Source organism: Amblyomma mixtum, chromosome 2, assembly GCF_055824585.1.
Source record: "Amblyomma mixtum isolate Tamu chromosome 2, ASM5582458v1, whole genome shotgun sequence".
Classification (NCBI taxonomy): Eukaryota; Metazoa; Arthropoda; class Arachnida; order Ixodida; family Ixodidae; genus Amblyomma; species Amblyomma mixtum.
The window spans coordinates 227,767,736-227,826,472 of record NC_143013.1 but is presented as its reverse complement, the minus strand read 5'-3'; the positions used below and the strand labels follow the sequence as shown (position 1 = coordinate 227,826,472).

The 58,737-nt window shown below is 47.2% G+C and overlaps 3 protein-coding genes across 3 annotated transcripts; 1 reads left to right on the top strand and 2 right to left on the bottom strand.

Moving 5' to 3' along the window:
• Positions 1 to 11,495: 11,495 nt before the first annotated feature.
• LOC149362824 (3 beta-hydroxysteroid dehydrogenase type 7-like) lies at positions 11,496 to 26,676 on the bottom strand. Its single transcript, XM_089568386.1, has 6 exons — positions 26,618 to 26,676; positions 24,847 to 24,995; positions 16,049 to 16,213; positions 14,410 to 14,598; positions 13,206 to 13,342; positions 11,496 to 12,599 (listed from the first exon to the last, which is right to left on the bottom strand). Exons 1-6 carry the CDS (start codon positions 26,674 to 26,676, stop codon positions 12,189 to 12,191), a joined length of 1,110 nt encoding a protein of 369 aa, XP_089424512.1. The 3' UTR covers positions 11,496 to 12,188.
• A 9,049-nt stretch (positions 26,677 to 35,725) lies between these two features.
• On the bottom strand, positions 35,726 to 57,687 carry LOC149362822 (short-chain dehydrogenase/reductase family 42E member 1-like). Its single transcript, XM_089569825.1, has 4 exons — positions 57,451 to 57,687; positions 42,129 to 42,320; positions 40,994 to 41,130; positions 35,726 to 36,268 (listed from the first exon to the last, which is right to left on the bottom strand). Exons 1-4 carry the CDS (start codon positions 57,458 to 57,460, stop codon positions 35,858 to 35,860), a joined length of 750 nt encoding a protein of 249 aa, XP_089425951.1. The 5' UTR covers positions 57,461 to 57,687; the 3' UTR covers positions 35,726 to 35,857.
• Positions 48,358 to 50,992, top strand: LOC149362823 (uncharacterized). The gene is made up of 3 exons (XM_089567488.1): positions 48,358 to 48,754; positions 49,345 to 50,105; positions 50,970 to 50,992. The coding sequence occupies exons 1-3, from the start codon at positions 48,612 to 48,614 to the stop codon at positions 50,990 to 50,992; spliced, it is 927 nt and encodes a 308-aa protein (XP_089423614.1). The 5' UTR covers positions 48,358 to 48,611.
• Positions 57,688 to 58,737: the final 1,050 nt, after the last annotated feature.

Here is a 58,737-nt window from a genome sequence, read left to right as displayed (position 1 = left end):
TTTACAACGGTACTTACTTAGTTGAGCCGTGCATGATGCAAAAGCGCAATCGTATGCGTCGAGATCGACGTACCGAAACCCAGAACACCGAGTTTTTGCTGAAGGGCGGCAGTAGCGCCATCTGTTTTCCACAACGAAATTAAAAAGAAAAACACAGCTCAGGACTTCGCGACGTCGCCCTCCGACGCTTTAGGAGAGCCACGAAAGCAGACGATATAAGCTGAATTGAATAAAATCATTGGACGAAAAGAAGACGCCAAACAATATTCTTTTAACGGCAGTCTCGTTAAAATAGTTGATTCTGGCATTTTTTCCGCTCAGTTGGCCGAGAATGTTCGAAGCGCTTCAGTTGAAGCAGACGAAAAGGCCGGAACGGCGTATTCAAGGGGCCCGCGCTCCTTGCAACGCTCGCCTTGGCGCCTTGTGACGCTTTCCACTGCAGAAGACAGATGGCGCTACTGCCGCCCTTCAGCAAAACATAGGTGTTTTGGGTTTCAGTACTCCGATCTCGACGCAGACGATTATGCTTTTGCATCATGCACGGCTCAACTAAGTAAGTACCGTTGCAAAACTTGCTACGATACAAAAGTTACCATAATACGCAAGCTCTGTGTGCAGTTTCACCGCAAACGAGCCAGCGGTTGAGGTAAGAAAAATTTTGAAAGTCTTTACGATAAAAACGCACAGTACGGTATATGCGTAGCCAAGGTAGGCGAACGCGCTAGATTGCGGAGGGGTGGTGAACAGGGGTGGTAAACATCATTTAGGGTATTTATCTCCGCGGAAATCACCAAACTCACCTCACAGCTGCTGTGCAGTGTCGAAGACAATCCTGGCAGTGTTGCGGGTCACCGTAACGCCAATATCATATCATGCCCGGTACAAAGAGCATCTACGTGTCTGGTGTGGTTTGGTTTAGTTTATGGGGGTTTAACGTCCCAAAGCGACTCAGGCTATGACAGACGTCGCAGTAAAGGGCTCCGGAAATTTCGACCCCCAGGAGTTCTTTAACGTGCACTGACATCGCACAGTACACAGCCCTCTAGAACTTCGCCTCCATCGAAATTCAGCCGCCGCGGCCGGGATCGAACCCGCGCCTTTCTGGTCGGCAGCCGAGCACCACAACCACTGAGCCACCGCGGGGGCTCCACGTGTCTGTGTGCACTCATCGGCCCTTCTCTCTGATACAGGATTATGTCGCAGAAGTAGCTAGGTTAGGCAATTTGTCTGATTTAGTGGTGCGATTCGACATTTTCTTGGTGGTTTTCAGCAAGGACGACAATATAGCTTCAAAGTCTGAGGCTTGAAAGCCTGAGAATGATGAAATAACTTTATTTCCACCCGTCAACGAATCAGAGGGCTATGAAGACTTGAGTCCTGACCGCCGTGATATTCCTTCCGTTTCAGCAGGCTGAAATCCCTTCGGATTCAGCGTTGTCCAGGGCCAGATGGATGATTTTCTTTTGGTCTCCTTCTTTCTGGCTGAAGATTAAATCCTCCTGCAGGGCTCTGTGTTTCAGTCTGGTTCATTGTAGGTAGGTCATGTCCAGAGCATGAGGATCATGTCTGAAATTTCGTTGCAGTGTGCGCACTTCGGGTCATGTATCGCCGGATGCCATATGCTTAGTGCTTGTCGGTTCGGAAAAATCCCCGCCTGCAACTTTCTCCATATGACCTCTTCCTTTTTGCGGAGGCCTTTGCCTGCTCGAGGTAGTGTCTGTCTTCCTAATCTGTAATGACTAAGAATATCTTGGTACGTGTTCAGGTCCTCGTGCGTATACAGGGGCTCTCTGCTCGACGAGACCACAATGGGATCCTGGAATGTGAGTACTAGGGCCAATGCGAGTGAATTTTTTATCCGAAGCATATTACTAGAGCTACACTACAGCCCGTCGAGCGCGGCGGTGGAGTTACCATTGACCTTTATTTATTTATTTATTTATTTACAAAATACTGCAGCCCGAGGGCCAAGCGGAGTGGGCAATTTAACAACAGCCAAAGATCACACCAAACTTCAAAAAATATAAAGAAAGAAAACAGACAAACACTACAAAACACCTGAATGATCAACATAAAGGCAGTCAAAAGTAAAAGGTTGCTGTATGAACAACATTGTCAAAAAGAAGAAAAAAAACAGGAAGAAATATTATGAAACACCAGACGTAGGATTACAAACAGAACTCAGATGATAGGGGACAAGCGTTCTTCAAAATCATGAACATTACGCGCGGAAAAGACGAGAGCTGGCAAGCTGTTCCACTGAGCGATAGTGCGAACAAAAAAAGAGTTTTTAAAGAGGTTTGTACGGGCAAAGAACGGCGTAAGGCTGTGGTCATGAACGTTCCTAGTATGCCGGGTTAAGCGGGGGCGCAGGTAGTCCTTGGAAGAGAAATTGAACTGTTGGTGATAAAGTGAAAAAAGAAATTTTAACCTAGCGAGTGCTCTTCTTTTTTCCAAGCGTGACCACGTGACACCACGTGACAACATGACGTCACAGCAGAGGAGAGATGAGCTGCCGGCTCGCGCGGTCGGCCGCGGCGGTGGAGGCTCCACATCAGAGGCGCGGCGGCTCACCACGTGACAACATGACGTCACAGCAGAGGAGAGATGAGCTGCCGGCTCGCGCGGTCGGCCGCGGCGGTGGAGGCTCCACATCAGAGGCGCGGCGGCTGACCACGTGACAACATGACGTCACAGCAGAGGAGAGATGGGCTGCCGGCTCCCGCGGTCGGCCGCGGCGGTGGAGGCTCCACATCAGAGGCGCGGCGGCTGACCACGTGACAACATGACGTCACAGCAGAGGAGAGATGGGCTGCCGGCTCGCGCGGTCAGCCGCAGAGGTGGAGGCTCCACATCAGAGGCGCTGCAGCTGACCACGTGGGTGCCGAGAATGCTGTTGTAGCCGGTGCTGGGGCAGCGGTTGTATACTCTGCATTGAATTCACCGATGATCCCGTATATAGCTGCCACGGCAATCCTTGCTACACTTCTAGTGGTTATATTAAAATGACCAAGTATTCAACCTAGGAAAGCCATGTATTACCAAGCCTAGCCATCAATATGGTTCGCATCTGACTAGGCTTAACCTTAGCTAAGCCTCAGCCATTTTTCTGTATATACATCCTCCGCTCGATTCAAAGGACAGGGTGTCAACTGGGGGCGGCAATGACGTCATTCACTTCCTAAGAGCTTAAGCTTCGTCGTGTTTCGTTACGCCCTTGTGTTCGACAGATTGGTGGGGATGAGGTTTGGTTTGGTTTTGTTGGGGTTTAACGTCCCAAAGCAACTCAGGCTATGAGGGACGTCGTAGTGAAGGGCTCCGGAAATTTCGACCACCTGGGGTTCTTTAACGTGCACTGACATCGCACAGCACACGAGCCTCTGGCATTTCGCCTCCATCGAAATTCAGCCGCCGCAGCCGGGATCGAATCCGCGTCTTTCGGGCCAGCAGCCGAGCGCCGTAACCACTCAGCCACCGCGGCGGGGTGGTAGGGATGAGGGTGCACTCATCCTTAGGCACGTGCATAATTGTAGTTCCCAGGGTTCTGCGCAGATTTCCTTGCGGAACGCGACAAGTTTGTTGTTTTCCCAATTTCCCTGTTTCCGCCGCGGCGGCTCAGTGGTTACGGTGCTCGGCTGCTCTCCCGAAAGACGCAAGGCGGGTTCGATCCCGGCCGCGGTGGTCTAATTTCGATGGAGGCAAAATTCCAGAGGCCCGTGTACTGTGCGATGTCAGTGCACGTTAATGAACCCAGGTGGCCGAAATTTCCGGAGCCCTTCACTACGGCGTCTCTCATAGCCTTAGTACCTTGGGGCGCTAAACCACATATACCACTATTTTCCCCGTTTACTTTCTGCCACTTGGATCTGATCTTCCAGCGAGCAGCCGCAAGTGTCGCCGAAGAGACTGACACGTGGCGGACGTCTCGCACGTGCCTCACCGCACCGGGGCTCACGGGCAACCGGGCTGCTCACGGCGCGCTCCGTGCACTCCGAAAGGCACACAGCTCTGATTGCTTCATCGCCCCCCCCCCCCAATAAAATAAAAAGATTGAAAATGTGGAGTCGCCGGGGTTGTAAACACCGGCCATATCGGTCAGATCACCATCCGGTCGCCAGGGTAGTTCCGGACGCACGCGCGTAAGGAACTTCCTGGCGGTCTGTGCTGCGCGGGCTCCGGAATGGGAGCGGCAGTACAGTAAGGGCCTGTTTTGGTGACAGCGGACGAAGAAGTGCCACCGCTTGCACTTGTCGCTCGAGCGCACTGGGAAAGAAACAACTTTGAGCCTAATATGGTGCAGGCGTGCCGTCGCAGCCAATGGCCGTGAGACGCTCGCCCTTGGAATGTGATAAAGCTGTGCCCCTTTGCCGGAGTCATTGCGCCATCGTTGGCAATAACACTAACTTCCCCGTGGGCATTCACAAAGTTGCTTGCTGTGTCAATCTAAAGAGTAATAAACAGTTTCAATACACCGGCATGCGTTTTTTTTGCTCGGGACTTTTGAAGGGAAACAGAGGATAAATTTAAGTTGGCTTCTACTGATAGAATACCAGCTCCTAATCTGCAAAATGCTACGCTTACTAAAAACAAAGCACTTGGAAGGTAGAAAGGAGCAAGAACAAAAATATAGGTATCAGCACCACACTCTAATCTCGCAAGTATAAGCGTGATGACGGCATAGGGCGAGAGAAACCACGAATCACTCAGGCTGACAAAGGAATGTGGCGTGGTTGAATATTGAAGTAAGTTTTGTTTTGAAATTGACAGTGCACTTTTATCACGCAAGGAGGAGAGACAAAATACAACATGAATGAGGGAAGCAGAGAAAACCGATGCCTGACGGCGCCACAGGCGGCCAGGTGAATTTCGGTTATGTTATGGCGCTTCGCGTCTATGCGCTTCGCGTGCCCGTGTGGCTTCGTTTTTGAAGCGCCTCGATTTACAAGCGCCGAACAGCAGAGGAACTCCTGCCGTTCCAAGTGCAAGTTGACTTTTGAAGGAGTCTGTTAAGGATGGGCAGATGATCGCCACGGTCTATGGAAAACTATGATGGGACGATGGTCGGTGACCGTACAAGGCAGTTAGTACGGTACACAAGAGCACCTTGTGTCTTCGTAAGCTATCCTGGAGAAACGTCCCCGTTTGTGCTGGTAAAGTTCAAAATACTTAACGAAAATAGTTCATTACCGACAGGGGACAAGATACAAGGCACTTCAGAAAACGAGATTGGAAGCTGCCGAGTCCGAGACTCGTCGCGCTTCTGCAACTCGTTTGTTTGTGGCTCCATTCAATAGCTTCGGCAGTTTGGCGGAGCTGTTCTATTTGTGTTCTCGACCATTTTAATCCATTCACAGTACACACCTGACGGTACACGCAAGTAGGCGCCAGGGCCAGGTCCAGTGGACAACGTACCTCCAGGAATGCGCAAGGCGCACGATTTCGTGTACACTGCTTTAATGTTAAACGTGTAACCTGTGGTAGCGTCTTGCATGGGCTTTACTTTCAAGCTGCCAACTTCAATTGCGGGAGCCCTTGAGCACCCATCTGATTTTGTGGCAACAACAATCCGGCCCTTTGCAACCGTGGGAAGCGTCCTCGATACCGCCTGCTGCACCATGCAACGGCGCCGTTCAAGGAATTACAATTCTTTGGCCCCAAAGCCTCGGACAGCCTCCGATGCGCGCGACGCGCGGACCTTGGTGTCGCTCATCGCGACAACCCTCACTAGGGTTACGATATTAAAATTTTCAACGGCGTCTCACAGCAGAAGGAGGATATGACCCGCCGGCGCCTAACGTAACCGCGTACTCCCCGGACAAAGCTGATGCCTCGGCAACAATTTCTTGGCCTGTACCGCAGTTTGCCCTGCGCCCGAACAGTGCGCGCGACTCATTTCCAGCGTACGCGCACTTACTGCGTCGTCGGTCTCTTTTCGATTAACAGTTCAGCGTGGTACTAGCAACGCAGATGGAGGCGGCTGCACAGCAAAAGACTGGGCAGTGCGGCGTGGTAGGTTGTCCTAACAGCCGTGCCGAGTCACAGCAGGGCAGTAGCCATGCCAGACGGGTGGTGTACCATAAAGTGCCAAGAGATGAGCCGCGGCGGACCACTTTGTAGCGTGCTATGCCACTATGAAAGGTGACAGGCAGAGTATCGCTGTATGCGCACGTGTGTTTGCCGCATTTTCGTCCCAAAGACTACATGATGGATCCAACCTTGAGTGTGTCTTTCGGGATTCCATGGAAGCGCCACAAACTATCCCAAGGCGCGATTCCATCGATACTTCCGGCAACAAGTGTACAACAGCTCTCCCTGCTGAGCGACGATTGCAGATCTGTGAGTATTGCACTTCTATGCCCCAGAGTAAAACAACGAGCGCCAAAACACCAGCAACCCGATCCCTTGACTTATTGGCTAGGATTCCTCTAGCTGCTATGTTCAGTCGAGCCCACTTTTAACTGACGGTCACAGGGCTCGCGTTCGTTGTATCTGAAGTTCATATAGTAAAGGGGATTTCCCAATCACAGCGAAAAATGCAAATTCCGGAAAAGGTGTCCTTTACTCCGTGAAAATATTCGTTATGCACATCTGCTTCTATTATGGAAGCGCCTTCCAACCTCTTCAGCGTGACCAAGTGCTGCTCGTTGAAATTATTTCTGCTAACGAGCTCCTCCCGGGACGCCGCCAAATCAAACGCATTCACATATAAATGCAGAGTATTATCCATCATGCCAGAGTAGTGCAGCACATAAAGCAAAAGGGAAAATTTTTTTCAACATGATAATTATGTCTCAAAGTCTCTGGTCGTATTTCTCTACCTTTCTAGCACGCTCCTGGCGGCTTTTCATTTTAATGAGAATGGCGACAAGGACCAGGCAGTAACAAGCGATGGCGCACCCATGTGGCTCGTAAAGACGCAAAAGCCAGGCACGATGCCACAATCGTCACCCCACAGAAGACAGCGCCAACATTCGGCAAATGGCTGTGATTTACATATTGTGTTCCTATGTCGCGAGTCGCTTGAATTTGGATATTATGTTCCTGTGCAGTTCGTGGTTTGTGCAGAAAATTATTGGAAGCAACCATTGCTGCGTCAAAGCCTTTAATAAAACTACCAGCAGTATTCATCTTCTTAAAGCATGCACAATACCACTGTTTTCATCAGAGCAGAGGTGAGCATGTTGTGAAGAGTCCCTTTAATTGACATTAGTTGCAAAGTAAGACATTAGCATTCATGACTCGTTCACAAGTTTCGTTCGGTCCCGCATGGCAGAACTTGTCAGGCTCTAGTTTACGTATACTGTGGAAGAAAAAAGTGTGTAAAATCAATCACTGAGAGACCAATGCCTTTGCCTTTTTCAGGGCATGCAGAGGACCTACAAATGAAGGACATCAAGCTGCTTTTTTGTATTTCAGCTTCAGAGAGGCCATGGAACTCACTGAACTGACAGTTGGACCAGCGTACGCATAAACTGTGCAGTCCAGGCCATCCAAGGCAAACCTGGTGGAAACCCACAAAGCGTGCTTTGAAAAGCCGAGAAAAGGTTGGTGCACCGAAATAGCTGTGGAGAAAAGAATTGGGAAGCCTTCAACTCATGTCCAGTATCTAGTGCAATCAGTGTTCAAAGATATGCCTATTCAAATCATTTGCGTATCTCACTAACATAAATCATTCCTTGAAAAATGAAGCATTTTAAATACCCCTGATTTACCATGTGCATTGGTCGTGATTTTTGCTTTTCTCCTTTATGTTTCTGAATTTTTGTATGCCGTTCTGAGGAAACCTATTGGTTGGTTGGTTGGTAACAACTTTATTCATAGTCCTGCAGAGCTTTCCCCGACGGGGCCTTAGGTCTCCCACGTGGGGACGTCGAGGCGCTGCCTCGCCGTCGCCTCGCGGGCCTGCTGGACGGCCCAGAGTTGGTCCCCGAGGCTGGGGCTGCGCAAGGCAGCGTCCAACCGCGGCGGGAGGGTTCCGGAATTAGCACCGTGAAGGTTTTTGTTGCAGTCCCAGAGCATGTGAGTTAAAGTGGCTACATTGGCGTTGCAGACCTTGCATATATTTGTCGGGTATGTACCGGGGTAAAGCCTGTGGTATAGTTCCGGGTTGGGGTACGTGAGCGTCTGCAGTTGTCTGAGGGTCACCGCGTGCGCCCTGTCCAGCTTGTCGCTGGGCGGAGGGAAGGTTCGGCGGGCCAGGCAGAGGGCCTTGGTAATTTCGTTGTAGCTGATCAAGCAGTCTTTGGTGCTATTCCACGGACGACGGTCGCCGGCGCGGTTCGCGAGCTCGCGCGCCTTGGCGTGTGCCGTCTCGTTGCGGTTGCGATACGTCCTCGATACTTCTCCCATGTGCGCCGGGAACCATTGAATTCTGGTTTGGAATTCTACCTCCTGCTGGACTTGCCGGTTCCTCAGGACTTGGGCCGCTCTCTGTGAGATCCATCCTTTGGCGAAGTTTCTAACCGTCTGACGCGAGTCGCAGAGAACCACGGTGCACGTCGGATCCGTGAGGGCGAGTGCCACCGCCGCTTCCTCCGCCTCTTCTGCGCGTTCGCACGCTACACTTGACGTTATGCGCGTTTTGCCGCACGAATCGACGACCGCAACCGCGAATCGCGAGCGTTCTGCGTATTCCGCGGCGTCAACAAACCTTGTCCCCGTATCGTCTCCATGGCTGTGCAGGAGAGCTCTGGCCCTGGCCACTCTTCTTCCCCGGTTGTGTTCCGGGTGGACGTTTCGTGGAATCGGGTCGACTCTTAGCGTTTGTCTGATCGCGTTTGGAATGGCGACTTTCTGGCCTTGTTGTACGTGGTAACGGATGCCGAGACTTTCCATGATCTGGCGGCCTGCTGTCGTTCCCGTTAATCTTTCCAGTTGTGAAGTGCGCTGCGCCTCGGCGATTTCGCTAAGCGTGTTGTGAAGTCCGAGCTGGAGCAAGCGATGCGTGCTGGTGGACTCGGGTAGACCCAGTGCTATCTTGTACACCCTGCGAATGAGGACATTGATCTTGGCTTCTTCTCCCTTGTACCAGTTGTGGAATGCCGCAACGTACGCAATATGGCTAATGACGAAAGAGTGTATGAGTCGTGTGAGACTCTCCTCCCTCATTCCGTTTCTTCTGCTAGTGATCCTCTTGAGGATTCGCATGGCGTTAGCTGTCTTGTGCTTTAATTTAGTGATCGTTTCGCCGTTGACGCCGTTGGCCTCGATTATCATGCCGAGGACCCTAATTGTGTGTACTATCGGGATGGTTGCTCCGTTTCTCGTACGTAGTCTGATCTCTTCGTACTCGCGCTTTGTCGTTGCCGCATTCCGACCACTCCCGGGTTGTCTGCCCCTCTGCGTGGGGCGGTAGAGTAGGAGTTCTGACTTTTTCGGCGAACATCGTAAACCCGTACCCTCTAGGTATTCCTCTATTGTCTCGATTGCTAGTTGCAGTGCCGTTTCGATGTGACCGTCGCTGCCTTTGTGCACCCAAAGGGTTATATCGTCGGCGTATATTGTGTGCCGGACGTCTTTCAGTTCTTGTAGCTTTTCTGCTAGGCCGATCATGACCAGGTTGAAGAGCGTGGGCGAGATGACGGAGCCCTGCGGGGTGCCGGTGCTCCCCAGCGTTTGCTCTTCTAGCTGGAGGTCCCCTGCCACTAAAACAGCTCGCCTGTCTGTCAAGAAATCTTTAACGTAGTTGTACGTGCGTACACCAAGGTTATGCCGCGATATCTGGTGTAAGATCGCCGAGTGCGCGATTCTATCGAACGCGCTTTCAAGGTCGAGGCCGAGAATTGCTTTGGTGCCTCTCGTCTTGCCATCAAGAACGTGGTGCTTCAGTTGTATCATTGCGTCCTGCGTGGACAATTGTGGGCGAAATCCTATGATGGATGGTGGGTATGCCCCTTTGTGCTCTAAGTGGGCTTGCCAGCGGTTAAGCAATGCGTGTTCCATGGTCTTGCCGACGCAGGACGTCAGCGATATGGGGCGAAGGTTTTCGAGGCTCGGTGCTTTTCCGGGTTTCGGGATTAGTATCATTTTCGCAGTTTTCCATTGTTGCGGGAGGGTGCCGCGCTGCCAGCAGTCATTGATAAATGCCGTTAACTGTTCCACGGATTTGTCGTCAAGATTCTTCAGGGCGCGATTCGACACACCATCAGGGCCTGGCGCCGATCTGCTGTGTAGGTTGTGCAGCGCCGTCCTGATCTCTTCTGCACTAAAGTCCTTATCCAATTCTACATTCGGATCCCCATCATAAGGGCCGTGTTGTGCAGTCGACGTGTGCGGCAAGTACTTGGCTAGTAACTGGTCGGTCACTGCATCTTCACCGTACTTCTCGAGCTCCCTGTGTAATAGACGTGCGAGGCAGTCACTCTGGTGGGATTTGGTGAGGAAACCTATACTTGTTAGTATAATAAATCAATGTGTCTTATTTGGAATTCATATTTTTATTTTCATCCTCTAAGGTTGTCTTGCAATTTTGTGTTTATTATGACATGTAACTCCATTACTCAATGGCCTAGCGGCCTCGTATATTAAATAAATATCAGAACCCACCCTGCATCCTCCTTTTGCTTAGGTAACAAACACCACTCTGATTTTGTCACCAACTACCAGAGTGAGCACCTGGAAGCAACACCAAGTAAGCCAGTCTAGAATTTTCAATGATTTTACCTCGTTAGCGTTCTTCAATGTGCCCATTTTTTATGAATGTTAGCCTCTATCCGTATTCATCTGCTGTCTTGCTTATCCTTTCAAAAGTGAAGTACGAGGCAAATCACCATTTCATACCTTGCCACAATACCGGTAACTTGGCAATGACCTGATGCACAGCAGATAGTTTTGTTGAAAACATATGTTGTGCTTATCAGTGTTACTAGCAGCACATTTTCCAACAATTAAAATTCAAAACTAATCGATTGGCCAACTGGCAAGGTGTTAAATGAAGGCTACACCTCTGTCAGGAAAGGACACATGTAAGAGTGGGCATGCACAGGCCTTCTTGAATGCTGGTTTACTTGACGAGAAGTGCTACGTGAGTGCCTGTATGTTAGCGTTGGGGCGCCCAGGCTTGGAAACCCACCGCTGCCACCAGTTGTCGTGGCGCACAGGCTAACTCGAAACCTGGCTCCGTTTGGTAGCGTGTTGAGTCTTCGGGCTGAGTCTTCGGGCTGAGGAAAGACTGAAGCTTCGTGGATTGGGAAAACGAAAACAAGCGAGTTTAATGGCACTTTACGACACTTCTTTACATACCGAAAAAATAGAGTCAAATTTTAAGAGTTTATAGCATCGAGCGACTGGATGAGCCTTTTCGACAGGGCCCAGAACGTCCTTTCGCACTCAGCACCACCCTTAAATCTCCTAAGGTTCCAACCCTCCATCAGGTGGAGACCAATCCAACACGAGGCACATTTCCCCAGTATTGGCACCAATCAAATTTGCACAGCACTGTAGCACGCGGAAACACTCGTCGCAGAGTCAAACCGAGGGAACGGGAGAGGAGAAATTACAAGTCCTCTGCGAATTCCTGCAGTGCAGCAAAAGGGGTGCAAGCGGCTCCGTGTCGCCGAAAACATATGTGTTCCTTGCGACGCCGCGGGCCTCGAACTGCAGCGAGGCCCATTTCCATTCTGTGTGAATAAACCTTCAGTTGAAAGTGAGGGCTCGGCCTGCCTTCTAGACTGTCGTCCTTGCTGTCTTGCACTACCATGCATATATGTAGACCTGCTTGCGACGAATGTGGCATCAGTCTTCCTTAATGTTATGTGTCCAACAGGTAGAGTTTGTGTCCCTCTGTGTGAAAGCAAACCTACACAACCCTTTAAAATAAGAGTCAGTTCGCGCTCTTTGTGGTGAGTCGTAATTCTCTTTTGCCCGTAAAAAAGTTCAATGCGTTGCTACCGTCAGGAATATAAACTACCTAGGCCGAGATGGCAGATTCAAGTGGGTGGGCCGAAGGCAGAGTTCTGCCCTGATCGATGGTTATCTAACCCGTGGGTAATGTGGGCCAACAGCGGCCATAGTGTTTGCTGACAGCAGCCGGAGGAGCAGCAAAGCTTTCCCCTGAAGCGGGGGGTTGCTGTGGCGTAATAAGTTTTTATAGTGAGTTAACAGACTTATGGAAGACGCTCTGCGAGCTTTACCGACTATCTTTGACTTAGTACAATCTGTCTTATTGATGGTATCTTACCAATCAGCCGTCACAGTTCATCGTAAAACGAGCGAGCCAGGCGAGCTGACTCTTGCGGTGAGTACTTCGGACGCCATTCGAGCGCTTTCCTGGAATCGGTGTCATCGAACACGGCACCACCGTACACGTAGCGGACATCCGACGGTTTCAGTAGCTGGGCTTCTCGGGCGCTGGGGGTAAGAGGAGCGAGTAGCGTTGCGATGCCCCGAGTGCTCACAGCCACCGCCATCATAAGTGCGTAGGGCACAGAAATCGGCAAAATCCGGATCCGATGTCCTTCGATGAGCGGACCGAAGAAAGAGGCAAAGTCCGAGGGAGTGTCGTCGCAGGCTACTAGGCAGCGGCCGGATAGTGTCGCGTCCTCTGAAAGTGCGTCCAGGGCGCGAACCTGAACGGCGGCGGCGTTTCCGGCGTAGATGCACTGCGCAGATGTCCGATGAAGAAAAAAAAAAGAAAACATCTCGTGAATACATCGTAATGTTGAGCGCAAGGATGTGTGTACAGCTTTTAAGAGGGAGATGAACTCTAATAGTCCCATGTGTGACGTGCTGTGGTGTACAAACTCCTTCCAAGCTGATTTTGACGTGACAGCTGACCAAGACCGGTCAGGTGAGTTTTTTACGGCTAGGTTTAGAGCCACACGTTTCTCACGCCGCTGCAGTTATGAACATTCGGTTTCGTGGTACGCAGTGCGTTTACGTTACGTTAGATTACCACATCAACACATTCAGTCTTCAAAGTCTCCACAGCATCTGATTATTTCTGATCCTTGATATGATTAGCGGTTGCAGTAAACTAGGCGCAAAAACAAATTTTTGTGAATTCTGTTACCTCGCAGATCTCAAAGAGAATTTTGTTTGCCTGACTGCCCTTGATAGGATATGCAGTTAAGATACTGTCGAGTTTTAATGATTGATGCTTTTGAATTCTGAGAAATGGCAACTGTGTGCCCAGAGAGAAAATTTTTTGCATGAAGTTAGCCTATGAGATCCGGCATTATGCAGAAACGAAGTACGGCACAACCTACCTGAAAGCCAGGTCCCATTCTGAACAAAATGTTGCACATCCTTTTCGACCACCTTATGAGCCCCGACACGAATAGGCGATCCAACTCTCCGTAGATGGGTGGCAGCCGAACAACAATAGTTCTCAGACCGTGCAGCCCTGCAGGAACGAATGTCTGGCCTAGAGCATCCAAATCATCATACGGCGATTTTCTCAAATAAGCCTCACCTTAACAGAACCATTTCTAGTTCCTGACGCTAAACAGCAAGTTTTATCTAGCTAAACAGCAAGATACCAATACGGATCTCTAGATGGCCAGCTCTCCGACTATCACAGGCGTTTTCTTGCATTCATAAAGTACAGTTATGGCTCCAATGCTCTTTTTACTTTTCATTAATGATTTCGCACATAATGCCTACGCTTCTTCGTATACTTGCATATGACTGCATCATTAATAAAGCTTTAAACGGTCCCAAGAATTGACAGGTTCTGAACAATGTACTTACATTTCTACAACAGTTCTACGACAATCTACTCAAAATTGACAACAACATCTATCTGTCTCTGTCAGGAACAAGAGCTACCTGGCTCAATTACAAGAAACACCTAGAGGAATATAGGTTCCACATGGGCAGGTTTAGTTATTATTTTTTTCCCATATCCAATTCGGGAATGCAACTCTTTGCCCCAAGTACTTGTGTATTCCCCATCTATCACTGTATTCTTCAGCAAACTTTCTATGCTTGCATTTCAAGGAGACCCTGAGCCTCCCAGGCAGTGCTTTTATGTAGTACATGCACACAGCTCAACCCATCTTTTTTTGGTTGTGTCAAAGTGCAGCAGTGTTCTTTAATATATGTATACAAGTATTCCTCCAGCGCAAGTATTTATGCATCCCGTTTATGTCTCCTCTGTCTCAGAGCGCACTGCTGTTTCCTGATTCCTCTGAAAATGCATTTTTATTGGCAGCTATGATCCCCGAACCTGCCACAGCCCCCTCAACTGGGCTTGCAATATCTGGATATCAATAAATAAAGTTTCGACCTCTCAATTTTCTATGCGAGTCGGTTCAAGTGGAAACGGATGTTGCAAGCAGTCTTCAATGGCAAGATGCACGGCCCGATACATATCACTCTGCCGAAGGGATTGCCCATCAAAGATTCTTAAGTTTTGTGTGATTTTATAAACCCTACCACAATGGACTTCCGATGCACTGAAAAACTTACCATTCCTGAAGGAGCGTTTACGGGCTTCGTCGATGATCTTCTCAGCTCGTGCCTTTGTTTCGGAATATGGGCTGTCATAAGCCCATTTACCCTCCGAAGACTGCTTGTTCCTAATTACGACCACACTTCCAGTCTGAACAAGGTACGCCACGTTCTCTTCCAGACAAGCGTCAGCTACATTCTGAGTACCTGTGGGAGAAGTCACAAATGAGAATTCAGGCTAGCCCACAGGGGTGCCGATACAAAGGTTAGCCAAGCCTGCCAGGTCACATTCGTATTTGGCCTAGTAATTTTTTGTTAATTACTCGAGTCTTCTTGCAAAAACAGTGGTCCAGAAGAGCGCCCCATGATGGCAGGAAACCAGAGAAAGTTCTTTTTTGGATGGAACTTCTGCCTTCCGTGTGCACAAAAATGCTTCAGAAATCCAGTCTAACCTCCTTGCATCTGAGAGAGATGACCAGGAAACAGCGTTAAGCCACGCGACTACTTCCACTTTCAGTGATATCTCGCGTTTTTTTTATACTCTCAGCCATGCATATGTCCTTCATGGTGTTCACGATACCCTATTAGGAGGGTACTAGTGGTAGTCTATTTCATGCATTATTTAAGGTCGATATTTATTATCACGCACTTTTGACTTGAGAAAGACGGATGACTGAGACCCATCGGCTCCAACATAAATTCGCGCCATTTCCCGCCTTTTATTTTTATGCAGCCCCTTATTTAATCCAGTGGTTCTTCCTCGTTCATTAGTACGTTTATTAATTCATTTTTACGAGTGCTTCTGTATTGCATCCTGAAGTCAAAAATGCGCCACCCGCTCTTGCACGAAGTTCTCTTGCGTATCTTGTCATTGTGCCGAGCGAGAGCGCTCATCAGTGTCTGGCTTGTCAGTTGATATTTCCAATACCTCTCTGTACACCTGTGGCTTTAATCGCGGAGAGGCATAAAACAGTAACAAAATTACAGCTTCCAAATCTCTTTTGTAGTTCTTCGCAAAATATATTAGACAGCTCGCATCCCTAGGCCACAAAAATGTGTCTTTTGGCAGGAAGCCACCGTCATCTATAGATATGAGCCTACCCGCCCGGCTTTCATCTGCGTTGAAAATCGTCTCTCGAGCAGCAGTGATAATCGTAGCTTGAACGTTCTGCGCCTCATTTCATAAATGGGCCCTCAACTACTCGTAAACTGTAACTAAAGTAATTTGTATTGCATTTTACTTGCAAAAGTCGTGTTGTGTTGCAAACAGCCAAGTTCATAATAGCCGCACTTCTGAAAAGGAAAGAAATTAATATTTAAATACCTTTCGCTGGCGGCAGTGAAGTGTTTATTTCTCCTATGGACCGACTACATGCCCAAAAGCTAAAAAGAAACTGCGCTGCAAAGGTAAGTCCCTTCTGTGCTCGATGATTTTTCCAGCTTAGGTTCACAATTTTCCTCCAAAGTTGCGGCCAAACAGATGCAGTTACAAAGAAAAATCATGCTTACAGAATACCACCGATTGGAAAAGAACCTGTTTTTCTCCTATATTTCTAATTCGGGAGATAGTTCATGCAGTTAGCAGATGCGCATGCACATTCGGAGCTGTTTGTTGAACTTGCGCGGGTTAAGACTTCGCGTCTCGGACAGCACATACCCTGCACGTTGACCCTCTCGAGCGCCGCTTCGTCCTCGATGACAGCAGCGGGCAATACCGCCGCGCAGTGGATCACAGCATCGGCGCCTCGTACGGCCTCCCGCACGGCTTGAACATCACATACGCTGCCCAAAATCTGCCTGGTCCTCTTGCACATTGGGTGCCCTGAGCATTGGAGTACGCATGTACGGGCATGAGGCAATTTCAGATGCCATGAGCCATGCACACAAGTGGGAATACGAAATAACGCTGAAGCACCTTTACATTAAATGTAAGTGATCTACAGCTATACACTGAACAGTGCTTCGCGTCGCTCGCATGAAACTGGTCCCCATTAGTATCGTCATTATCAGCCAGGATAAGCTCAATCCAAGGGAATATACTTTCTAGCGAACCCCCAATAAGCCTTATGCAGCTCCAGCAGCGCCGGCCCTTACTACGCAGCTTTCCTGTCACATCTTCAAACCGTACTGGCCTTCGCCAACGGCTACGTTTTCATCCTTTTGAGACCCTCTCTATTTCTGAAAGGGACTGCAATTTATTTACATTCTAAATTAATCACCATCATCAGCCTGACTACGCCCACTGCAGGACAAAAGGCCTCTCCCATGTCTCTCCAATTAACCCTGTCCTTTGCCAGCTGCGGCCACCGTATCCCCACAAACCACAAACTTCTTAATCTCATCCGCCCACCTAACTTTCTGGCGCCCCCTCCAGCGCTTGCCTTCTCTTGGAATCCACTCAGTTACCCTTAAGGACCAGCAATTGTCATGTCTTCCATGCCCTGTCCAAGCCCAATTCTTCCCCTTGATTTCGATTAGCATGTCATTAATCCGCGTTTATTCTCTCACCCGATTGGCCCTCTTGCGGTCTCTTAACGTTACACTTATTTTTCTTTCCATAGCTCTCTCTCCGTTGTCAACTTGAGTTGAACCCTCTTTGTTAGCCTCCACGTTTCTGCCTCGTAGGTGAGTACCGGTAAGATACAGCTGTTGTATACATTTCTCTTGAGAGATATTCGTGAATTTCCAAACATGATCTGAGAGAGCCTGCCATATGCGCTCCACCCCATTCTATTCTTCTAGTTATTTCCCTCTGATGATCCGGATCAGCGGTCACTGCCTGCCCTAAGGAGGCGTATTCCCCTATAACTTCAAGCACCTAGCTATCAATTGTGAACTGCCATTCCCCTGCGAGACTGTTAAACATTACTTTCGTTTTCTGCTTGTTAATTTTAAGACCAACCGTTCTGCTCTGCCTGTCTAACTCACCCATCATGCATTGCCGCTCATCTCTTGAGTGACTTAGCAAGGCAACTTCATCAGTGAATCGCAAATTACATGCCCCGCCAAAGTTGATTTGCTCTTCTCTACCGCTGTAAGATGCCACTGTCTCGAAGGCATATTTTTCAATTCGCCCAACTAGTTTCTGTATTGTAGCACTCACATAGGGTAGTGGCTAAGTTCTACGCTTGATTGGCAAAGCCTGGGGCGAGTGTGTGCTGTCGCCTCTGGTCAACTGGATTCAGCCGCATTTTCGGCATGGTGCTTGTATTTTCTTGGAAATCGGATTTTTTATATGCAGTGGATAATTGAGGCCACACAGGGATTGGAACCGCGGTCCCCTTGCATGAGAGACGGATCCTGTACCTCTACAATAAGGGAGTATTTACCCGCTTTTATTGCTTCTCTCAGAAAAGGTAAAACAACATAAAAATAAGAGGGAGGGTGCCCGGACCAGCAACGCTTTGCCAGGCTTAACGCCAATTCAAGATAAATGATAAAGAAGTAAATGATCCAACGAAAAACACAACAACTTAGAGAGCAAATTACCCACTGGAGTAATTACCCACTGTCGTCCACCCAAGTGCAGCCGTACGGCTGCAAAGGAAAGCGTTACAGCTTACACAAAAACTTTGTAGTTAAAGCGAAATTCGCCCTGGTCCGGGGTTTGAACCATGGACCACCGTCTAACCGGGGCACCGGGGAAGTCGCTCTATCAACTGAGCTTACCGGCCGGAACAGCTAGCATTAGGGGGGGGGGGGGGGGGGGAAATTAATCAAGAACTTGAAGTGGGAACCGTGTTGCTCCAGTGTTTAGGGGAAACCTACAAGGCCCACTTCGAGTTCGCTTGCGCTCTACTATATGCTAGTTGTCCCGGTCAGTTCAGTTGGTAGAGAGACTGCCCCCGTGAAGCGGTGGTCCCGGGTTCGATCCCTAGAGCAGGACGAATTCTTTAAGTACGAAGCATCTTGGAAGCTGTATAGATTCCCTCGGTAGCCATGTGGCCGCGCTTGGGTAAATATAAATGAGTAATCACTCCATTATTACAAATCTACTCCACCTTGGGGGTTTTCCCTAAACATTGCACCAATGTTGTACCTCTACGCCATTGTTGCCATCGCTCCAAGACAATCAGGCAGTGGGGGACTATGGAACAGGTTCTAAGAACACCGAAAGGGTGTTATTAGTATAGTTGTCCGAACGAAATAATTTACGGAGCATGCATACCTTCCTCCCCAAAAGGGAAAACAAATACTGCACTTGCAAGAGCCTGAATTAGGACATCAATATTGAAAGAGACTTCATATTATTCAAGCATCCTGTCATTATGCCGGACATAGAAGTGCTTCGCAAGGTGACATGCATTGACTCTAGGAATGTGATGTCTTTAATTAACCCAGATTTCAAGACGAAACGAGGAATATATAAAGAAGGCGCACATTAACGAATGAGTGGTAAGAGGGAAAATAGAGAAGTCAGGACCTTCCCGCATAACCGATATTCCTCTTAAAGCGAGATAAAGGCCTTAGTTTTCAAGCGATGAATGATGATCTAAAAAATTTCATAACTATGTGCGCAGTAGATGTAGGGCCCGTAGACAGGATACCGCTCAGCTCCCTCAGAAGAGACAAGGCATGATTAGAAACCCAATGAATGAGTTCCTCTGAGCACGCTCACAGTAATGAGCTAGCAGAGTCGTGAAAGATAATAAAGTAAGCGACAAAAAGAAGCGCAATATGAAAATAATCGAGCATCATTTATAGAACTTAAGTAGCACAAAAGCGGCCCAGAGGAATGGAAACATAGAAGGAAAACAGATGTACTAGGTGGGAACGTCATTGCCGTTGTGGATAAGATAGTTAAAACACCCGCAGAATTGTACATAGATCTGTACAGTAGCCAGGTAATCAGGACGGCAATACGGAGATAATGGTGTCAAGGAATCGGACATCCCGCTAGTAATGAAAGAGGAAGTAAAGAAAGCCTTAAAAACAACGCAAATGCAGGAGGAAAGCGGCTGACGGGGATCAAGTAACGGCAGATTTGTTGAAGGACGTTGGCTATCTACTTCGGAAGCTTGCACCCTGTAATACATTGCTTCATGACCTCGAGCCTACCAGAATCTCGGAAGAACGCAAACATCATCTTAATTCATAGGAAAGAGGACGTGAAGAACTTGAAAAACAACAAATTTATCAGCACACTGTCAGGTACCTACGATATATTTACAAATGTGATCTATAATAGAATAAGAGCAATCTTAGACTTCAGCCAGCCAAATGACCAGACTGACTTCTGTAAATACTACTGTTCAGCGGACCGCATTCAAGCGTGCCTTCAAGCAAGCCTTCAAGCACGCAGTTCTTCCGTTTGAAACCAGGTGACGCCACAGGCGCACTCGTAACGCTCGACTTCGTAATGGGCTTCGCAAGTCGCACACGTATACGCGGCGACGCAGCAGTGGTGATACAGCGGGTGAATGCCGAATATATGCTTTATAAGCAGTTGCAGAAAGGCAGACGAAATACATATTGTCTTGTGGATTGCAATAATTGCGACAGAGACTGAAAGATGTTCATGAAATCGTTTACGAGCTTCAGAACCCCTAACTGGCCATGGACTGCCCCAGTTCACGCCTGTTCGCCATTCACCCTTTTCCCAACGGGCAAACGCAACAAACTCGTTCGCCAGGGCCAGATAACCAATCTAGAAAGAAAGGTTTTGTCTAATGAAGCTTGTGAATACAAAATCCGCCACATAACCGCATGAACAAGCTGTTTCTCCGCCGAGACCATGACGGCGTCCTTTCCGTTGCTTTCAGTTGCGTCTGCATGCGCAGCGAGACCACATTGCTGACAAGTTAAGGTATGGGGCGATTACACTCGGGGACAGCTTTCTGTGGCTATGCCCTCGTGAGCGCGTGATAAGCGCGCGCTTATGAAAGCCTTGCGCCTCGCCCTCGTAGCTTCCACTGCATAGCCACAGACAGCTGCCCCCGTGTGTAGTAACACAACCATCGAAGGCCAAATAAGGAATGCAAAAAAAGGACAACTTACGCTCCTGCATACCGTTTCGATTAGGCAATGTACAGCCATTCGAGCGGACGACGCTCGCTGACTGTCCGTGTACAACATATGCCGTCGTAGTTCTACTGTTGAACTTCGCTCCGAGGCGCGCGGTTTTCGCTTACCATATTCGAAACGAAGCATCTGTATAACGGCTCCCGTGCTGGCTGCCTGTTCCTTTCTCGCAGTCCTTGCCAGACGGTCACTGAAAGTCACCTCACATTAGAGCGCTTACAGTGAAGCCGATTACTTACCACGAAAAAAAAAAAACAATTACACCTCGAGCAGTTTCACGTGCGCACAGAAACTGTGGAGCATGCCACAAATTTAAGCGTGAGCCTGATAGAATCGTGAACCTAGAGCAGCATAAGCGCGTTGCCATGCGCGCGTTATCGTATTTGCATGGGAAATCCTTCGAAATGACTGCACGCGAGATAGTGAAGGGTGCTTGGTGCATCGTGTCACTGCCATGGTAGTTAACATTTGCGTACTTATTTAATTTTTTGCCTTTCTATATTTAATAAAACATTGCAAAAATGTTAGTTTTTCGAAACACCGCTGGTAAGAGATAACGCCCGCTCAAAACGGGCTGTAAACAAAAGCCCGCGCTCTGGATTTGGACAACTTATAACAAGATCTCCATGCAAGTACCCAATCTGACAGCGACCTGCGATGCCGCAGGAGCATTAAATTTGGTAGTTTTAAACAGTAAGAATAAAAAGACCAAAGACAAGTATTAATGCGAACTATTCGTTGGGTCGATGAGGCGGAGAGCTTAGTGGACTTTTCCGATGTCAAGCGCGGTAAAGTTTTTAAGTCTCAAGTGATTAATTTCGGGCTTTCACAGGTCTTTTGAGGCTTTGGCCAAAGCCTAGTGCCGTGCTCCACTTTTTCACAGCCGTATCAGCCCAAACGCTTGCTGCCGAAACAGAACCAGTAGACTAGCATCTGGGTGCAGCAACACAGGGTGCAGAATTGACACGCTTGAAGGCGTTTTAAAATACTTGGATGTATTCACATAACAGGATTAGAGGTCTCATGACCATTTTTTTTTTGTTTTCAATGAAGTTATTACATGTGTTGGGCATATGAGTCGACACAAGGGAATAGTATTTAGTTAACAAGAAACGCTGTAGTTTCAAAAAAAAAAAAAATTTGCATATGACAGGAGGTGAAAAGCGTCCCTTTTGCGATTTCGCAAAATCGCTAATTTGAATCCCCGCAGAAAGAAAAAAAAAGTTCGTGGAACCTGTTTATTTTTAAAATAATTCTATGAAAACTTATCTGTTGGAAACGATGTAGAAATATTTTTTTACTGCAATAACTTCGCAAAAAAAGCCGCGACAATTGTTGAAAAAGTAAGGCATTCCACTAAGGGCAGTGTTTAGTGCGATAATGGGGCACGAACGAGTAAAAACCTTACGTTCAAATTTTTTTAATATGTTTCTAACTTTTTCTAAATACATGTTTTTAAAATCAGGTAAAATTTTAAAAATTCCAAAAAAGGCGAACTTTGACGAAGGTTTGAAAAGTATCTTCTCCGATTTTCCTTCAAATTTCCATGAGGAACCATCGGTATTTTACTTACTAACTTACTTACAAGCAAAACACGATTCCAGTTAATTTTATGACATTTTACATTGTTCTAACTAAAACGCGACCACATGCGCTTAGGTCGAATTTCAATTCATGACAGCCGGTCTTTTTAACAGAAAATATCAAGTAATTATAGTTGAACGAAACATGCTGTGCCTATATAATGCGAAAAATTTTTCTTCCTCAGTAATTGCCAAGTACTAATGGTCTCTCAGCGAAATTTGAAAGGAAAACAGATAATTTATTTTTTTGAAATCCCCGTCAATTAAATTTCGCTTTTTTTCGATTTTTTGAATTCTAGATGACTCTAACGCCTAACTAAAAATAATCAGCTCCTTCTAGAAGTAAACATTTTTCCGTCTGTAGTAAAAAGGAGAAAATATTACTGGGAAAAATTTCAACTCAGGTACTTGCTCCTTCTTAGCCCATTATTGTCCTAAAAACAGCCCTTATTGGAATGGCGTACTTTTTCACAAATGTTTTGCGATTTTTTTTCCTGCAAAATAGTAGGAGATAAAATATTTTTTCATTGTTGGCAATAGAAACGTCTGCATGCATTTATGCATTTACTGTAAAAATGATCACATTCCACAAATTTCATTTTGGTTTCCGCGGGGATCCAAACTAGAGAGTTCGCGATATTGCAAAAGCGACGTTTTCCAACTCGTGCGATATATCAATTTTTTTCAAAAAGCGCATCGTTTATTGCAATACTAAGTACCATACCCTTGTGCCGACACATTTTTCCGTCACATATAAACGTTTCACTGAATATAAAAAATGGCCATAGGACTTCGATTGTCGTTCATTTCTGAACATCCCCATATGTAGAAGCTAAAGAGCCGCCACATTTTTCCATGAGGAAAGTCATAAATTAACAGTCAGGAAGGGTGTGCGGCAGGCTGGCACAGTAGTATTCACCGCCTGTCTGAAAGAGGTATACAGAGAACTAAGTTGCAAGAGTTGGGAGTAAACGTTTATGGAGAACACCGTAGTAGTCTCCAGTTCGCTGATGACATCCCCTAGTTGAACAACTCAGGGAACGACTTGCAAAGAATGATCGATAGCCTAGAAGGGCAGAGAATAACGGTGACTATAGAAATGAAGATGAAGAAATGTGAAGTAATCTCCAATAGTTTTTGGGAGGGTACAACAGTTCCCGATAGGAAAAGAAGCATTGGAAGTAGTAAGGGTAAGGGTAGTGACCGCATACCCGGACCACGAGAGTGAAATAACTAGAATAACAAGACTAAGGTGGAGCGCATTTGGCGGGCACTCTCAGACTGTGAATGGCAGTTTACCAATAAACCTCAGGAGAAAAGTATACAACTGCTGTATCTTGCCGGTAGTCACCTATGGGGTATACGAACGTGGCGGCTGAAGAAAGCCTTGAAGTTAAGCTAATGGAAGCAAAGCGAGCTATGGAATTAAAGGAATATGGTAGATGTAACGTTAATCGACAGGAAGAGAGCAGAACTGGTCAAGAAACAAGCACGGCTCCATAACGTCCTAGATGAAATTAAAAAGAAGGAGTGGGCATGGGCAGGGAATGCAATGCGAAGGCAAGATAATCGATGGTCGTTAAGGGCAACTGAGTGGATTCCAAGAGGAGAAAAGCGTAAGGGTGCGGCAGAAAACCAGGCGGGCAGATAAGATAGTAACATTGTCGGTATAAAGTAGCCTCGGGTGCAGATGACAAGGTTTATTGAGAGATATAGGAGAGGGCTTTGCCCTGCAGTCGGCGTTGTTCGGCTGATAGTGGTGATGTAGAGGCCTATATCTTCAACAACGTAGAAGAAAATGTCCTTCACCACTACACGCGGAAGGTGTCTCGAGCCCCCATGAGACCGCTGCAGTGCATGGCTTTGTGTAGTGGGTCGGGAACCTCTTCACCTCTGAACGTCACTCGATTTCAATAGCGATCTGAGGCTTCTGTGTCGAGTTCATAAGGTACGCACTTGATATCTTGATGTTCTAAACTACTGCAGCAGCCCGCAAGCAATAGCAGCACGTAAACAAAAGAGCTGCATACCGCCTCGCAGGACCCGTTACACTGCAAAAGAATACTAGAAGTCATTTTGCGGGAGCTTTCATGGCGCAAGCCTTTCGGCGCCAAGCGCAGTTTGTTTTCACACAGTGAGAATGTGTAGATGCCTTTCCCCGTAATAGGCTCAACACCTTTAGCAGAACACATGGGAAGTATGTTTTCTGTCTTCTACATGCGTTCCCAACAACAACTAGCTGTAAAGTTTTAAAGTTTTCATAATAACGACTCCTGTACCATATGATGCAAGGCCGCTTCGCGACGCATTGCTTAGTTAAGCTGAGCAACCGCAGAAATGTCTGGTAAACAAATATAAAAAGTATATAAATAAAATATATACCTAAAAAGTATATATCTTATTATGTCCGTTGTGCTGCCCTCCTCCGAGCGCGTGGCGAATGCTGAAAACAAATTTTTTGCAACACTCGATGCCATGCAGGTGGCATACGAGGAACCTCACTCGGCTACCGCCCTTGCCGTTCTGTCATGTTCTTCTTGCCACCCGGTATACAACAGGCCGCTCTAAGGTGGGGAAGTGCTGGTGAGCACCCGTACGCTGCGAAACAAAGAAAAATATCCATCTGTGCTTTCCTTGGTTTCAGCGACTATTGGTTACTTTTTTATGCATATGCCAAGAAGCCCGTTCTTTCCCTACTCTCACCTGATTAAAGTGGTTGGAAATGGGACATTTCGTGGGACCGACATTGGTGATGTGAGCGGGGGAGCGCTTCTTAAACTAGAAGCTGCGATGGACGTGTTTTGTGTGTGGGAGTTGAGTCAGTCGGCGAACAGCGCTGCAAGTTATTTACCCAGTGTGTTCTCGAACGGCCTGACGTCGAAGAGGCGCACTTCTTCCACGCTCGGGTGGTCCTGCAGTTCTCGCACCACGTGGTGGCCCACCATACCACTCGACCCGGTCACTACGACGATCTTGACGGGTCGGTGGGAATTGTCGACGCTGCGTGGAGAGATTTAGTACTCCAGCTATTTGAGCCTGAGATTTCTCCCAGCTCAATTTGCTGGCTAACAGCGGCGAAATAGGGTTAAAATGTTTATCGGAAACCTACTCTCACGTTTCCTTTGAATCACACGCGAATTCTTAGAGGGGAGAGGGAACCATGCTTCGGTGCTGTCATCACAACGACAGATGTGCAAGCGGCACAAATAGTCGGACTCTGATTGGCCGAGATTTCTGTCCGAACTCGCATCATAATACGCTGCACCAAGCCGCGACGAAGTGGCACCATGTAAATCCGCCTAGCGAATTCACTTTTCTGGTATCATAGATGTTAAGGTGAATTTATTAATATATTTGATACAGTTATCGCTGATCAGCGAAAGAGTGGACATGATGTTGGAGCAAAATAGTTGGAACTGTTTGCATACAAACTAGAACAAGAACACTGGAACCCCTCAGAATTTCACCGTACGAAAAGAACTTTGAGTAATAGCAAAGAACAAGAAGGAACGCTCATCTTCCACGAGTAGAAATTATGAAATACCATTCCAATAATAATAAAAACGAAATAATACACTAGGCACCAGGAGAAGCAATTAACGGATTTATGGTCATATCCTAAAATTCATGTTAAATTTTAAAAGTGCAGTAATATTCCAGGACCACGACCCCATTAAAAACAAATCTTGTTAAACTAATTTTGTGTGGTAGTAATGAACGAATATTTTCGTGGGCGCTTGGATAACAGAGTTTGTGGTTTGGTTTGGTTTGGTTTATGGGGTTTAACGTCCCAAAGCGACTAAGGCTATGAGAGACGCCGTAGTCAAGGGCTTCGGAAATTTTCGACCACCTGTGAATCTTTAACGCGCACTGACATCGTACAGTACACGGGCCTCTAGAATTTTGCCTCTATCGAAATTCGTTCTCAGTGACCGGGATCGAACCTGCGTTTTTCGGGTCAGCTGCCGAGCGCCACAACCACTTATAGACCACGGCTGCAAGAGAACACAAAATTTGACACTAATTGCTCTCGTTTGAACGCCTTCATGAGGCAAACACCCGCATGACGCGAACTCCATGACGCATCTTCTGAGTCGTTATGAGCACCAAGAAAAGGAGGCGATAACGGAGTTCTTGGGCTCCGGAAAGAATAAGCGTATTTGGCGACTTGAGACCGTTCGTCGTTACAAACTATACGTGCGATCTGTTAAATGCAACTCGAGCCACTGCAATAATTGATCACTTCCTAGAACACACTTAAGCTTGTATACCAAGTTCGAATGCGACACCTGATAGCCGGATACTTGAAAGAATAAAATCGGTTTTCCCACATTCGTCGGTTATATTAGCAAGCATGTGAACCGTTTACAAGAGCAGAGTGGTGGTGTCAAAGCGTCCCGAAAACTATGCCATTCGTGGCGAAATAATTATTATCCAGGAAGACCCATAAGTGATCGATGAAGTACTTAGTAGAAATGCTTGCATTATGAAGCGTTTTGAATAACCAACTTTCGGTTTAAAAAATTGATATTTGTGGTTCGCTCAATTCTAAGTCTTCTTTCAGCAACAGGTGGGAATTGCAGAGGGGCATTATTTGGGGTAAAATAACGTTAGTTCCTTACCCGTCGCCGTCTTGAAGAGCCGATGATGTCGTTTTGTTTTTGTAGCTACTCGTGTCCATCTCTTTGCCTTGAGGTCAATTCTTTCGAGACACCAGCTTCAACGGTACCGTATTTAGAGCTGACAGAGTTGCACTGGCAGGCAGCACGAAAGATATGGTAGCGACCACGTAATCTGGAAGGCCGCCGGGCCGCATGGGACATCGGCATTGAGAGATACAGATGTGTATTCTGTGGCAGTCGGTGTGATACAATGAGAGTCGAGTGTTTAGCGTTGAGATTAACCGCAGGTGCGTCCTTTTTCCAAGTATACTTAGATATTTTCGTGGAGAGGGAAGGACGTTGAACGGAGAAACATCACCCAGTAAGATATTTCCACAGCACAAAAAAGGTCACGTTGGAGCGAAGTACGACCCCTTTGTGCGCAAACGTTCGTGGAGCGATAACGAAAATCAAACCACATGCTATCCCTCAGCTCGATGCACTGGATTAAGGAAGAAATAACTGCTTGCTGACTTCGGATGACATGATTAACTGGGTCTCTAACCATGATCCTGTGACTGATTGATTCATATATTCTATACTTGATTTTTATGACAAATGCTCGTCACAGGCTCACTCAGGGCTCTAACCATTTGTTTTCTGTTCGGGAAGGCATGAAGGCGCATCATGCAGGCTACAGCGGTCTAGGCCGGACACTACATGCTCCTACACTGCCTTTCTTGTCTACAAGGCCCGAGATCTGGGAACCTTGCACGATACAGAATTGAGGAGTTAACGAAAGCTCCGAATCTGCACACTACATCGTCAAGTAATTGTTTCTTTGTTTTATTATTTCTCCACATTGAACAGTAGTCATGCTCCATACCCAGCATCCAGAAACCCCACTGCATTATAATACAACAGTGCAAATGATTTTTCAGCTATACAGAACGATATCTTGCTAAGGATCACAGCAAATCTCAAAAATTTTTATTTCTACACAAGAACTAATGGCTGCAGTTAGATTAGGACGGTAATCGAGGTCCCATGACCATTTTTTTCCATTTGAATACTTACATATTAGGGGCAAATGTCTGCACAATATAATGACCCATATGTTTTCAAAAAATGCAGCAGTGTAGTAGTTCTTTTTTTTAGTCGGGGGAGGAAAGCCCTCTTTCACATCAGGTGGAAGACATCAGCTTTGCGATTTAGGGCAATTGCAAATTTGAGCACGTACTGTACGAAAAAAAAAATGGTGAAACCTATGTCTTTTTTCTGTAATTATAGATTACATTCGTTTTTGAGGACAGGAGATGACGCAGCAGCTGCCTCACATATCATGGTTGGCGCCCGAACCGCACCGTCGCGGAAGGGCTAAATGAGAGAGTGAAATAAGAAAGGAAGAAAGTGGTGCCGTTGTGGAGGTCTCCGGAATAATTTATTCGAGCTTTTTTTGCTGTTTGGAACATTGCGGAAGCTTTTGTTGGCGCATTCTATTTGGCAGCAAAAAAAAAAAAATCGCGAACCCATGAAGAAAGCATATGCACATGCGCCCCGAGGGAAAATATTTTTCAGATTTCGCTTCAGCTGCTAGTGCGCTCCTGTTTCCTACTGTTGTATACATCAGCCTTTTTTCTTTTCTGTGAGTTCTGTTTCAAGATAAACGGACAGCCTGCTGACTTTTATTGACCAATTTTTTTTTTTGCGTCAACTGAAAACCCCCCTTCCAAATAAATAAACATCCGGCAGTGGCACTGAGAAATACAGGAGGACATTCTGAAACCTAACATTTTCCATATGGTAGTCGCGCTTTCCCATAGTAGACGGCGTCTGCGAACTCCCACAATGGGGATAGGAAATATAGCAAATAAAGAGACTATGCGACTCTAAGGACACGATGACCGCAGTGTCGGCTAGACGGCGTGCATTGGTAATAATGAGAGTAATAGTAATCAAATTGCCCAGCTTTGATTAAAGCTATTGTTGAGAGCACTAAGGTGGCTTTAAATATACGATGAACAAAATATTACAGGTGGTACATATCACAGATGCCAGCAACCGCTTTTACATACAGCAGCAGTGCCGACGACACTGCCGCTGCAAGTATAGTGGCTGCGTCGGTTGGGCAATTTCTTTGTTGAGAACACTTTAAGAATTGGTCAAGCAAGGTTCAACTGTAAAAGAAGCTGTAATTTATTCAAAGAGCTCAAAGTAAGGCTGCCTGAAGTTGATGCGAACAAAAACAACCATCTTCTTGAAGCTGCGGCAAAGCCATGAAATACAGTATATTTCCTCGATGAGGCTACTATGTTAACCGCAACGGCAGAGAACAGCGTGGCGCTACCATCCACTCATACCTAATTTCCTTTGCAAATTACAAATGCGAATACCTGCCTAAACCGCGAGTTCTGCCCTTGTTATTACCACCACGGGGTCAGGTCTACCAGAACATAACCGAGTTTTTTATACTCGTCTCTGATAGTAGACTGTCCCTTTAAAACACCAGGATACAAAAATTCTATGATGATGTTGCCCTCAGGCTTAATGCACATACCCACGGCGGGGGATCACGGGTCACGGAATCCTTTTTTTTTCGAAGATGCATATGAAACGAGAATTCAAGAAAAAAATAGACAAATTGTACTCGTAGCAAAATTTTTCAACAAAAAAGTGGCGGAAGACGTGCTACCAAGTTGATCAATGTGTGAAGTATTTTTTCTACTTTTTCTAATTTGTAAGCAACGCATTCTATTTCGAAGATGGATGCTAACTTTGCTGGGGATGATAAAATTAGAGCTAGATATAGCGCACTCTGAGATCGACGTGAGAGTTCTCGAAGTGCACAGTTGTGCACAAAGCCCCTTAAATGGTTATTGCAGACATAGGGGTAAGGGTGGTTTACCTGGTGACGCTGAGGACGACGGAAGCAGCGGTGATGCAGAGGTGGTCCGCCGTCGGTTAGGTTGAGCATGGTCCTGCCCTCGGAGCGATGGCACTGCGGCTGGGCTAATGTCCATCTTCACAATAGTCCCGGGGAGAAAAGGAGCGATCCTGGCGACTCATGGCTCCGACAATACAACCGGGTCGTAGTACGGCTTGAGGCGCTGAACACGCAAAGTCTCGCGGCTATGGCATACGGCGTGAGTGGCTCAGTGGTGTAGTTAACTAGGTATGTGCGATCCAGGACGTGGTAGGGCCTTGATATTTCGAAATAAGTTTATTGGAGATGCCTGGAATGCTAGAAGTTATCCACAGCCACACCAGTGAACCGGGTGGGAAGACCGGTGCAAGCTTATCTTCGTCATAGCGGTGATTATGGCGCCCCTGAGTGGCTGTCGCGAGCGGCCGTGTGATCTGGCAGCAGTGTTCGGCGTGCTGGGCAGCTTCGGAGGCAGTTGTGCATTGAGATACGGAAGGGCGCTAGGGAAGAATTGCTTCGATGGGAGCGGACGGATGCCGGCAGTACAGCAGAAAAAACGGAGAGAAGCCGGTAGTGGATTGTGTAGCAGTGTTAGAGGCGTTGTTATAGGCGTTATTATAGGCGTCAGTTATTGCTTTCAGATGGCACTCACTGATGACGGGTGCGTACGCATCAGTGTCAAGAACTCGAATTGCAACGCGAGTGTAGAGGGGGCGGTAGTGTGCTTGAGATAGGTCGGAAGAAGAGCCCCGACGGGAGAGGATGTGCATGCCCTTACCGAAGAGAGAGTGGTGGCGTATTTGTTTTTGATTTTGTTTGTGCTCTTAGCGAGACCCTGGGTTCGAGGCTGAGCCCAACCCAAGGGGCAGGTCCCACTTCGCATAATATGTTTGACTGGAGAATGGATGCTTGGGGCGAGCCACTAATGATGACCGCCCCTATTTCTTTGTTAATTAAAGGTATAAAAACCGAAGTGAACGAATGGAGTCCAGCCATGCTTAGCATGTAAAACAGTGCTACTTAGGCTCTAACCTGCTAGGTCGATGAGTGAAGTAGCGCAAAGTTCGTTTTTCTTGTAAATTCATTCCTGTTTTCAGTTTTACTCTCTGTATATGTATGTTGTAAATATATGCTCTTCTATCATCATAATCTACAAGCACGCCTCCTGGTCTTCCTCCACGCCGAATTCACTAGAGAAGGGTTTGGAAACCTTTCTTGACATAAACGAACAAGATCATGAATTCAACTCTCCTCTATTTTTTGCCTCCGCAGCAGACGCCGGCGCCATTGTCGGGGGTAGAAATCGCGTTTAGTTTCCTTTTGGTGCAACACAGTTTTAGATGGTACGTTTCCCCAGTTTTGATGGAGTGTACGCGATGCGGCGGAGACGGCAGCAGGGGACGGCAGAAAGTCAGGTGGGCAGATGAGATAGGAAGTGCGCGAGTATAAGGTGACCATACTCGGCACACGACAGGTTTACTTGGAGGGATGCGAGAGAAGGTCATGTCCTGCACTGAACGATGATGGTAAATTACCCGAAAGCAATAAAGGGGAGCGAGTAAGGTTCGTACGGAACACTGGATCATATTGTTACGAAGACAAAGAAGAGGGCAGTGGCACGGGACGGAGCGCTCGCGCTAGGCCCACAGCCATTAAATCATATTATCATCTGTCATCATGTCGTCCTTCTCCTAGGGTTACCACCTCGTAACAATATTCTGAAAGCCAGCGGACAGCATGTTTGAGGTTTGTTGCTTACGTAGCTTACTTTGCTTTGATCTGTAGCTTACTTTCTAGCATTCGTTCGAATATTCAAGCTTCCTCCACAAATTACTTAGAAGCTTCTGAGAAGCTGAATGCCCATTTTTCAGCAAAACCCTCTAGACTCTACTGAAAACCAACCTAAGCGCTTTTGGAGCTTGTAAGAATAAATAACGAATGCCAGACCCCATTAACACAGGCCTGCGAACAGTTCCTTGTCACCTTTGAGCTCACATTTTACATAACGTGTTTGCGAAATTATTCACCCCTGCCGCGCCAAACGACCAGCTTCCCGATATTCATCGAACTTTACTCCTTTAGATCGCATCGTGTTTGGCCGAGCCGTAAGACTTTGGCTTTCATCCTACTGACTAACATAACAAAAAATATTCCCGATTTAAAAATCTAGAAGCACTCCCGACCATTCAAATTGCACATATTTCTGTTGTAGAAGTACGCCGAAAAAAAAATTAAGCGCAATCTATACACACCTGGTTAATTTGTCTACCGCTTACAGCTTTTTGACTAGAAGGCCAAATTAATAAGTACCACTTTTGCATAACCCACCTTTTGACGTCTGCTAGCAATATATATGTGAACTTGGTCGCTGGTTTTCTACAGATGTCATGACATCAATGATGCATTTGAAAAAATCTGTGGCTCATTGCTTTTACACAAACTAACCATGCTAATAATACATCTCGAGCTTCTTAAAGGCCTGCTTGGCGCATGCCGATTAGCGACTGGAGCATGCGGCGATATGGTGCTTATGCGCCATTGAGCTGCGTGTGCTACATATAAACCTGCAAATAGTTGTGTCATGTTGGATATACGGCATTATGCGCCGTACTTCCAATATGACGCAACTGTTTATTTAGATTCTTAAATTATTCACGTCGCGTATCCTGTTTTTTTTTCTAAAGCATTTCAATCGTCTTCAGCTCTGGTGTGTTCCGAGTTTCCGCAAGCACGTACACAGAAATATAATCCGAACAAACCTACTAAATCCTCAAGACAAAGTTTTCTTGCGTATCTTCTTAGCGACAAAGGCCTGACGGCCACGGATAGCTTTCAGGGGTGTGCAATTGGGCATTGCGGAAATTTTGGCTCGCGGTCGCGACAAGATCTCTCGTTTCTATCCTGCTTTGAGACATGTAGCCAAAGGACTGACGCTGGAGCAAACAGTAGCGTGTGACGAACGTTCCACTCGTGCCTTGCCGCACCTTCGCGCGTCTGACGTGACAATCTGAAGCTCGTACTGTGCGCACGGCATAAGAGACACCAATCTGATTGCTTCGTCTTCAAGTCCTGAAAACAAAAAAAAAAGAGGCGGAGATGTCCGTTGTAAAGGCCAGTCATGTCCCTCAGACATTCATCCGGCCGCCAAAGTAGCTCCGGACGCGCATGCAAAAGCACCTTCACAGCTTTTTCCCTCTCCTGCGTTTTTTTTTTTTTTTGCGTTATAGGAGAGCCGAATAGTAAGCGCCTCCTCTGGCGGGAGCGGAGGGGTAGGCGAAGAGGCGCTTTTCAAGGGTTGAACGCACCTCAGCGGCGGACGAGTCTGCTCGGCTCCAGAAAGCTACAAATATGGAAGAAACGTCCCGATCAGATCCAGCGAAAAGATATGACGGCGCTTGTTGTTTCGGCGCTAGTAGCTCGTCCTTGGGGCAGCGGTAAACACGTCTTACTTGGTTAGACGTTCCTGTGCCTTTGAAAGTTGGACGAGCTTCTGCATGGGCGTTCGGTCATATACCGCTTGATCCTTGAAAATGATAGACTTGCACGGCTGCTCACATTTACAAGGTTCGAAAAAAAAAGACGGCCATAGTGCAGGAAAGAAGGCTAGAGGAACGACGAGGTGCGCTCTGTCTGTTTTTTTTATGCCTTCTTGCTGTGCTAACCAGAGTAGCTCACTAAGTAAGTTAAGCTCCCACTAGGTTCATTCGCAACATTACTGAGAAGGTCAATTTAGCCATGTTTTCAGAAATGTGTTTATTTTGACTGCCAGAAATAAAACAAAGGAAGGCGACGACAGACCGGCAGCATGGCGAGAACTGTACATTACAACTGGTTTAACCTAAGCGAATCAAAAAGGGGAACAAAATGCAAAGTGCAAAAAGCTCAGCAAGTCCAAGTGCTGTACTGCCTAAGCAATGCCTTTTAGCACAGTGGTACGGAGGGCTCACGGACTCCTCTATAATTTGACAAGTGCGCTGACCACTATGTCAGGAAAAGTTACTCTTTTCCTGGAAGGCTAGGTGGCACACACATAGATACATTCACTACGACAAGCTAACATATTGAAAATCCATAGCAGAAGCCTTTGTAAAAGCTCTTGTGATATGAAGATGAATTAAAGTGCAGCCGTAACGATGTTTGATGCTCCATTGAAAAATAGCGCTCACCATGTCTTGCTCTTGTGGTAGTCTCTGTGTGCGTCTACAATACAGGACCAGATTATAACTCGCACCATTCCGCATCTTGCTCTTCTGACAGCTCTTTTTAAGTATGCGCAAATTTACGTTCGGATAATCCAGATCAGACTACGTATTTAAATAAAATGGCCGTATGAAACGCACAGCTCAGTTTCATACTCTACAATTTCCCTCCACAGTCCTCTGCTGAGAATCTCTACCCTAGAATCAAGAATTTTTGAGCTGTTTTGTGCTTTTGTTTCGAAAAAAAGCAGCCTAAAGTGGGGTCCCTGCTGTGTTGTCAGTGCTTGAACTCTACTCATAACTAATCTATGATATCATTTTAAGAACCACAGTGCCGGAACATTGTGTGGCTTGGCTTAAGATGGAACAAGCCTTCATCGTTCCCCGTGGTTATGTTCCCTTTACTTTCCATTCTCTGTTACGTTGATATATTTACGTGGGAGTTAATTATGTTTACTTGGCTGTGCACTTTACCGGGTTTTAGCAGCCTAATCAATCATCGTGAGGAAAATGAGGTTGAAGCCTGCGCTTATGTGCTGGCCGCAATTGAATCACGTAATTAGCAGCGTTTCACCTAAAGATATCAACCTGCTCAGATGACAATGACGTACCAATTGACTCTATATACAGTTTCAGCGTTTAGCGATTTGATGAGAGGCCAGTGTAAATTGAGCCTTTATAAAAGCAGTGACGGGTTGTGCTCCCACCGATGCATCGATGAGAAAGGGCTTTATTCGGAAAACCTGAATACAAGTGATGCAACAATCAAGAATAAAAAGAGCGGCAGCGTCTATGGTGTTGATTCTTGAATGAAGAAGACATTACAAACGTAAGTGCAGATGAAGACAAGTTGCAGCCGAGCAGACGAAAGGGAAGACGAGTATACTTGATGTAGTATCAATGCAGTACCTTGCATCTTTCTCAGAAAAACTCCCGCAAGCAGCAATGTTGACCAGAACCCAACATGAAAACAGTAAACTATTCATGACACCTGTAACCTCCTTACACCATCGATCAACAAATTGCTTCGAGCATAAGAAACAAAGGTTGCAGCAAACGGTCTTCACAAGGGGTGGCATTTCTCTACAACTTCAGTCGTTCTTTGTCCTTCGGTGATGGGAACAACGATTTCTTCTGCACAACTTCTAACCTGTCGCACGTCGCAGGACTAAGCGCTTTCGACCCATCGTCAAAGCATCAAAGCACCGGCCATAGCACCATGCACGCCCACAACCAAAACGCAGTCATATCTTCGTCAAACACAACACTACCCATGGCATTGATGACTGTCCTGAATACATCTTACGTTCAACGAAACAGCAAGCCGACCACAACGATCGGAATGGCCGGAGTGCCCGGTCCTTAACGGCGCCATCTGTCGGCAGACAGCCAAACTGAGAGACTAATTCTGCAATGTTCGCAGTGCAATAGAAGCGCCTCCGTTGGTACACCTCTTTCATTCTTGCACTCTGAGGCTGGCAGATGATGGTTTGGGTTATTGGAGTTTAACGTCCCAAAGCGACTCAGGCTGAGGGACGCCGCAGTGAAGGGCTCCGGAAATTTCGACCACCTGGGGTTTTTTAACGTGCACTGACATCGCACAGGGCATGGGCCTCTAGAATTTCGCCTCCGTCGAAATTCGACATGAGTCGACAAGGTGTATCAAATAAAAAAACACACCATTGCGCTTAGTTTTGCCGCGCTGGTTAGCTGGCTGGTTTATGGGTTTTAACGTCCCAAAGCGACTAAGGCTATGAGAGACGCCGTAGTGGAGGGCTCCGGAAATTTCGACCACCGGAGCCCTCCACTACGGCGTCTGGTTAGCATCTTTTGGCCGGTAAATTTCGACCGGCAGAAGCACGCGGTGGGACATAAACTTGGTCAAATATTTCAGCGATTTACATAGTTGCTCAAAACAAGCGGCGCATATGAGCAGAGCAAAGCTTTACAAAGCTAAACCCGCCAGCCACCAATGACCTTCACGTGACTACGCAGGTCCATCATTAATCATTGTTTTACGCAGTTCTTTTATACACAAAACCAATTGAATAAAAATAATAAAATGGGGCGAAATATGGAGGCCATCCTGTGGACAGGAGTGCAGTCATTCCCATCCGTGCCGTCTGCAGCCAACGGCTGTCACAGTGTGTCGTAGAACGAGCGAGACATTCGAGCTGCCTCTTGCGGCGAATACTTGGGGCGCCAGGAGAGCGCTTTCCTGGTCTCGGCGTCGTCGAACAAGGCTCCGCCGTAGACGTAGCGGATGGTCGACGCTTTCAGCACCTGGCCACGTCGGACACCAGGAAACAGGCGGCCAAGCACCCCGACAATGCCTTCAGTGCACACAGCGAGAACCAGCATCGGTAAATAGGGCACCGGCCATGGGAATACGCGGATGCCGTGCCCTTCAACCAGGGGCGTCAGGAAAGCGGCGAAGTCCACGGGCGTGTCATCGCAGGCGACGAGGCAGCGGCCGACCACACTTGTCTCCTCGGACAGTGCAACCAGTGCACGTACATGAACGGAGGCAGCATTTCCGGCGTAGATGAGCTGCGTTGGTGTGCAAAGGCAAATACAAACAAATAAAGAAGCTGCAAATTCAAGCAAATGCTCAAAGAAATTGTAAATGTGGCGTTTGCCTGTACGCAAGCACCTCGCGGCTAAGAAAGCTGTACGACTGTTGGTGTAATAGCACTCCCAGCAGGACAATTAGAATTTACTCTTCCCGGTGGCCTTGTCTTAAATTGAGGAATGTCTCCAACAACGCATGCAGTTCGAACATATCGATCTTCTGGGCACATGCAGACGTTTATTGGACACCTTCTTTTATTGCAGTTCTGCAGCACAGGGGTGACAGTTCTAGCGCATGCATATACTGGTTTCCAGTGCACCTACTGCGCACGCGCAGTGGCCCCTACCGGCCCGCACCCATACCATTCCGCGTGCACAGTAATGTACTGCAAACCAGTGTATGTATGCGCTAGTACGTCTCCGCTACGCTGAAAACCTTTATTGATAGAGCGTCTCATTCCGGGGAGTTTGGCTCCCTTTTTCCCTCCAGACCTCCAGCACTCTGGCTTACGCTGCCTGGGGCTCCAGTAATTCTCCTGTACTGTGCGCTCTTGGTGAACTCGCGCAGTGCTGCATTTGTCAAACCAGCTCCAATACGTAGACATACTCCTGCATTAAAAGAACTTGTGGGCGAACTAGATGGTTTACGTTTGCAAGAAGCATACAGCAAACACAAAACAGAGAATGGACATGGGACAGCACCTGTTCTGTGTCCATATACTCCTGCTCAAGGGTGTTCGCAGAACTTTTTCCGGGGTGGGGGGGAGGAGGGGGCACCCGATGTCCGGGGACGGGGGTGGCGGTAGGTTAGCACAAAAAAGGAACTAGGGCATAAATAATATCCGTAATTCCAGGGAGAGGGGAGGGGGCAACCGCCCCCCCCCCCCCCCCCACCCTTCCGGACGCTCATGCTGCCGCTCCTGCTCTCGAAGCTATCGGTTCAGAACATATCGGCTTTAAATGTTGCCGCAACCCTGCATCGCTGCCTGTTGTGTCTGTGGCACAAGCACCCTCACTCGTTCTTCCACAAATCTACATCCACGTTTTCACTACCACTACTCAAACAGACCCCTATATGTTTAACTCGGATCCTCTTGAACTAGTCGCAGTGCGTTTGCATGTTCAGCAGTAGTGTTGTGCAGGTAATAGGCACCGTTTACTGGTGACTGAATATATCACACATCTGAATGCTTCATAGCTTCCCGTTTTGAATTTTTATTGGCCCTGTCCTCTTTTGTCCTCTGTGCCTTCAGTGTTCATCTCTCGGCATGGAGCTATACTCAGAATACAATTCAGGAAGCGCACTTACAAAAAGTTCTGGAATAGGCAGACCCTGATTCTATGGCACTCGGCTTCATAGTGTGACCCTGTGGTCCCACGACGTGTACACCTTGCTTTATCTATTAGGTCGCCCACTCTGCTTCTAAATACTCAATCTAACTCGCCTCTGCTCGCCTACATGAGTCAAGCGCTAAATTAGGGTATCACGATTATTCAAGGCAACTTATCGACCCTGCTCATGATATTTGCCTGTTGCGCCCGTGGGAAACGCTTTCAGGTGCAAATGCTCTACGCCTTCGGGGGCAACTTTAAAAAATTTATGTCAATCGAGCGAGTGCTCCAGCCAAGCACCACACTAACCGGGCATGGGAGTAATGGCAGGACCATTACATGCGTATGATTATTACACGTGCATAACCATAAACCGGCCGTACATTTCGGAGCACTCATCGTTGCTCTTGCACTCACGCTCCTGCCACAGGTGCGTCGCTGTACATGAATGAATCGTGTGAATCAGTCGGCTAACAAGCTGAGAAAGGCTTCTTTTCAGAAACCGTCAATGTATAATGAAACTTATGCCTAGCACTACTTTACGCAGTCTTCCAGCGTACCGTAAGAAATAGATTCGCCGCAAACAGTGGCTTAATGCATTCACACTCCCGCCTCTACCAAAAAACCTACCATAGCAACAGCCCTGAGTTGTGCAGCCTACCCGAGCCCCAAGAAGAGTTGTCATATAGTACTTTTTTCTAAATAACAGGCATCTCATTCCAGTCCTCTTTTTTTCTTAACATGCAAATATTTTTATTAACTATCCATATTTTCACTCTTTTCTCCCGAGCTTACGAGCTTACGGATACGACCGTGCTGACACGTTGTGAATGTCATACGGAGGTCATTAACCTCTTCAAGCCATACATGATCGGTAAAAAGGAACACCTAGGCGCAAATAACTTCGCAAGGACAAAAACAGACGAGGAACAACGGACAGGCGCCCGTTGTCACCAACAAGCCCGTCAGCATGCCTTACTGAGCATACATGATCGAGTGCAGGGAGCACCGTGGAATACAAGGAAGATAAACTCGTACGCTTCGTAAAGGTGGCATGCAACACCTTTACAGCAAAGAGAAAACGATGTGAACATTCCGCTGGTCGTCGACGTTAGCAGAGTCCCTGAAAGTGTTCGTATTGAATTATGTCGCAATTTACCGCCTGTGGCGATTTTCATGATATTTTCATCTACAAAAAGCCCTTTGTAGCTAACCGCAGGGACACAAATAAGGTTGGAAACCACGCCACACATTCATCCCAAAATATTCCATGCGAGGCCAAGGGGCACTCTCATGGCCTTCCTAATTCAGCCTGGGAATAATTGACTTATGAGTTCGATTAGATGGCGTCGACATACATTATTCAGTTTATAATGAGCACACCACCAATTTGACGCATTGATGTTTGGACGCGCATCAGAAGTTAGTAATCTGCAACATAGGACTGAGGCAACGTGCACTACTTTTCCTCGATGCTTACTGCCTATTGCTACCTGACCCCTTCCGGAGTGTCGGAGGAGTCTCCCATCTATCTCATTATGCTGATGAAACAGGCAGAGCTTCGCGTTATACACCTCGCTTGAGCTGCTGGAATGACCGACATATTTATTCTCATAGTCAGTAACAGGTGCAGTGCTATTCAATATCTCCTATCAATAAAATGGCCCATGCGATTCACCACAAGTCCATCAGACTGAGCAATTTTGGTCCCATCATGCACCTCTCTAGTAGTTGGTCACAGAGGAGTGCCCGAGATGGTACACATTTACATGCTGACAAAGGGGGCGTTACACAATGCCTGAGCCGATCAAGCGGGTGCACTTGCAACGCGATGCGCCTACAATGAAGCGGGGACTATAGCCATGTCTGACTGCAGTAAGCCCTCCCTGCGATACCACCCACAACCATAAAAGCACACCAGAGATGTTCCCACGCGCAACAGCCATGCGCTCCAACGTCTCGTGGCTGAGACTGCTGGATCGCCGGCGTGGATTCACTCAGCTCATGTATGCATTGGCGCGGCTGCCCGCCATTGAACATACATGCATTTATTTATTTATTTATTTATTTATTTATTTATTTATTTATTTATTTATTTATTTATTTATTTATTTATTTATTTATTTATACTGCAGCGCAATTATATGCGCTATGGCAGTAGTGGGAAGAACACAAAATGCAAAATACGCAACAAGGTAACAAAATGCAGCAAAATGCACAAAGCAAGCACTACAATAAAGTTAAAATCCCAAAAGAAATATCAAACAATAAAAGAACTGTTAACGACTGGGTACGAATATACAGCTATTATGCGTCTTCAATGGCAGTTACAAAACTTTGAAATGGACAAGAACGAATGGACCCAGGTAGAGAATTCCAGGCTTCTATTGAATGGGGAAAAAACTGAATTTGAACAAATTAGCATGCGCAAAATACGGTATAAAATTTAGCTCGTGATGACTTCTTGTAGATGATAATGGCGCCAAGTTAATGTAGAGGTTATCTGAGAGCCTTACCGAGGAATTGACGATACAATGCAAGAATTTTAATGATTCAGTGTGACCATGTATGGGCTTCCTTTTGCCTGGCTTGCTAGTGCTAGAAGCCACTCACGATGCTCCCGCCCAGCAGTCGGCCACCGGATCTAGAAGGATGCCTTCATGCTGCAGCTGAACCAGAAACGTTTCTTTGGCAACCTCCTTAACTACATGCTTTCGAGCAACCTTGCACAGAAAGCTTAACCCCGCACAACTGCCCACCCCTCTCCGCCTCACCCTTACGGCTGTAGGAAGGAAGTGATCGGAAGTTTTTGTTTTGTTTCTTTTCACAATAAAGCCTAAATTCAAAATCGCCTCGCGTTCTATGTCCAATTAATTCTTGCCAGTCTCATTCTTGACAAGGCTAATAAAGAGCCGCAAGAAGGAATCACATTGGCCTGGGGAGCAGCGTACTTGTGTTCAGTACGCCATTCAGGCCGGAGTGTACATGTATTTATGGCGCGCAGTGCATGTCTGACAGCATAATAAGTGCGTAAATTCACAAAAACCTTAAACATGCTACGTCAAGTAGCGGTTCCTTTCAGTTCGTAATACTTTCCGTGGAGGAAGTATACAATCGCCGACTCAATGTTTAAGGAAGCACACATCTCCCGGAAAGGATACAAAAGTGTTTATCTCTTATAGCGCTTGTTACGATAAGCGTTTAAGAGGTAGCGCAACAAGCTAAGCTGCTGCTGCTGTTTTGACGATGCTGCATGCAATTGATTGTTCCCATTTCGAGCAGAGCCGCTCCTCGGCTAAGGAAGAAAGTGGTTCTAAAGAAATGGGCAAACGACGTCCGGCAACATCGAGAATCAAGGGAGGTGCAGCTTACCTGGAACCCTGGTCCAAGTTTGAAAACAGTGTTGCACATCCTCTTCGCCCATTTGATTTGCAGAGGCACGACGACGTAATCCAGCTCTCCATAAACCGGTGGTAGCCGCACAACCAAAGTTCTCAGACGGTGGGACCCTGCGACACGGAGCAGCTGTGATGAGCACGCCAGCTAAATGTGAATACTGCTCGGTCAGATCAGACTTGGTCTAGGGTTCTGTACTACCTAAGCACTTTTAAATTTCTGACGCCACACAAGAGATTTTCTATAACCTTTGATTTTGTTGCGAAAGCAACACTACGCGAGTCGCTGAGCAATTTCGCGGAGCTGAGGAAAAGCCATACTGCGCGTGCGCGAGGATCAGTCACGTCACACGGTGCACAGCTGGCGCGCCTCCGCCGTCGCTGCGCGGGTGACTCCGAGGTGCCGCCGCCGCGCTCGCCAGTTGCGCATGGGAGGCAGCCGAGCATAGCTAACGTGCCGGGGCCACCGCCGCGGCCGCGCGCTCTCCATCGCCTCTCTCCTCGTTGCTTTCGCAATCCTCCAGGTTTAACCAGAACTAAACTACTGCCGATTTTTTTTTTAATTACGAGCCGATTTAGTAACAGCAGGCGTAGCGAGCTGAGTCTGAGAGCTGGCCGTTTGGTCATAAAAGTCTCTCGAAGAAGTTTACTCTGCTAGGTTCATGACGATTAGAGCGTTTTATTTTGAAATAGCATTCCCCTCCTTAGAAAGCCGCAGAACAAAAACACATATTTGCCCCTTCCATAAAATTGTTTGCAGCCATCATCCTTTCACCGTACTTCTTACACAACCTTGCCACACATCACACCGATTGCATAATCATTTCAGTTTCACAGGTATTAGCGAAAGAGCCACCGCTTTCAACTCATCAGCCCTGCCAAGTACAGTTATTTATTGGAATGGTCTTGTAGACAACGTTGCCCCATCTATGGCTAGCTATCTTCGGAGAATGTCTGCTGCATTTTGTTGTGCAAAGTTTGCTCCTCGGTGCATTTTCATTTCGTTGGTTTATTTACTACTGTTCAACAGAGTTCGATGTGATTGTGAGGTATCTGAATAAAAGAAAGAAACGAACGATATTTATGTGAAGTTGACGCTGCTAGGAACTCACCATCCTTAAATTGGCGGTTGTTGGCCTCACAAATGATTTTTTCAGCGCGTGCCTTGGTTTCTGGGTACGGACCATCATACCAAGTCTTCTCGTCCCCTGAAGGCTGCTCCCTGGTAATCACGGCCACGGTGCTGGTGTACACAAGGTATGCCACGTTCTCTTCGAGGCAAGCGTCGACCACATTCTGAGTACCTACATGAGATGTTATGAATGAATCTTTCAGTGCGACTCATATAAAGGCCGTTAAACGGATGCCGGTTCAGAAGTAGCGAGTGAAAAAAAATATTTGTAGCGCCCCACAAAATTTACTACCTGACTTATTTCGTTTAATATATTAATAAGTCTCCTGTAGTCAAGGTAATTGACTACATCTTGACTTCAAAAATAGTTCTTTCCCATCACTTTACAAGCGCAACTTTATGACGTACAGTCGTTTCAGGTTTCAGCAACTAAATGGATAATACGAGTGAATACCACGTGAAAGTTCACACCGCTCTGAAGTGTTAAGTAGGAGCTATACGCTAAAGTTCACATCTATTTAAGATTTCGGGCTCTAGAAACCTACGGCCATTTTGTTTAGGCGCTTTAAATCAAAAGAAAGTGCCACTTGCCACAGGCTAAGCTCCTTCAAAGATCAGGACAGTTGCGCGTTGCCATTTAAGTGCAAGAGAGTATAAACTTAGGAGGACAATACTTTGCGCGCTCGAGCTCCAGTATCTTCTCTTGCATCAGGCCGTTTCGACCATTCCGGAAACCAATGAACTATTTCATATACGTGCGAGGCGCTGCGTTTGTTATAAACACCGGTTGCTTGAAAATCACATACCGGCATTGCCAAACCGACCCTACATATTTAAAGGTCCATTCCCATACGACACCAGCACATAACCAAAAGTACATACCATCAGCGCTTTATTCATGGCAGCAAATAAGCTCGCATTTCTACACACACGTGGAAAAAAAATAAGGGATTCAAGGCAGTTCCTGGGCATAGCTTCTTTTTTGCTTTTTTCCCGATATATTTTAGACACCTCTGACATCAGATTTCAATGGAAGCGCGACCTGCCACTTTTGAATTATAAAAAAGGACGTTACCAATTGCAAGAAGGCAAAAAAATTATTCCATAAAAAAAAAAGAATTTGCGGCCCCATTAAATGACTCTGCTCTGCTCTAATATTAAGATAATCTCGATTTCTGAAAGTGTATAGAAGAGAGTGAGCTTTGGTTAGTTGGCTGAAAAATACGCTCATTTCCTGTGGTTTCTGAGCGGCGACTGAGCTGCGTAATGCTGACATACCTTCACATAGTTAACAGAGGCGATGTTCACATCTCATATTGCTTAGCTCCCACTCTATGGACTGCAACAAGGCGCTGCATAGTTCTTTTTCCTTTTAAGTCTCAGCACAAGCTTCTATAGTACCTCTGCTTTAACCCCTTCAGTCACGAAGTATGGTGGATTGGGAGGCAAATTTTCGAAATTTCAGATTTTAGACCGTAAGCTCTACTACGCCATATCTCCCAAAGTCATTCCTCTGCGTCCGGACAACCTGTAGCCGGCTTGGAGCGGAGGTGTGTTTGGGACGTCGCGCTGTCACGTGACCCCCCCAGCGCAGCAGCTAAACTATGCACAACAGAGCTTACGCCCGATACACTAGTTTCACGAACAGTTTTTCTTGGAACATGCCTTTACTGCGGACAAAAATTTGCGACGTTTATGTTTTCTTATTAATGCGTTTAACCAGCCGGAAATTGCATGTGTTGCGTCATCCTGACCTCCATTGCATTCCAATAGCCTTTTTTCGCCTCTTCTGACCCCGCCTTCTTTATATATGTCAAAGCGGACAACTTGGGGACACGTACTCCAACCAATTAGATCTGTTAAGTAGAAACGTAATCTACAAGCGAGAAGTGCGGTCGAATTCACCTGCTGTCCCCATGAACATCTTTTCACTGTTCTGCCCTCCATCTCCTTCCTTCTATTCTTCAGAGCGCCTACGGTCTTTCCTCCTTATCTCATAGAAGACGCCAATGTCGCTAAAGCCAGGACCTTGACTTTAAACAGCTGTGTTGTAAAAACAATCCAGGTTATTGCAGCTCTTTTGAAAACCTAACGCGGGCAGAAACAGTGAACGATTGCAAATATCCTTCGGAGCGAACTCATCATGGAATAAAATTTCTGCGTATATTTCGCATACCTGGCTTAGAATGGTCCTGTTTGTTATCGAAATGGTTTCAAAATATGCGCTGTAACCATTCGTCGCACATTATACCGCTACAGCAACCGAAACCGGCGCAAAACTAGCTGCATACACACACGCCGTTACTAAAGGCTTTCGCCTTAAAACCGTACATGTAGGAAGCCCGCTAAGCGCCAACGTAATCAACTCAACACAGAGTGAAAGTACTGACACCTAGACGAATCAATTTCTTGCAGACTGTGCAGGGCATGACCGCGGTCGGCACGTTCTGGACAACTGCCGCCTCACCAGAAGATACTGAAACCTTCTCATGTTCATTAATGGAGATACGCGTTTTTTCTTTCTGGACAGAGGCTTAATTTACGAGCATGAAAATTGCTTAAAATGCATATTTTGTGAGAATATTCATGATTACTCCTGACTGTAGCGCCTCCGCACTCTCACTCCATAGACATGCAAAGCTGCTTGCGTTGGCTCGTTGCACGCTGGCATACATGTACTTGGGAACAATTCACTTACGTAAGTGTTGCTTACTCTTTTAAGTTAATATTCCTCCCCCTAAATTAGACTTTATTCGTTTTTAAGCATGAAATGCTTTTAGCCCCCGTTGTCGGCAGTATGGTGACGTCACGCCGAGACCGAGAGCCATCATCCGGGCACTGAAATCCACTCATCCGGGCATTGAAATCCACTCATCCGGGCATTGAAATCCACTCATACGGGCACTGAATTCCAGTCATCCGGGCTCTGAAACGAGAACATCCGGGCACCGTACGAGACTTAACGAGATTTAACGAGACTCTGTAAGCCCTCCTACGCGACCAGCATGCAAGCGCCGGTAGGTCTCCAAAGGAGACAAAAAATAATTGCTGCCAGTGCCTTCTCAATGTTTATCAAGATATCAGTGGAGCTGTGGGTTTGATAATGCACGGAATTATAATTTCCGATTTCTAATAACGCGTGCAAAAAGCACATAAATGCCATGTTACACTTCGCTGTCATACGTGATCCGGGGGAGAAGCGCTGCGTTCAAAGGGCAAGGCATCGCGCCGAACGGGTGGTGGCGTTCCTCCCTTCCTTTACGGTGCGGTTCGGGTGTCCACCGAGATGGCAGAGAATTACTGCGCCATTTCCTTTCCTCAAAAACGGGTGGTGGCGTTCCTCCCTTCCTGTACGGTGCGGTTCGGGTGTCCACCGAGATGGCAGAGAATTACTGCGCCATTTCCTTTCCTCAAAAAACCTTGCGTTCAAATGGCAAGGCATCGCGCTGAACGGGTGGTGGCGTTCCTCCCTTCCTGTACGGTGCGGGTGTCCACCGAGATGACATTAGGCCCGTAAACATTTCATGCTTACTCTGCTCTCGGTTACGGGAGAGGCAGTTTTTTATTCTGTACTATACTCAATTTCTTTGATTTCACATCGAAATAGACAGCTTTTCTGTCGACAACTCTCCCATCGTTTCGCTCCCCTGATAGTTCTCCATCGGAAACGCCGCTGTGGCTCAGTGGTTACGGCACTCGGCAGCTGACCCGAAAGACGCGGGTTCGATACCGGCCGCTGTATCGGGAATGACGCACGTGCCATGCCTGGTGCGGCGATTCATCGTGCTCGCCTAGATTAGATATGCGCCTTGGTTGCCACACCCCTTGCGGCTATAAAAGCACTGTACGTTCAGCAATAAAGTGCATTTGTTCGCTGGCCACCTCGACTGATACATGGTGCCAGAAGTGGGATAGCTCACGTCGGGGGGGGCCTGCCGTTTGAGGATAAGACTGCAGCGACCGAAACACGATGGAGCAACTGCTGAAGCTTCCTGAACCACTGCTGTTGTCTGGGAATATTGCCAAGAACTGGGAATTGTTCCAGCAGAAATTCGAGCTTTTTCTGGAAGCAACGGAATCTCCAAAAGAGCCCCGAACCACGGCCGCCAAAACAGCACTGCTGCTCAGCACTGCCGGAGACGACGCATTGGAGGTATTTAATAACTTCCTTTTTCTCGAGGGCGAGAACAAGCAAGATTATGCTACCGTTGTTAAGAAATTCAAGGAGTACTGCCAAGAACAACAGAATGAAGTCTATGAGCGGTACATATTCCGATCCAGAGTGCAAGGCGAAGGGGAGTCATTCGAGCATTTCTTGCGGGACCTCAGAAAACAAGCAAGAAGCTGCAATTTTTCGGGAATAGCTGATTCTTTAATCCGCGACCAAATAGTGTTTGGCACCAGTAGCCCACGACTGCGTGAAAAGCTCCTCAAAGAAAAAGACTTGACACTTGCCAAGGCTGAGCAGATTTGCAAAGCGGAGGAAGCAGCATCGCTGCATAACGATGCCTGGGCGCAGCCCGATAAGCACGTGGCGCTAGTCATGAAGCGGTCTGGGCAGGTTCGCAAAGCGGAGCACGCGCTGCAAAAAGAACCGTCGGCACAGCCCGATAAGCAAGTGATGCAAGACAAGCAGCAATCTCGGAAATGCGCCAGATGCAACCGTTTACACGCCATACCCGGCAGATGCCCTGCGTTCGGCAAAACGTGTTTCATATGCCGAGGTGTTAACCATTTCGCAGCTTGCTGCAAAAAGGGCCCGCAAATCCGAGAAGTTGGCGAGGAGCAAGACAGCTTCGACATTCTCGATGTAACAGTCTCGAGCATCGACGCGAGAGCGGACTGGGTAGTACATGTGAAAGTAGCTGACCAGATGGTTAACTTAAAAGTGGACACGGGATCTCAGGCCAACTTGCTGCCCTACTCTATCTACCGACGATGCAAGACGGCAGCAGATTTGAAACCGAGTTCTTCGGTGCTTCGATCATACAGCGGTGGTGTCATTCGACATTTCGGTATGGCAAGGCTACTAGTGACCGTGAACGGCCGGTCGAAGGACATCAATTTCTATGTCGTCAAAAAGGGCAACCAAGCTATACTGGGACTACTAGCATGCGAGTCGCTGGGTCTGGTGTCACGTGCAGTGGATGCTGTAAAAGAAGGAAGCACCGCAGCCGGCGGCAATGAGGACGTTCTAACCGAATTCCGCCAGCTTTTTCAGGGAACCGGCTGCGTGAGTCGCCAGTATAAAATGGTCCTACGCAAGGATGCGACGCCAGTTGTCCAGCCAGCTCGGCGGGTGCCCTTGGCGCTGAGGGAACCTCTGAGGGAGGAGCTGGAGCGCATGCAGCGAAGTGGCATCATTGAGAGGGTCCAGAAACCGACAGACTGGGTGAGCCCTTTGGTTATCGTGCGGAAGAAAGACGGCAAAATACGGGTTTGCATGGACCCTAGAAGTATCAACGAGTGTGTACAGCGAGAACATTATCAGATGCCAAGACGCGAGGACATAGAAGCTGAGCTCGCCGGCGCTAAGTACTTCACGCTCCTCGATGCAAGGGCGGGTTTTCATCAGGTACCCTTGGATGACTCCACAGCAACTATATGCACGTTCGGTACTCCATTCGGGCGTTACCGGTTCTTGAGACTCCCATTCGGAATCTCATCAGCCCCGGAAGTTTTCCAGAAGATCCTGAGCGAAATATTTGACGGCTGTGAAGGTGTGAGAGTGTACATTGATGACATTCTAATATGGGGCTCGTCTAAGGAAGAACACGATGCGCGCCTGCGGAAAGTGCTGCAAGTGGCAGAAAAAGCAGGCTTAACTTTCAACGCTGAAAAGTGCAAGGTTGGAGTGACTGAAATTAAATTCTTGGGTGACGTCATTAGCCACGATGGAATAAAGCCTAACCCAGCGTTGACACAGTCGTTGAGGGAGACTCCATGCCCAACGGATAAAGCCGCGGTCCACAGAATGCTAGGAGTAGCAAATTATTTCAGCAAGTACTTGCCTAATCTCGCAGAACGTACTACGCTTCTTCGCAGCCTCATCAAAAAGGACTCTGTCTTCGAGTGGACCGAAAACCACGCTAGTGAGTGGAGGATGATCTGCGACATGCTTAGCAGTGCGCCTCTCCTAGCGATTTTCAACCCAGCCAGAGAAACTAAAATCGTGGCAGATGCATCAAAGAACGGTTTGGGGGTGCACTTTTACAGCGCCACGGTGAAAACTGGCGGCCAGTCGCTTATGCCTCGCGTGTAATGGCCAGCTCAGAACAGAGGTACTCGCAAATTGAAAAGGAAGCGTTGGGGATAACGTTCGGCTGTGAAAAATTTCATCACTTCGTATACGGACGTAAAACTGTTATCGAGACTGACCACCGTCCACTGCTTGGTGTTGCAGCGAAAGGAATAAGTGATATGCCACCCAGGCTTCAACGTTTTTTCTTGAGGCTAATGGCTTATGATTTTGAACTGCAGTATGTACCAGGAAAGAAATTCTTTCTCGCAGACATGCTATCAAGGGCTCCAAGGACAGCGACGAAGGACTACTCCGACGACACGGAAGATGTGGAAGTCCACGCGGTTGCAGTCATGTCAACCTTGGTAAGCGCTAGAACACTGGCCCGTCTGGCCAAAGCAACGGCGGATGATCAGGACTTGCAGTCAGTGATGCGCTACATTAATGGCCAAGGTGACATTGTGGGAATAATGAATCCATTCGCGTCCGAGCTGTCATTGATTAAAGGAATTGTATTTAAAGGCAGCAAAGTTGTAATCCCGAAGTCAATGCGAAAAGAAGTTCTTGAACGTATTCATGAGGGACACATGGGCTTGAACAAGTGCCAAGCAAGAGCCAGGGGCCTAGTGTTCTGGCCGGGGCTGAACTCTGATATCAAAAACCTGTTGCAGAGTTGTGCGGTTTGCCGCAAATATACGTACAAACAGCAAAGTGAGCCTTTTATGATCAGACCTACACCGGCCCATGCATGGTACCGCGTAGGCGTCTACATTTTTCAGTACGGAGGAAGCTCGTACTCGAACTTCCCGGAAGTGGAGAAGCTGACTCGTACAACATCCAGTGCCGTAATTGAGAAGTTGAGCGCCATCTTTTCAAGACACGGCGTTCCAATGGAAGTCCACACGGACAACGGGCCGCAGTTTTCGTCTTATGAATTTGCTCTCTTTGCATCCAGGTACGACTTCAGCCACGTCACGTCGAGCCCCGAGTTCCCGCGATCGAATGGACTCGCTGAGAAGGGGGTTCAGATTGTGAAGAGAATCCTAAAGAAAACGGAAGAAACAAAAGAAGACTTCTGGCTCGGGTTGCTCAACTACAGATCCGCTCCACTCGAAGATGGCCGCTCCCCTGGTGAACTCTTGCAGGGCAGGAGACTTCGCACTCTGCTCCCAGACTTCAGGCAGCAGCCAAGCATACCAGTATTCAAGCGAGCCCAGGCAGACACTCGGGGGAGAACGTTACCACCTCTCAACACCGGCGATGTCGTGAGAGTACAGGGAAAGACATGGAATCGCCGCGCTCAAGTTACCGGAGCAGTTGCACCAAGGTCTTATCGAGTAGTTACCGAGGACAACAGAGTGCTACGTCGCAACCGACAGCATCTGCTTCCAACTGGTGAGCTGTTCCAGCAAGAAGCCCCCGAATGTGAAGACCGGGAGAGCGAACGAGCGTGTGAAGCACTGCAACCCACGGCACCTGCTGCAACTGGAGAGTCGCCTGTGAGCTCCCAGAACATTCCGCAGGCGCCGCCGCCCGTGACTACGACTGGACCGACTGTGAGCTCAATGGCTCCGCAGGATCTTGCATTGCGTCGATCTACCAGAGATAGGAGACCACCGCAGCGTCTGCGGTACGACCGCAATTTCAACAAAGTACTTGGCATCTCTTCTCCACAGGAGGGAAGATGTATCGGGAATGACGCACGTGCCATGCCTGGTGCGGCGATTCATCGTGCTCGCCTAGATTAGATATCCGCCTTGGTTGCCACACCCCTTGCGGCTATAAAAGCACTGTACGTTCAGCAATAAAGTGCATTTGTTCGCTGGCCACCTCGACTGATACAGCCGCGGCGGCCGAATTTCGATGAAGGCGAAATTCTAGAGGCCCGTGTACTGTGAGAGGTCAGTGCACGTTACAGAACCCCAGGTGGCCGAAATTTCCGGAGCCCTTCACTACGGCGTCCCTCATAGCCTGAGTCGCTTTGGGACGTTAAACCCCAATAAACCAAACCAAGCATGAAATAGATGTGCTCAGCGCTGAGACACGTTGTCCATTCTAGGTGCAAAGTGTTAAAGCGGTAAGTCGTACTGCCTTCACAGCACGTCGGTGCGCCGAAGCATAGACACCTCGTCATATTTACACCGACAACAACTGGAAGTATTCATTTAGTTGCAAGCTTCACTGGTCAGTCATTGTCAGGAATTCTGGACCGCGCCAAGGCAGTGCCGTTATACCTGGCCGCCTATCAAGCCCTATTCACCAGCTACTTTGTCATTCTCATTCTCTCCTACGTCGCGGTTGGAGTCAACGCACTATTTTCTAATATTCAAAGCCATACGCCTCGTTGTGGCAGCCAAGGGAACTGGAAGCGTTAGTCCCGAATCCTTTATGATGCGCACGCCAGAAAAAGCTTATGTTCGACACACAGCCACGCGCGCACATTTGCGCGCGCTTTCACTCTAAACAAGAATACCCTTATGTAGGAGTAAAAGGGGGTAAATTATCCTCTAGCCCACTCTCTTTTATAAAGAACAGTACGATAGAGCACAGCTTACTCTGTTTTTACTCCTTTATGCGCAGAGTGTACGTTGGCGGTCATTTAGAAAGGTAGAAGGCGATGGTTCAACATCTGTGACCGGGCCTACCATTCACATTGACTCTCTCGAACGTGGTTGCGTCCCCCGAGAAAGTGGTGGTGGGGAGCAAGCCAGCGCAGTGGATCACCGCGTCCGCACCCCGAACGGCCTCCCGCACGGCTTGGGCGTCGCACACGCTAGCCACCACCTCCGTGGTCCTCTTGGTCATGGGGTGTCCTGCGCATTATGGTTCGGGTGAAGTGACATGTTTTGCCATTAGAGTTTGGCAGTGACGGAAGAAGCGGAATACGCAAATACAATTGAAACGCTTTTGAAATGCATTGAATAGCTCGATAACGACGTAGTTAACACTTCTTCATGACGTCCATTCAAAATTCATATAATATCTATATGACGGCAGATAACTGCAGGTTAGCTTGCGAACACCAAATAGTAAAAAGTAGCTCCAAACCTCGAAAACGCGCATATTCTCGTAAGCCGCTAATAGGCCCACATCTACGTCGACACACCTTAAATTGAGAGAAATATTTCTGCACATATGAAAAGATGCATAATAGGCGCGTTCCCGAACAGGGCTCACAGTGGTTTTGTTTCATGCTGCATCTACAGAAAGTTTGGCCTTCTTTGGCTTGATTCCGCAACTTCCAAACACTGTCCATTCAATCCGGTTTACCTAGCAGACGCCTCACCAACAAGACGACCAACGACCTTTGGTGCGGCAAGGTACGTATGGTCGTTTCGGATGCTTAGTAGGCGATCTAAATAAAGAGTTTTTTATCTGGTTGCGATACTAAGCTCTAAGGGATGCTAAAGCGGAAAGAACAACAACAAAGAGCACTCGGATTTCGGAGATGTCCCGCGGCACACAATTTAGGCTACCAGGCTGGTTGACTTCTATGAAGAACGAAGTACACTTGCACGCAAACTCGGCGTAGGTATTACTCTTCTTATACATGTGCCAGGAATATGTATGATTGCTTTCGATCAAGAGGAAACGCCATGGCGCGGCAGCATAGGGTACACAGCATCATCACAGTGTCGTAATGATCATCATTAGTGAGGTAACTCAGTTCCGAACAAACATTCCTCGCGGTTATTTCCAGGCAGTCTTGTTTTGCACGAACCGAGGTTGCTCTATCTGAGCAAATTTTCTAATCTTATCTCTCCACACGACTGTCACTCGCCACCCTCATTGTCCTTCCCTTAGCGGCCCTGTTTGCATACATTGGAATAGCGCATCAGATGCCCATCCCGAATGAAATTTCCGCTCTGTATTTAAACCAAGACCTCATTATCCCAAGTTTATTCTCTAATGCAGAGTACCTTCTTTCCGTTCCTTAACAATGAAATTTTGTTACTATTCAAGGGAGCATGCTTGAGGCGATTGCAAGCATTATACTGGTGTCGTAAACTTTCGCAACTCAGATATTGAAAATTTCTGCGCGTAGCATGCAAGCGACGGTGCATGCTAAATGCGTGCCGCATGCTTGTCAAATGTTTGACTGATTTGTTACGTTGTTCTCATTATGTACATTCTCGCAAAAAATATCCCTTATGCGAAGTGCACCAAGCTAGCAAGGTAGCAAGGGCGGCTAGTTTGTTGTACAGGGTCGTCCACTCTTAGTTAGAATGCGCTACCGCATGGCCGTGCTCTTTGGACGGTCAATGCGTCCGAAACGGCTCCGCATCGAAGCGAAGTGGCAGATGACGCGAAGCACCACGTCCAGGTACACCTTCTCCTGCGCCACTTTGCTGTGATGAGCGACTGTGTCGCACGCGGTGGCCCTCTGAAAAGTGCGGCCATGCGCTAGCGCATTCCAACTAAGAGTGGACGACCCTGTACATACGAATGGGTTGATGCGCCACCCCTTGTAGGATATTCGGTCTCCCGCTGTGGGGTTCTTTTTCGTGCGTGATTTCAAGTTTTCGCCATTCTAATAAAGTTGTTTTTGTGTGCTTAGATGCGCCGTCTTCCTGAGGCTCCGGACTGGAGGTGGGCCGTATCATGCCAGCATAATGGCATCTTGAAGTTACCAAATAAAGGAATTAGGTACCTACGAACAGCTAAAGTGCGCACTACTGTCTTCAAAGACGATTAAACCTGGCTCCCTTGTCTTACCGTATAAAACGCACACTGACAACGCTGGCCATGACCTAGACGAGTCTCGAGTGAAGCAGATCGCCACCAGATGATACAGCTGCCTCGATTCATACAGGGGCTCCTAGTAATCCATGTGTACTGAATAATACGGGTACCCCGAACAAAACAGATGCCCCGAATAATATAGGTGTTATTCTATAATTCCGCGCTTATCATGCCTGCTTAGATTTTTCAGTAGAAAGCTAGTGTGAGCAAAAAGATTTCAAAACTAAAGAAATACAAATTTAAATGTTCCTTAAAAGATTTTTAGCAAACACCTTCAGAGCGCACCCTTTGATACACGCGCACCAACATAAGTGCTGTTCTCTATAAATGATTTAGAAAGCGAGAGGAAGTGGGTAATTTAAATGTTACATGCCAGAGTTATTGCGTATTCGCTGTGTTTTTATAGCCTCCTTGCGCAGACTCTACGGAGTGGGTACATGGACATGACGTTCTCATTTTTCTCATTTTTATTCGGTTTATTCAATGGTGCAAAAACAATATATTTAATTTCGTTTCCACTTAATTGTAGCTTGTTCATAAGCAACTACGCTGATAATCGAAGGAGGTATTGATTAACATGCATTTCGAATTAGCAACCGGATGCACATGCAAACAACACATTAACATCATCTGCGTACATGAGCAAGCGCGGGAAAATAGATGCATAAACTGTTACTACCAATATTCTCCGCTCTGAAAGTAGATACACTGAAGACCAAAGGCCTTTTTAATGAATATTCTTTGCGAAGTACCAACTAGCCTTAACCCAAAGTAAGCCCCTGTGGTGGCTCAGTGGTTATGGTGCTTGGCTGCTAACCCGAAAGACGCGGGCTCGATCCCGGCCACGGCGGTCGAATTTCGATGGAGGAAAAATTCTAGAGGTCCGTGTACTGCGCGATGTCAGTGCACCTTAAAGAACCCCAGGTCGTCGAACTTTCCGGAGCCCTTCACTACAGCGTCCCTCATAGCCTCAGTCGCTTTGGGACGTTAAACCCCATAAATCAAACCAAACCTTAATTCGAAGTGTGATCGCATGAACCTGTTATGTGAGGGCGTGCTCAGCTAGCGGCCCAGCTCGCCTGCAGCTTACCTAACGCATTCTCGAAGGGCTTTACGTCGAAGAGGCGCACTTCCTGCACACCCGGGTGATCCTGCAGCTCTCTCACGACGTGGTGGCCCAGCATACCACTCGACCCTGTCACCACGACGACACGAACGGGTCGCTGGGAACCTCCGACACTGCGTGACGCGATTAAATGCCACAGCCGTTTCGGGCACTAATGTTTTCGTTAAGCGCCCATTATTACACGAAATTTTCCATCTTGGTTTGAAGCTTCTCCTTAAATCAACACGCAGATCTCTCAAGCATACTCCGTGTCGTCTTTCATAACAGGTTGATGAACACCTGCTGTATGTCCTCCATATACATGTATAAATGTTTCGGGAACATTGGAGGCTTTTGAATAGGCAGGCCCATTAGGTTAGGGGGATAGGGAAGTAGCGGGGCTCCGGTGCGCATGCGCGCAGCAACAACTTAAGAAGCGTTGTCGCCCACTAATTCCCTTATCCCCCTACGCTATATTGTTCTCGTTTCCTAAAATTTATTTATTTATTTATTTATTTATTTGTTTGTTTGTTTGTTTATTTATTTATTTATTTTATTGATACTGTTAACCTTAACTTGAGGGTGGTTGCAGAGAGAGAACACGGCACAATGCAATCAAGTTTGGCACCTCATAGCGTCAAATGAGACGCCCGCGACTCAAATTATCAAGAGAGCATTCCAATTTCTGCACGTCTGTTAAATCGGCAACATCACCAGGCAAAGCATTCCAGCTTTCAATGACGTCAGGGAAAAAAGAATATCGGAACACATCAACATGTGTGCCATACGGCTTGACCGCTATGCAGTGGTTTCTTCTCGCGTGGAGTATTCCGGCCTACTGAACATATCTATCCTCTTTTATTTTATATCGTCCTTGCAGCAGTTCAAAGAAAGTATTAGTCTGGCTTTTTGCTGTTGTGTTTCAAGTGATTCAAGCCAACATGAACGCAGAATTGCTGTTAACGAGTTCGCCCTTCGGTATCTTGAAGAAATAAAGCGAGCAGTCATTTTTTTTTTAAACTCTCTCTAATTTGTATTTCAAAACTTTTTGATGCGACTGCAGATAACGGAAGCGTACTCTAGGGATGGATGTATGAAAGTCTTGTACGCAATTAATTTAGCATGTTTAGTTGGATGTTCGAATTTTCTCCTCATGAAGAACAATTTTTGATATGCTGTCGAGCGTATATTGTCGATATCTTTATGCCAGTGTAAATTATGGGTAATTGTGACCCATAAATACATGAAGGTATCTACATTCCTTACTTTGATATTTCCTATCTTGTAAATAAATGGCTGCATGCTCTTCTTGTTAGTAAAATGCGTAGAAGTCGATTTTGTGTAATTGATTTCCATGTCCCATTTTTGGCATCAAAGGTGCAAGGAATGAAGGACCCGGTTTATTCTAATTTTGTCGTCAGGATGCGTTACTCTTGAATAAATTAAACGGTCGTCGGCGAAAAGCTTCAGTTCCACAGGAAACTCGACCACCTCAGAAATGTCCTTAATATAGGTTAAGAACAATAACGGAGCTAAAACAGAGCCTTGTGGGACGCTATAAAGCACGTCTAATGGAGAGGACAAGAAATCATCTACCCGCACAACCTGCCTGCGATTGTGCAGGTAGGTTTCAAATAATTTTAGAATATTTTCACTAATCCCTGCTTTATGCAAATTGAAAAGTAATTTATTGTGTACGAATTTGCCCAACGTTTTTGCAAAGCCTATGCTGATGGCGCCGACTTCCTCGTGGACATCTACGGCTAACGTAAAATTGTGAATAGTTTCTGTGAGCTGCATTACGGTAGACAGGCCTTTCCGGCACCTAGTATGCTGGTGCTGATAGACAAAAAAAAGATGTTATTTCCAAGAAAAATAATAGCATGCTTACTCATGATATGCTCTAAGAGCTTACAGCAGACGCTAGTCAGAGAAACTGGGTGACAGTTATTTGTGAGTAATCGGTTACCGCTATTAAAAACAGGTGTTACAACTGCGCTACGCCAATCTTGTGGAAACTAGTCAGTTTTCAAAGGCTTCGCAAAGATTATAGCTAAGAAAAATGGCACCCACTACGCATATCGTTTAAGGAATTGGGTTGGTATTCCGTCAAACCCTGTCAGGTCCTATACTATCAAAGCCAATGGCAGTACCTATAAAATTATTCCAGTTGATATTTGCGTTTTTATACGATATATGGCCGCAAGCATGGGTTCAATCCAGGGCGCGGCGGCCGAATTTTGATGGAGGTGAAATTCTAGAGGCCCGTGTACTGTGCGATGTCAGTGCACGGTTAAGAACCCCAGGTGGCGAAGTTTCCGGAGCCCTTCACTACGGCGTCCCTCATAGCCTGAGTCGTTTTGGGACGTTAAACCCAATAAACCAATAAACTAACCAAAAGATGCACAGAAGCAAATACAATTTAGACGACACCAATGCAGCAGGCTCACTGAAAACAACAGCGGCATGAAAAAAAAATCTTTCACTGTCACCATTTTATGTTAAGCTATAACAAGATAAAATCATTAGTATCACAGTAGGTATGACGACTACAAAAAACATGCTCCGGAACGGTAGGTGCTACCCATTCCTAATGTTTCTTGATGTTCAATGGTTACAACTGTACTATACCATGTGTACCTTTAGTACACCGAGTTATTTAATGAAAGTAGGTTAAAACACTAACTGCGTTACAACCGACGCTTCCCCATCAGACATCATAACATAATGCGCAGCAGGCTGTCCTAGCTCACCGCTCTATTTCTGCGGTCGCGCAACCAAGATAGCTTACTGGTTGCGCGTCACCTCGGTAGAAATTTAAATATGTCGCCGTACACCGTACACGCACTTTGGGCGTGGAGCCACAAACGCAGTTCGATGGGGCCATCGCAGCAGAAGTTCTAAAAGTTCTGGGCGAACTCGGTCTATGATCGGCTAAGAGGCCCACCAGGGCGGGCATCATGAAACGTCTAAACGGGCCGCGATGAATCTCATTAATTTGGATAAGCACCCTGCAGAAGAGATTAGAAAGACTGATACACTGGCGTTCAACAATATCGATGAGAAATGATCCCAATGTGTAAAAATGAAACGTTAAAAGTCAACGACCATAGCCAGCAAATTTTGGTTGCTCCATCTTAAAGTTCTCCTTGAGCAATATGTTGAGGACCACAGAATTCATCATGTGGGGTAACAGAAGTAGAAGTTCCTCACCGGTTGCCATTTTGCTGAGTCGAAGGAGTCTTCGGTTCTCCTATGCTGCTCATCACTGGTCCACTCGTTGGTCGCGATGTATCCCACACGAACACTTTCAGTGTGCTGTAGAAATGGCTCGCAGAGAGAGCCTTTACGGGTCAAGAGCTGCGGCGACTACGCCCAGAAGAGTCTACATAAGAATCGACTCCACGTGATTGAGCTGCGTATTCAGCGGCGCTGAGAGTGAGACAGTCTACGTCGACGAATTATTGCGATTAGTCGTAAGAGAGTCCGATATGCAATATACACAAATGAAGCGTAGGAGTGGCACGGAGATAAGTTAGCATCATGAATAGTTCGAAATCAGAGTGCGTAACAATAGGATAATGTTCGAGCCGTTAGCAGAGCCTTCCGAAGCCTTTCGTGGGCTTGCCATTGTTATCCAGGCAAGCCTTGGCGATAAGGGTCACTCGGGCATGGTTGTGTGGCTGATTTCCATGCCCATTTTATCTGCGTCACTCGACCCTCTCGTCTGATATGCGTGCATACATACACATTGCCGCGTGTCTCCGAGGAAGGCCGTAGGCGCAGTCTAATGCTTCTTTTTTTGACAAAAAGTAGTGACAGACGATCAGATTATCCGATGCAATGAAGTGCGTAAGCAAGATTGGCTTTTGGGGCGATTTTTTCCGTTTGATGTTTTTCCATTCGGTGCTTTCCCTTTTTGCCGCCTCCCATTGCCTGAAAGGTGCGCCAAATAATTTTTCCAATGTCTGTGTATCTGTGTGTGCGTGTGTGTGGGGGGGGGGGGGGGGGGGAGGGTGCAGGAGGTGCACTCGGAGGGCAGCTTGGCTGCGAACTGCGTCTTTGACTTCTATTGCTCCGTCACTTTTTCATTGCGGTGGTGCTCGGGCTTCTGTGGATAAATTATGGGGGGTGACCGTAGGTGCGTTGTGGCAGGGGCTCTTTCTGAGGGTGGATTTGGTTTGTCGAATGATAGACTGGACTTCTGAAAGGTGACAGTGTGGCGGGGGGATGCGGAGTAGTGGGAGGTAAATCGACGATGGCTGTAAGTGAATGGCTTCGGCCATCGAGAACGGAGTTTGCGCGGAGGGAGAGCGGCGTTTGCTTATATGCTATTAAACGCGCCAGACTGGCCCCGACAAACCGAAGTCAGTCACAAAGGAACGGCTAGACGGACTAGGCGCGTAATCGTAGATGAATATTACCTATTCTGCTTGTGAACTCTGCTTGCACTCTGCGCAGAACGAGATGACCGAGCATCTAGTGGTCCGTGTGAAGAGG

Bases quoted from the DNA above. Each gene is read 5' to 3' on its own strand.
- LOC149362824 (XM_089568386.1), bottom strand. From the start codon at position 26,676: ATGGACACGAGTAGCTACAAAAACAAAACGACATCATCGGCTCTTCAA. The intron at 16,214-24,846 runs GTAAATAACTTG...TCCAATGCTCAG, and splicing joins GCCGTTCGAGAACACACTGG to GGCACCCAATGTGCAAGAGG. The intron at 14,599-16,048 runs GTATGTGCTGTC...CTTCTCCCACAG, and splicing joins CGAGAGGGTCAACGTGCAGG to GTACTCAGAATGTAGCTGAC.
- LOC149362823 (XM_089567488.1), top strand. From the start codon at position 48,612: ATGATTTTGAACTGCAGTATGTACCAGGAAAGAAATTCTTTCTCGCAG. The intron at 48,755-49,344 runs GTAAGCGCTAGA...CTTTGCATCCAG, and splicing joins TTGCAGTCATGTCAACCTTG to GTACGACTTCAGCCACGTCA. The intron at 50,106-50,969 runs GTGCGGCGATTC...CTTTATGCGCAG, and splicing joins TGACGCACGTGCCATGCCTG to AGTGTACGTTGGCGGTCATT.
- LOC149362822 (XM_089569825.1), bottom strand. The intron at 41,131-42,128 runs GTGAGTTCCTAG...TCCGTGTCGCAG, and splicing joins CAACCGCCAATTTAAGGATG to GGTCCCACCGTCTGAGAACT. The intron at 36,269-40,993 runs GTAAGCTGCACC...ACACCAACGCAG, and splicing joins AACTTGGACCAGGGTTCCAG to CTCATCTACGCCGGAAATGC.